The following is a 72,089-nucleotide window of genomic DNA, read 5'->3' on the forward strand; positions in this document are numbered from 1 at the left end:
TGAGGCTTCTTCTTATGTGTTAGCGTAATCACTTCGCACAATATTAATAAGTGGAGTGATAGAATTTTTAATTTGTTTATGTAGCATGACAGCATATCAGCTGATTAACAATGAAATAAGTAGCACGGTGATTCCAACACAAGGTTTATTTTGTCGTTAAAAAGTGCCTTACGTTACTTATAACAACTTGGGTTGCGTTAAAAAATAACGATTGCTTGCATTTCTCCAAATGAATTTTTCAATCAGATAATGTATTTAATACGTTTATTTCTATAGTTTTTTTACATGTTTACATAGTTAGTTGTTCGTTTCAAAAAACCTCTCAGGTTATTTACATAGTTAGTTGTTCGTTTCAAAAAACCTCTCAGGTTACCAAACGTCGGCCCGAACCTGTGTGTCGGTTTAAATGCCGAATGAAAAACTGTTATCCTGGATAAAATAAGGTTTTAACTGACTACACGATTCCTGTCATTAGAATGGGATCACTGCTTTTAAAAATTAGTTAAGAGTTTGTATTCAAGTTAACCATGTGATGATTTGAGTGAACAATTTAATTCTCAATTATGATATGAAGTGTAATTGTATTCACGCATAACTTAATCATCAAATTAAATTGTATTATATTTTTATATAAAAATACAATTAAATTTGACAATAGTAAAAATTATATCTTAAGAGGCTTAGCTGTAGTTTACTGAAAATAATTACACATTATAAAGGTTTGAAAAGCATTTTTCATTTTTCAAATGCAAATTAAGGTGCGTCTTAACTTTTTCATTACGTTCTTGGATTTTCAAAGTTCTCAAATCTCTCTTTAGACGATCTACACACAATGAACGTACAATTTGACAAACTAACGTTTCATTCCATTCTCAACAATCGTGTAATCCGTTGTACGGGTGATCCAGTGTTGCCGACAATCGTAGTGGCTTTCATGGCGGAAGACAGCGGGGACCTAGAGCTTATAGGGGAATCCGAACCACATTTTTGCCTTGCAGGATAGTACTGCGGATAGTCGTAGTACTCACCCGTGCGGACGTTAATCCACACAAAGGAGTATCGCATCCACAATGCATGCCTATAAATATCCACAGTTCGTCATTCACGAGACATCTCTTAGACGTCACTCAGACACCATCTCATTTTTGCACTGATTTCAATGCCGAAATCCGTTTTTCAATATCTTTTTTAATTTAGAAGATATACTCAAACGAAAACTCTCCCCCATACATTTCTTATGGACGTTTCGTAGTTTGGTTTTTTTTAATTATTTTTCTTATATCTCCGGTTCTTATTAACGCTTGCAGTTCGTTCTAGGCTCAAAATATTTAGGATAAGGACTTTCATTTGACCTCTTGAGCATTAAAAACAGACGAGTAAAATTTTTTATTCTGTGTTCGCTGGTTGGGATATGCTTCTTTTATCAACCGCAATGGATGCAGCTTCTTTCAGATTTATTAGCTTCCAGTTTGCTTCCTGGTAGATCATAGTCGCTTCAGTCTAATTTATTCTATGTTCTTCAGAGACGACATGTTACAAGTTTGGAATAATTATCCAAATGATTACTTATGCTTATGAGACCAACAAGTAAAACGTATTGTACTACCCTTGTGTCAGCAAAATAAAATCATTTAAACATTTTGCTAGTACAAAATGAATCCTGCTTCCTAGGTTCTATGAAGTTAGCTCATTTATGTTGGCGACAGACCCGAAGTAATAGGAATAATGCAATTTGTTCCCCTCGCCAAGATAGGGGCCAGATATCTCAGAAATGCATTGGACCGACATAACGTCATTACAGTTTCAATATTAGTAAATCGTTTATAAAACTGATATTTCGTTATTTAACATCCATGAATTCAAAATAATTCAATAGGTTAAATTGAATAGCGTGGTATGTTAATTTACAAACACATACGAGCACCGCTTGTGTTCAAACTAAACAGCATTTCATGTATTGTAAAGCTGTTTTTTACAGGTAACTAAATCTGTCGTGTACGAACCATAGATCATAATATTAGTCTCAAGTATTTTATTTTATTTGCATTTAGACTTTCAATTCCAAATTCCACGTCTCGCAGTAAATAATTTTAAATTATGCTCTCAACAATATTGCCATGTGTGCACCACAAATGTGGGGGGATATTTCTAATCTAAATTATACCACTAGAGTCGCTCTTTAAAATAAGACACCGTTACAATTGTGGCATTTTTTGTGTTCGTTATCATCTCGTAATTTCCTTTTGAATTGACCAAAACAGTATTTACAACAAACCCAAGCATTCCATTTACAGTTGTACCAACAACAAGAATCAAATATACTTTATTTATTACAAAACTTTTAATTTCGGAGCCAAATTAATTTCCCTGCTGTTGGAATTATTTAATAGTACAGCAGTCACAAAACAATGAATCTGCTCACAACTTTTTAAAATCATTATGTTTTAATCACAATAAATCATTTTGTCTCACATTCTTACTACTGCAGTCGAACAAGTAAACGTTAATTTTAATAGGAAAATATTCAGGCTGCAAGTTGAACGTTTCATCCGTTTGATTCGCAACAATCAACAAAACAGCTGATCAGAGAGACAGTTCCACCAATCATCATTCCCTGTAAGTTACGTCAATTACTTCCCCTTTAAATTACCCTCACCTTACTTTATTTCCCACCTAAAAATAGTATGGCAATGCAATGCCCACCTAAGTTGAGGATTCCAAAGCGTATTGTTTTACTGGAAATCCCTAAATCATATATTTAGTGTCCACTATGAATGGGTTTATTGATTTAGAAAGTACTAACAAACTTGCATTGGCACTTATTTTATGTTACTCTCTGTATTTCGGTTGGATTAATGATACAGTGTTAAGATGTTTTGACACCGTTGATATCGTGTTAGTACAGTTACTGATAGCTCTCTTAAGCATCGGCCGTTACACGTACATTTGATAAAATTTGGCGTTATCAAGGCTAACTGCCTGTAAGGATTGAATAGAAATAATAGGTATGTTGTGTTTTCGTACTTTTATGTCCAATTCCACCAATGGCCTACAGTTCCCATAGGCAAACATAGGGTATTTTTAGAAGTAAATTATCTTAGAATAAACAACCTTCTAGTAAACTTCTTCGTTGGTTACCAGTCGAATAATTGGTCGATAACTCTTATGTGAACCTTATGAGTTCAACCGTTGCACTTCTTCAAAAATGTGTCAGAAATTTTAAGAACACAATTAATTTGTTACCTTAAGATTTATAAAGTTAAAAGAGGAATATTTATGAGTTAAAGAATGTAAATTTACACTGTATACTAAAATTATAAGCATAATAAGGCAGTTATTATTATACTTAATATTGCCTTTATACAACTTTACTTTTTTACTAAAGACTTTTAACGCACATTGTTATGCACGATGAATTATCATTGAACGTTATAGTAAGTAGTATAGTTTGTTGAGTTACTTATGAAAGTGTTAAATCTTTTTGAACTAGGTACTGAACTTTGTTACAAATATATAATTATTTTGACAAATGTGTGTGTGCATCTGCATTCTCATCGATGTTTAATGGGGTTTCCATAAGTTTGGTGTGTCTACTTCATGAATATGCTCCAGATTATCAATCATATAGTTTGTGACTTTAATTAAAACCAGAATTAAAATGTTTGTATTTCATTTTGCAGAACCAATAGTACGGTTTGAGTGACGGACCCCAAATTGGAAATCAGCTCGAGAGAGGGTTGTCAGTCCGGACCTTCTCAACCAATCATCACACAATAGATGGACCTTGAGGGCTACTGGACACTGCTTTGATGAGAACACAACAATCATCGAAGCTGGAGACATAGAATGAATATGCTGGGGGTACCAAAAACCAATCGTATCCGTTGTAATAACAAAAAGGTACCCCCACCGCAGCAAACCTGCAGACTAAGCGAATTTCCATTTGACTGATTTGATTTACACTGAAATGTCTACTTAAAAATATAACATTTATTCCCGATTTAAATAGAATTAGTCTAACAAGTACTTTGGTTTACTGCATCAGGGAGGGTAAAACTGTTTTTTTTTTTTTTTTGTAAAATGTTAATAGTTAGTAAGAAATAAAAACGTTTTCCAAATTTGATCAAAATATGTTCATAAACAAGCAAACTACAACTAACAGTTTACTTATTTTCCATAAGAATAACATGGGAATTTTAAATTTACAATTTTTTTAAATTTTCTCCGTAACCATTAGGCGCATAATAACGCTTCAACATACTATATTATTTATTTTTTAAAGCTCTACAAAATGGTTTAAAAGGAATTGCTAAATTTTATGTTTTTTGGGTCAAAAATGGGAAAAACCTATTTTTACCCCATAAAACCCCCCGTAAACCCCCGTTCCCATGGTCCGATCATGCTGGATCGCGAACTCGTTCGAATAAACGTAGGTTTACACGTTTGTACCAAATTTCATCAAAATCGGATCATTTTTGCTTGAGTTATCGTGCTAACGGACACACATATATATATATATAAATATATATATATAAATATATATATATATATATGAATTTGAACGGATGGTGTTTTTGGCCTCTAGGGACCTCAAAACGAAAAAAAAAATCGGCCCCGCGTCCAGGTCTTACCATGAGTACTACGGTAATAGCTTATTCCCTATATGGGAAATTCGCTAATAAAAGTATTTTGAGTAATTTATATTTTGCGAAACGAAACATCTCTCAAATCAAGTTGTGGTTACATAAATAAAAGAGATCTGTACACATTTTAAAATTCAAATAATAATATTTTTACCTCCTGAGAGTTTTTAAGTGGGTAATGGAAATAAAATATTAGGTGTTTAGATGGCGTTATTATGTACTATGATTTATTTTTGATTATTATACTATGAATTACTATGAAACTTAATAAGTAAATTATGTAATTACAGGTTTTAGAAATATTTGTAAGCTTGTTAAATCGATAGTATCAGCAGTTGTGAGTGTAAGGATTAAAACCAATTTATGATTAAAGTTAAACATTTCCAAACACCTTAAGACGCAATAACGAAACTATAAGGAAAGATATTAGACCCAAATATAAACGGAAAGTAAATAAAGATACGTCTTGTAACACTTAAAACATATATTTACGCTTATACTGTTATTCACAAGACAAGGCTTGTCATTCGCCTATTGGGTCAGATGATGATTGGAGTGTCCAATCGAAATCGATCACCACTTACCATCTTTTGTATATTTACCGTCTTGTGAATAACAGTATAAGCGTAAATATATGTTTTAAGTGTTATAAGACGTATCTTTATTTACTTTCCGTAAATTTAATAACACGTACAATGCTGATCAAGAAGTCAAATATAAATTAATACTTTAATCTTGTAATTTTAATTAGGAAATTAATCTGATGGATAATAAAAAAATTATCTAAAGGAAAGATCTCAAATGTGTAGGTTTATATGTATATGTAACACTTGTTCAGTATTTGAGTGGTGGAGCAAGCGAACTACCCTTACTCGATCACAGATCCAATTAAGGTTATCCTCTCTCAAAACTTCTCTCACCCCTCAGAAATGAAATATCATAGTTTATCTGCATGTCTCTTGTGATTTCTATTCTACCAAAATCACACTGATTGATGAATTAAAATACAACAAGAATTTTATGTAATTTAAATATAAAATGTCAGTCAATTGAATTGAACTCAAATGTACTATGAGCTACAATTAACAGTATTGCAATTGCATTAAACCCCACAAACAGTTGTTCCATCCGGAGAATTATTGCACGTGGTTGATGCAGGAGGGTCGTGTATCCGGTGGTATCGGCAATCAATGGTGTAAGATAGAGCTCCAAGACAATCGTTTGGTTAATAATGATTGGGATTCCACTGTTATTGAGCACACAATGTGCTTTAAAACATCGCAGAACAGAATTGCACCTTACTCTTAAGGTATCTGAAATGGAGTTACTGATCTGACAAAGCTTATCTCAAGCCTCTCTAATGTTCTTTATGACTTCATAACCTGCTAAGTATGAATCTTCTAATAGATTCCCGCTCACACAGAACTAGCAAACTAATATATTACAATAAGATTATATAAAACGTTTATGTTTCCCACTTTCCATTTGAACATTGTGGTAGATTTACACATTTAACGGTATTCATTAAAAATTCTGTAGATGTTCATATTTTGGAGAAGGCAAAAAACTAACTAAAAGTAATTTTTCATCTAGAGAAATATTATCCAAAATTTCTTGTCAATGATAGGTCCTGTGTAATACAGTTTTTTTACCCAAGGAGTAGTGGAGTACATGTGATGATATACAGAGTGGTGGAGGCTAATACTTTTCATCCCCAAGCAGGGAGGGTAAAGGGGAATCATTGTACCGTGCCAAGGGAAAATAGACAGCTATGCAAGTGAAAGGGGAGGAGGCATAAATAAACAAAGACAATAGAATATTTATAAAATAGAAGAGTTTTAGTCTTAACTCGTATTATATGAGGGGTCTCATATTAAGTAAGGGTCTCTAAAATTACTTAATATTAATTTGTTTCCTGGAAATTTGTACATAAGATAAATGTACCATTAATATTTGTTTTAAATGTGTGGGAGGTTTTTCGAGGTAGCTAAAAATTATCGGCCTTATTTCTTGTAGGAAGAATAACCCATACATAAGAATAACAAATTAATAACCCATACAACCATTGTGCTATTATAAATCCCTCCATATATAAATCCAAAAGTACCCATAAACTTTTGAGAACACTACAAGTCACACCCCCATAAACCAAATACTTAAAATATTCGTCATGACGAGAAACCTTGCGCAAAACTATCCGTTATTTCATAAATTGGAAATTGGCCCTTTAAGGTCACAATTCCTTTCTAAAGGGAACTTTCCATAAACCTAATGTTAAAAATACCTCAGCTGTACTTATTTCTTTGTTATTCTTTCAATTTGTTACCTTATTGAAATCAGGTGTGATTTATTTGTTTGTATTACTGTATTATTTTTTTGTTTTAGCGGTGAAGCCCGTTGGTAACAGCATAGACAAAAATTCTTTTTGTCTATGGTAACAGTTAGTTGTAATAATGGTTTTGTTAAAAAAGCGAAGAGCTGAATTTTATATTCGGCGTCTATTTTCTTTTTACTTGTTTGTATTTCCATAACTAACTGAATTTAAATACTCTTTCTATACATTCAAAGAAAACATTTTTTTTCTTATGTAACCATGTGATAAGAAGGTTTTTTAAGCAACAAAGCAAACGCTAACATAATTTATTACATTATAGATATTGTCATAATATTTTGAAAATTCCTTTCCTTGGCAGGAAGTTGAAGTTTGATCAAAGCATTATCAATGATGTTTCTCGTAGCAAAACTAAAATGTTTCATTGAGGAAATGTTATTTACGGTAGCCTTGTATATCAGAGTACAGTTACTTTTATAATGAATTTATGTCTATTAATGAAAACGCATGCAGTGAACTATGAATCCACAAGCCCAAGGTTTATTGTTACAACTGTATTTTGTATTTACAACTGACAGTTGTTGTATACAGCAATGAACGCTAGCTTTTTAAAGCAACACCATGAATTTATAAACAAGAACTGAAAAATACTTAATTTTAAATAAATTTAAACCAAACAAAAAACATAAAAAGTGAACTCCTAATTAGCAATTTATATCATACCAAGATAACTTTATACATTTTTCAACTCCTACGATTGTCTTAAAGGCTACTTACGCGAGTTTCGTACACTACCTACGACAGTTTTTTTATTACTAAAAACCACTACTCATAATTTCTAAGAGAGGTTATGTTTTCGTTTATAACCTCTTATTGCCACTGATGCAACGGCTTATTTTCCCAACTACTTACTCATGGTTTAATCAATTAAATTGGTCTTATCAGCTGATAAGTTGACGTTCAAAGTATTACAATTTTACTTCTTTTCTCTCAATTCTTTAACCACATTGGTCCAAACTTGTACTTTATAGTAACAAAACAATAATGTTAAGTAAGTAAACAATACTGTACAGTGAATCTTTTTAATTTCAAGAACTGAAATGAAAAGGCTAGTTTAAAAAACAGTTGTAGGTAAACATAATATACACCACGTAAAACATTGAAACAAAATACCCGGTGCAAAACAGCTAAGTTATTATGTAAAAGTCCACGAATAAATTAACTATGACATACAACATTGTGATGATGTAAATAAAACTAGCCTAATTGTGATAATCTGTCAGCAATCTCAAATAATATTTGAAAAAACCGAAGTTAGTATTTTTTTACCTCAAGGTGACATAAATATGAATAAGTTGATGAGATATTAGGGTTTTATGTCTATGCTGTAAGCTTCTATGCTGTAAGTGAAATATATGTTAAAAGGTAAGAGGTGAAAATGAATCCGTAAAGTAGTCCCTTCTAATGGGCGAAGCAAGGTCCAAACAACCGTGTAAATCAAACAGTAGACCACTCAGCAAGTTGGCACCACTGGTCCACCTGGTTATCATACTTCACACCACTGAATATAAAATATGGTATTTTACAAATTGAAGTACGTATGCCGAAAGTTTTAATAACCAAAGGTTTTGGTTAGCTTATGTTTTAACCCAGTAGTAATAAGGGTGTTTGGTATAAAAGCACTTCAGACCCACGTCTATAAAATTTGCACCACTGGAATAGATTGCATCTCATTCTTTTTAGAACGGATAAAATAATCAACTCCTGTTCCTTAAAAAAGTGAATGTTAAGTTACTCGTTTCCTGGTTTGGAAAACTAATATAAAATTTAAAAAATCAATTCAAACAAATCTGTTTGACTGAATGAAATGATTAAGCCTTGGCCACTGAATCAGGAAGATAATAAGTATATTTTTTTTCCCAAGTTCAATGTTCAAAAGTTAAGATTTTCTTTTGTTTTTCATCACTGTCATGTTAAAAACTTATCTAAAAAGTTCAACTCGTAAATCTACACTAAAATTATGTTTTGTCCCAGTAGGATATCTTATACTTTGTACTAACCATCGATGTATAATAACTCTACATGGGAGTTATTATACATCGATGGTACTAACACATACACATAGTTGGAGAATGCAGTTTATCGCTCCCAGATACCGAACAGTCCTCGCTTTCCCAATCGTCGTCGTCCCTCACCCTTCAAAAGTGAAATGAACATTCATCTTGTTGTCACTCATAAACTTACTCTGCTTACGTGAAACGCCAGACCGGGCGTTAATTTATTTGCTTACAAAAGGAAAACACAAACATTGTGAGGTAAATAAATCAGCCACTGTGAACTTTACAATCTCCCCAAAACAATTTTTACGAAATAAATATTTTGCCATATTAACTCATAAGTTGCAAAACTGTACAACATGTGTATTACTTATGACACGGTGACATATTCGTTACATAAAACATTTTTGCCTCTTGACGAGACAGTGGTTATTGCAAAGCCACAGGATAAAGAGCTCGTCTCGTTACGGTCCTTGTTTGTCTTAAACAGGCTAGACCGTACCCGTTCAAACTTAGGAATTTTCGGGCAGTATTTCAATTTAAATGTCCTTCCACTGGTCAACATGCTTCTACTAAACTTTGGCGGGAAATTAGGATTCCTGGAAATAAAAATCCTTCATCCTTTTAAGTGGAACTTTAATAAGATAGTTTGTAACGTGCCGTTACCTTACTCAGGTTTAGCGGTTTGTCATTTGGTAAAATGTAATTTTAGTTATCATCAAAGTACTTGGTGTGACTAGTTTATGATAAACAAAATGAAGTGAACCATTTCTTCTAGACAATCAAACCTAAACAAAGTTCATGTTTGACACTTTGATGAAGGCTATACAACAAAATAAAAAACTTTAAAAAATGCAGTTGGATACAAAGTCAAAAAAATACGGGATTACTAGTTTCGGTGATGATTCTCAATTTTGTATCAAACGACACGGAAGCTGGATGTTTAGTAAAAAAAAAACTTATATCACAAAGGAAAATATCTTTGGTTGTATTAAAACTTCAAATTTAGAAGGATTTCATAAATAAGATAAGGAAACGTGTGCTTAAGCCTTAACTGCTCAAACAAGATTTTCTTTTTGATCCGTCATTAATTTAGGTTCCCGTATTTTGCATTCCCCATTTTATATTACCATATTACCAAAATCTGCTCTTGATTAAACGCACGAACCTACAATATCTCAACTTATTCTAATTATTCCAATAAAGTTATAATTATATCAATTCAATTTATCAATTATCAATTATTTAAGATGGGGACGCCACTATGAGCGTATTTTAACCCAAATATGAGTGAAGGATGAGTGTAGGATGAGTGGCGCGATCTTGTAGTCTTGTTAGTGACTAAGGCCGACATGTTCCTTAGACACAGCTGTTAATTAATAGCCCATACAGCTAATGGCAACTAAGGGGCCTACAGTTTATAGTGGAATCCGAACCACATTTTTTCCTTGTAATTTCAGGATAGTACTGCGGATAGTCGTAGTACTCACTAGTGCGGACGTTAATCCACACTAGGGAGCATCGCATCCACAGTGCATCCCTATAAATATCCACAATTCGTGACCTCCTAGTAGCTGGATTACAGGACGACGCCACCCGTCCCAAAAGAAGTTTAATAATAATAAGTCAACTTTAATTAGTTGTGCTTTTGAGCTACAAACGCAAAAAACCCCATGCCAAAATAATAATTATTATGTTCTTGATCATGTAAAAAAATTTCCTTATATGTCTTGTCCGCTTAGGAATTACGGTTTAGTTTTCTTGTACTAATAAGGTCACTCAAAATGAAAACACAAGAACCTAATGACGACAAAATAAATCCAAACATAATTTTACTCACTACAAATCGTTTTACTTATTCATTTATTCTTTGTTTAAAGTAAATATTTTTACACTTATCCATCGACATTTTCTGAAGGTTACAATGTTAGCCCTACCACGTCTATTCCTTGTTTGTTAATTAAAATTTTTCAATAATAGGTTTTTTAAAATAGATTAATTTGATGCTTTATAATTCTATTTTAAGGATATATACTATAAACAAGTATTGTAGCAGTATAAATTCATTGAGAAGAGTAGATATTATCTTGATATGCCGAATGTTACAAAAAAAAAACTAAAAATCAGATCATTTAAAAATATCAACACAACTTTTTCGATCGTTGTAGTAATAGTACAAGTAGGAAATAAACTATGTTCTCCTACTTTTTAGCTATTATTTATTTCACAGAATTAATTTAATTTTTATTTTTTATTAACTTTGATTGACCACTATCAACACTAGCTAACAAAGAGAATGTTGATAACACTTAGCCGAATTCTGAATGGGAGGTCCAATATCGTATTTCGCTTCAGTCTGTAAATGGTGTTGTGATTGTCCAATAAATTAAGTGCAAGATGATTTGAATGATTTTACAATTTGATAATGTATTTTTCACTACATTTTGTAATTTCTTCTTTGACTTTTCGAATTTCAAGATCATTATTAAGATCACAGAATTAATGAACGTAGTTTTTCCAGCTACGGTTCTGGAGTAAATGAATGCTTTGAATTAAGGCGGGAGGGATTTGGAGGTATAATAAAGGACGTCCTTTACAGGGGGATGATGATTGGAGGAACTGCAACATGGCGGAGGGGATTTGCTGATCAGCTGTTGTGTTGATTGTTGCGAATCGAAATATCGAAACGTTACTGAGAAAATGCTATTGAATTCGAATATCAATCAAGCAATTTTCTGATTCTAATAAACCTCCGAGTTCCTTCTTACAAAAAAATCGTAAATTTTCGTCCGATCTACATTATTGTATGTATTAAACATAAAGAATCTACAACTATGGATAAGGTGGTTTAAATGTAAGCCTTTATAAATACTACGGTCAATTAGTATCGACCTGTTCACTGAATCAGTTTTTCTATATCGAATAAATAATTATCAATGTATTATACCTTTAAGTTTTACATCAACTAGCTGTTACCTATGGGCTTCACCCCGTTTGACTTCATAAGTATTGATAAAACTGTTGATTGGTTAAGTTAAGATTAAATAAACAAAACAGAATACAGTAATACAAACAAATAACCACGCCTGATTTTAATAATGTAATAAATTGAAATAATAAAATACAAATAAGTACAGCCAAGGTATTTTTTATATTAAGTATATGGAAAGTTCCCTTTAGAAAGGAATTACGACCTTAAAGGGCATTTTATGAAATAATGTAGGCCTATAGTTTTGCGCAAGGTTTCTCGTCATGACGAACATTTTAAGTATGGTTTATGGTGGTGTGACTTGTAGTTTTCTCAAAAGTTCATGGGTACTTTGGGATTCATAGGATAATATTAATGGATGCACACATACTTTGGGGGTTCATACAATACTTGTTTCTAACAGAGAGCTGAAAACAAATTTCCAGTTGTCGATCGTATCGGGAGTTGGCGTGATCGACGGTTCTTGAAATTGGAATACTTTTTACCTCCTGAATCTGTCAACACATTTGTCAGAAAATAATAGAGGTCTGGTGGAGGGGTCAAAGTCACAAGCTCCAATAATGAATATAATCCGGTAGGTAGTTTCCTGAAAATTATTTTACTAATCAATTTATTAAATTATACAAACGTTTACCTTAATTGATTAATGGACATTTCATCGTGCTCAAAAAATAGAAGTAACAATCGTAATACGTTAACACACAATGCCAAATTACATCTATTTATGTTATGTGTAACAAGAAAGACCAAACTGAAGTAGAGACATAATTTTTACTCGAGTTGAAAGTCCTATTTGTGTTTTATTATTCGTCTCAGACTAATGGTGTTGGTTCATGTTTTTTTTTTTTTACTAAAAAACCCCTTCAATACAAGTTTTTAGACAAATTTAAAGTTTTAATTTTCCAGAACCTATCCTCTTAAATCTTTCAATACCATTATCAGGAAATAATGTCTGTTGGAGGTTAAGGGACAGTAGTAATAAAAACAATTATCGTAAGAATATTAACGTATTTTATATATATTTTTACGAACAAATATTCATTGCATTTAAATCAAATTATTTGTTGACACTTTAAGCATCAACAATGAAAGAAGCAGTAACACTAAGATAACACGCCTTATCTTATAGGTGGTAAACCTCACCGGACTGTAACGTAGAGTTCTTTGATTGCATGTTTTACGACTAAAGCTTAGGAAAGCAATCACTTGCCGTAGTTTCATGAGTTAAAACAGCCTGTTCCGGTTTCATGATTTGTATCTGGTGTTGGTGCTAAATTTTTGTGTTGTTTCTACTAAACCTAATTCAGTTAATCAATAGGGCATACCTGTTTAGTATCTACCAGTAGCTTTAAAAAAAGTACCTGGGGACTGAGCTTTGCTCGGGCCAAACCATTAGTTTATTCTGAAAGCAGTCTTAGTATTGCAGATACATTAATCAATTATCACACTCCACACTGCTCGCCTTGACTACTTCCTTCACCACTCTCTACATCGTGGACCTATTTCCCTCCCTTCCCATAGCATTTTAGGACTGCTGATACATTAATCTAACCATCATGGTCAAATGTTTTTAAAAGCTCTATAAATAATATATTCAATTTTAATGTGACTACTGGAAACCTAATCTCAAAACAATATTCGGGAATAAAAATATTTCCCTTGTTTACTTGTGAGCCAATAGTGATTTTATGTTGATTGTTTCTTTAGATGTCAGTCATAGCCAAGACCCAGTAAAGTCAAATGTCTTCCCTAATGTCAGTATCAATAAAGAACTGATGTCTTACTGATGCGGGTAGTTATCCTTGATGGTGCTATATACCATTCTGAGGTTTTCCGCCATAAGGCGTCGATTCTTAAGTTCTGCACTAATCTGAAGATAATCAGGAAATTTAAATAAACTAAGGTGTTCTACACAACATTTACACTAGTCCATTTATTTATACTAACATTTTCATGAATGAATTATAGTCCAAGACATTAGTGACTAAGGCATTGAATGTAATTTGTAATTAATGTTGTTCACTATTAGAACTGTGATTATTCTGACATATTCATGAACAAGTAAGAGTATAAGCAGTACATTGATGTAACTATTTCGGCACAATGTTTAATACTCCCATTATGCAGCCTACAAACTCTTTCGAATAGTAAATTTTCATGATCCATCTATATTTCCCATACTCCATCACAGGAACTACCTTTTCTGTTTCCAAATGTAGAGGCCAATTCTCTACTTTGTAGGTGCCCTGGAATCAAAACACATTGTTTTTATGTCACTGTAGTCCTTGAAGTCGTCCTTCAATTGATCAATAGCACCCACGATAATGAGACACAATTGTTAAACTACTAATTTGCCGAAAATCTCTTAAACAGATTAAGAATTTTCTCCTGTTGTCACACAATTTTTATGAAGTATTCAATTATGCATAAATTTGTGATGAAAGAAATCGAGGATTTTCAAAAATAACTTCCACCACCTATATGATTTTACTATCTAGATTATTTGTATACGTATAACTGTCTTATTTTTATTTTGAGTGATTTATATGCCAGTGGCATCTTTTACGTTTTGAAAGAGAACGGCCCAAACCCTGGTCTTGTTACTACCGAACTTCGGCCTTTTTGTTAAATAGCATCATTAATTTATAGCCCAATACAAATGGCATCTGGGTCGGTATTTCTGCCCACAAAAGAGCATGAAGAAATACAGCTAGAAGAAAAACAAACTTTAGTAAGATCCCAACTGTATAATATTTTGACAAATTTAATTAAGTATTATCAATTTACTGATATTACGATTCATATAAATGATATGGTCACGGCAATTCTTTTTAGAAGAAAAAACCTTACCTGTGGAATAGGGCACCCCATAACGCTTGAGTTTGAAAACTGGAAAAAGTCAAGCATCTTGTCTCCGATCATTTTCCAAAGTTCATCACAGTTTTTGATCGTGTACATCATTGACCTCTTCCGCCATCCACCGTTCCCCCATTTCTGAAGTTCCATTATTCCCTGCGATTACATACATAGTAAAACTAACTAAATTAACTATCCTATAATGAAAAGCTGAAATTTTTACACAATTTAGAACCTTCTTGGTTCCTGTCGGTCACCCTGCACATTTCACTACTAGCTCAGAAATAGAACGTCCTAGTGTTGTGAACGGAACTTTTTATAACGATAATAATCACACAAACCTCTTGATTTTTTTTAAAAGATTATGTCTTGTAATTCTCTTATAATTAGTAAGAGTCTAGTAATTCTCTTGAAAGAAGCTGCAAACACTGCCCACAGTTACAAAAACTGTTGTCAGTGGTGAGTGAGGGAATGGCGAAACGTTGACTGCCATTTGTAGAAGGAGATTCTTTGGATTGTATCATTGTGCATACATAAAACCATGAGCTGGATCCCCTAGTTGGTATTAATCTAACAAAATTACAGCGTATCGGCTTTCTATCAGAGCTGAGAGTTGAGCAAGTGCTATCTCCACTTCGGAGCACATGAAAAGAGCCCGAAATTTTAACCCCCAAAATGGTTCACTAATCTTAAGCATGGAAAGAGCCTGGGTCTCCACAGGTACCTGAGGAGGAGGAAGCTAACTCGTGTTCTGCAATTGTGTTGTGTTTGGTTGGGTTAGGTTAGGTTAAGTTAGGTTAGGTTAGGTTAGTTTAGGTTAGGTTAGGTAAACATACTGTATCTTTTAGTAATGTAAATATCTATTAATAATCTATATTTTAATAATGTATCTTTTAACAGTGTATCTTTTAATATTGTAAATAAATTCATGTATTTCAACTGTATTATTGGTTCTTTCTCCTTTGAAGACTCGTTGTGAAAGTTCTAGGAAGAGCCCGGGCTCTTTTCGCACCGTCCTGGGTGGGACCTTGGAGGTCCGGGCGCTTTTCAAGCGTCTGCCTAAGTTTTTGGGCTCTTTTCATGTGCGCCCCTCCAGTTGTATTTCTAGCTCAGTACATAGCACGGGTTCAGAATTGTTCGAACATATTTCTTGAAATAAAATAATAAATGAATTAGTGCTCCTGTTGAGCTAAAGGAAAACTTCGTTTGGGACAGGAACACGTTTGTTTGTGATGGACAAAGTACTGTCTAGACTAGGCTAGACTGTTTGTTAGACAGGAAAAGTTTTGGCCAGGCAAACTAAATGTTTTTTTCATATACCCTATTGGAAACTGACAATTTTTGTAAAGCTCAGTCTTATGAAAATGAGCCACTGTATTTCCATTTACAGAGTGATGCTATAACGTAAATTTAAAGAGACCGAAAAGTTAAATATACTAAGTATAGGTAAACCATCTGGTTTGCTTCTGGACCATATAGTTTTATGAGAAATATGTAAAACTTCCTAAAAGTTACTTAAATTTAAGGTTTGTGAGTCACCTTAGAGTTTTCGTCTATTGGAACACCGAGGGTGAAGTTTTCATTGTAGAAAAATGTTCCATTTCCAGCAGACGTTATTCTGGTGGCAAACACTATTTTTCCAGAACCTTCGTCTTCACATTTCATTAAAGTTTCAAATTCAATATTGTAAGGTCCCTAAAAATTAAAAAGAACCTGTTCATTAATACATTTAAGTACTGGGTTAAAATCCACTCTTTATTTAACTCAAATTAAACATATAAATTTGCATTCTTCTTTACAAAATGCAGAGAATAAAACACAAAGTGTATTAATTAAAAGAATACCCCCGCCGTAGCAAACCTGAAGGCTAAGCAAATTTCCATCTACCTGGCTGGAATTCCACTAAATTTATTCCCTTAAAATTGTCAGAATTATTTCCAATTTAAATGTCATTAGTTTTAATGAGTACTTAGTTTGCTGCTACAGGGAAGAATATAGGGGGTTTTTATTAAAATGTTGAAAGCTTAGTATGAAGTAAACAAAATTTCATTAAAATATGTCTGTAGACAAGCAAGCTACAACAGTGTATTATTTATTCTCCATAAGAATAACATAATAATTTTAAATTTACACTTTTCTGGGATTTTTCCGTAACCGTTAGGAATACAACAATGCTTCAATATACTAAATTATTTTTTGTTATGAGCTCCCCCGGAAAATTTGGCAGTTTTTAAACAAAAAAGCGTATTTTAATTGTCAAAAGCACTTCAAATAAAAATAAATTATGAGTAAAATGTATTCAAATTTAGGCAGAAAATTAATGAAACCAACAATTATTGACAACAGTCAGAAACGTAATAATATGTTGGTAAGTTACATCTAAGAAACGTGATATATTTCCATGATGTATTAATATTATGTTTGTTATTAGATTCATGACCAATTTCTCTTGTACAACATTTAGTAATGAATACGGTCGTTCATAGCCTATAGTTTATAACAGTTTATTTTGGTTTTTAAATCAAATACAAGTATTTAAGAACTTAAAAGTAAATCAAATTTTATCACAAATAAAATAATTTGACACAAAAGTACAAAAGGTTCTATTTAACTATATTAAATTGGTAGTCTACAATGTTCAAAATAAATTACGTAAAATTGATACACGTGTATAATTTTAATGCTTGAATAATTCATAAAAGTAAATGACAAAGCAATGCTTCTAAAAACATCTGCATGTTTATGTATATATACTAGAAGTAAGTGGTTGATCGTACAGAACCAACCAGAAAAAGTAAATGAATAACAAAACTACTAATTTATGTAATATGTAAACTTAAAATGTGCTATCTAATAATATTTTTGTTTCAAATTACTGTACAAGAATGGGCAGATTTTTTTCTGCCGTGCTTTTTAGGATTTGACAGGAGAAAATATTTGTATATTAGCTAGGACAGCATATTTTTTTCTCTAGCCCAGGATCCACGGGGGGGAAATGCCCCCCTGCCCCCCCAAATGACGCCCCTGACGAACACATATACAGTATGGTGTTTTTGCCTCTGTTGACCTTTAAACGAAAAAGTAAATCGGTCCTGGATCCAGGGTCTTACCTAGAGACCTACGGTAATAGCGTATTCCCTATATGGGAAATTCGCTAAAACTATAACACTCATTGAATCGGACCCCATGAACAGGTGCCTGCACAGTGCACAGTGCACGTACGCCTAGGCCCATTATTAAATTCACAATACTGCACATGGAAGAGATCATTTATTTGTTAAACTTAACATGAGTTATTGTTAGTCACGAGTTTGAAAAACAACTTGTTTGATAACACTCTAAAGGTATACTTACACCTTATTATATACATAATAATTGTATTTTGTATACAACATTAACTAATATGTTCGTATTTTCATTTTGACCACTCGACAATATTTAGAGCAAAACGGCCATGACTTATTGTGCAGTTCGAATTTTTCGCAAAACAAATTGTTTATTCTTATTATGGGTTGATTCATATCATTGCCGTGCTAGGAGAAACGGAGCTGCAGTTAGTTTTTATGGTATTCTTTCCCTTATTGGGTCTGAAGATGATTAAGGTTAACGAAATAGCCTACTACCCTAATACATTCTTGAATTTATAGTTTACAGTTTCAGATATGAATACAGTATGAGTATGATTGGCGTGTTGTGCATAGATCTACCAGTTATGAACTTAACAATTATTTTAGTTGATTAAAATAGTTTTTATGGTTGATTAGGTAATTTATGTTTACCATCTACTCCTATATTTTTGTAATAACTGCATAGTTACTTACCACCTTAGGTCCAAATGCTCCAGCGGTTATTTTAATTTCAATAACTAACAACACATAAATTATCTTCGAATTCATATCGGTGTAGAACTACGAATGGAAGTTGCCTATTCCTCTGTGTCTAAATCACTGTTTGATATGGTTTCCTGAATAACCTATAATCGAAGATAATTGGCCACTAACACTTTATTGTTTGTGTGATGTTTTACACGTAACGCTGCAATATCAACTTCCGTTTCCATGATTCATATGTCTGTACTCGTATTTATTTATGACAAGCGTGAGTAGTGTTCACATTTAAATATAATTTACAACTTTCATTATTTATAGTGATTACTTTTTATAATATTATATCAATAACCTTTTGCTGTCAGAGGAATTGATTGTAATAATATGTTCCACTCCAGCTGTGGTTGCATTTCAGGGTTATAGTGTTGGGTATGCTAATTATATTGTAGGCAATTGTTAAAACATAAACTAGTAAATTTATGCTCTTGAAAAACAACTAAGAAATCTGTATTATTCTGGCCTGATTGCCTTATTTAACAACACCACTTTGAAAATATATTGGTAAGAATGATAGCGAAACGTACAAACCACTGTAAGTAATTTGATAACGACTGTTGGTAGTTAATGAACATTCAAAATAGGTTTCAATATTACTATTGGCCTATGAAATTTTACTAATATTATTATAGAAAGGGGATCACTAATTGACAAACCCGTTTAACCTTAATTTGTGTTACTGTACCACCTTTCTCGGGTGAAAGGGTTGCGGGTTTCTTTATTAAATATATTAGAAGATTTATCAATAAAAATAATCTTTTCAAGCATAAGGTCAACGTCCGAAATAGCCAATAAAACTGGGTAAAAAAACTAACACATATTCATTGGAAAAACGCAGACAATTTTATATATATTTGTATTTCATTAATAGTAAACAAAACTGTTGTTTGTATACCTATTATATTCAAACGCTTTTTAAACTCTCATCATATTACAAGATAGAGGCTGCACAAGGTATCACAAACATACTTAGACAAATTCCCTTATACCATGTTTTCTTGATGTATAGAAAATGTAGTAAACTCACTACTACAACTCCTTTAAGTACCACCATTGAAATTAACCATCAGAGTATTGAAACACACCATACCGTTATTGATAATAAACCTTTATGGACAGTAAAACCTTGATAACGCCAAACTTTATTGATTGTATGTGTAACTACCAAAGCTTAAGAGAGCCATCAATAACTGTAGTTACACGAGTTAACAGCCGGTGTAACTGTGTGTATTGTAAACCGGCGTCACAAGTTTGGGTCTGGTCATACGCTATAACTTTATTGAATGTAGGTGTAACGACCAAAGCTTAAGAGAGCCATTAAATAACTGTAGTTACACGAGTTAACAGCCGGTGTAACTGTGTGTATTGTAAACCGGCGTCACAAGTTTGGGTCTGGTCATATGCTATAACTTTATTGAATGTATGTGTAACGACCAAAGCTTAAGAGAGCCATCAATAACTGTAGTTACACGAGTTAACAGCCGGTGTAACTGTGTGTATTGCAGACCGGCGTCACAAGTTTGGGTCTGGTCATATGCTATAACTTTATTGAATGTATGTGTAACGACCAAAGCTTAAGAGAGCCATTAATAACTGTAGTTACACGAGTTAACAGCCGGTGTAACTGTGTGTATTGTAAACCTGTGTCACAAGTTTGGGTCTGGTCATATGCTATAACTTTATTGAATGTATGTGTAACGACCAAAGCTTAAGAGAGCCATTAAATAACTGTAGTTACACGAGTTAACAGCCGGTGTAACTGTGTGTATTGTAAACCTGTGTCACAAGTTTGGGTCTGGTCATATGCTATAACTTTATTGAATGTATGTGTAACGACCAAAGCTTAAGAGAGCCATTAATAACTGTAGTTACACGAGTTAACAGCCGGTGTAACTGTGTGTATTGTAAACCTGTGTCACAAGTTTGGGTCTGGTCATATGCTATAACTTTATTGAATGTATGTGTAACGACCAAAGCTTAAGAGAGCCATTAATAACTGTAGTTACACGAGTTAACAGCCGGTGTAACTGTGTGTATTGTAAACCTGTGTCACAAGTTTGGGTCTGGTCATATGCTATAACTTTATTGAATGTATGTGTAACGACCAAAGCTTAAGAGAGCCATCAATAACTGTAGTTACACGAGTTAACAGCCGGTGTAACTGTGTGTATTGTAAACCTGTGTCACAAGTTTGGGTCTGGTCATATGCTATAACTTTATTGAATGTATGTGTAACGACCAAAGCTTAAGAGAGCCATTAAATAACTGTAGTTACACGAGTTAACAGCCGGTGTAACTGTGTGTATTGTAAACCGGCGTCACAAGTTTGGGTCTGGTCATATGCTATAACTTTATTGAATGTAGGTGTAACGACCAAAGCTTAAGAGAGCCATCAATAACTGTAGTTACACGAGTTAACAGCCGGTGTAACTGTGTGTATTGTAAACCTGTGTCACAAGTTTGGGTCTGGTCATATGCTATAACTTTATTGAATGTATGTGTAACGACCAAAGCTTAAGAGAGCCATTAATAACTGTAGTTACACGAGTTAACAGCCGGTGTAACTGTGTGTATTGTAAACCTGTGTCACAAGTTTGGGTCTGGTCATATGCTATAACTTTATTGAATGTATGTGTAACGACCAAAGCTTAAGAGAGCCATCAATAACTGTAGTTACACGAGTTAACAGCCGGTGTAACTGTGTGTATTGTAAACCTGTGTCACAAGTTTGGGTCTGGTCATATGCTATAACTTTATTGAATGTATGTGTAACGACCAAAGCTTAAGAGAGCCATTAAATAACTGTAGTTACACGAGTTAACAGCCGGTGTAACTGTGTGTATTGTAAACCGGCGTCACAAGTTTGGGTCTGGTCATATGCTATAACTTTATTGAATGTAGGTGTAACGACCAAAGCTTAAGAGAGCCATCAATAACTGTAGTTACACGAGTTAACAGCCGGTGTAACTGTGTGTATTGTAAACCTGTGTCACAAGTTTGGGTCTGGTCATATGCTATAACTTTATTGAATGTATGTGTAACGACCAAAGCTTAAGAGAGCCATTAATAACTGTAGTTACACGAGTTAACAGCCGGTGTAACTGTGTGTATTGTAAACCTGTGTCACAAGTTTGGGTCTGGTCATATGCTATAACTTTATTGAATGTATGTGTAACGACCAAAGCTTAAGAGAGCCATCAATAACTGTAGTTACACGAGTTAACAGCCGGTGTAACTGTGTGTATTGTAAACCTGTGTCACAAGTTTGGGTCTGGTCATATGCTATAACTTTATTGAATGTATGTGTAACTACCAAAGCTTAAGAGAGCCATCAATAACTGTAGTTACACGAGTTAACAACCGGTGTAACTGTGTGTATTGTAAACCTGTGTCACAAGTTTGAGTCTGGTCATATGCTATAACTTTATTGAATGTAGGTGTAACGACCAAAGCTTAAGAGAGCCATCAATAACTGTAGTTACACGAGTTAACAGCCGGTGTAACTGTGTATTGTCAACCGGCGTCACAAGTTTGGGTCTGGTTATGTGCTGTAACTTTATTGTTTTGTTTTTTTAATGTTTTTTAGACTAGAATGGTATTTATGGTGGGGTCTGCGGACTAAGAGACCATCCCAACTACAGATGACATGATTTTTATGATAGCAGGGTCTGTTTTCAAATTCAAATACTTTTACACTCAACATAATATTTGGTCATTTTTTTAAAAATTGGTGTAATAATAATGGCATATTACTTAAAAATATAATGCGTAGTTTCACCAAACTGTAAGTTAGTATTTAATGTCTGACTGGTATAAGTGAGGTTTATTCTAATAAATAATACCACAACACTGAACTTTGGTAATTACATGTTATAGCTATTTACGATATTGGTTTACAACAATAACAAATATAGCACTGTATTAAGTAAAATATGGTAAAATCTAATACAATGGAAGGGGTATTACAAAGCTAGTAAAGGTAATGAGAATACAGCAACGGAAAGGTTTTACATGTTACGCAGACTAGGCGATATTTGGTTGTCATACAATTACAACACGCTTTAATAAAACAGAAGAGTCCAATCAAATCCTTATCTACCTTATCTTATCTGCATGGTCAATATTTTTCTCTTTTGTAGATTCTTTTTGTAATGTCAGTCATAAGCCAAGACCCAGTAAAGTCAAATGTCTTCCCTAATGTCAGTATCAATAAAGAACTGATGTCTTACTGATGCGGGTAGTTATCCTTGATGGTGGGATATACCTTTCTGAGGTTATCCGCCATAAGGCGTCGATTCTTAAGCTTAACACGAATATTTTGCGAGGTAATATTGAAATTTAAATGTATTGAAGGCGTCTTTACCATTACGATTTTGAAGAATTGTCCACTAGGCAGTAATAGCTCTATTCCAAACAACAAACAGCAAATCAGATACATTACGAACATAAGAAAGCTTGTGTATACTTCTAGGATTATGAAACCCTTGGTTAATGAAACAGGTTGACGGGCTGAGAGAAATAAAAATTTTCTGTAAACGCCCGTCATTAAAATGAAATTTTAAAATCAAATAGGCTTTAAAATGAAATATTATTCTGAGGCGAGAAATAAGTTAAAGAGGGAAAGTATATTATGTAATTTTCGGAGGAACTGCTACATGGCGAAACTGTCTTGCTGATCAGCTGTTGTGTTTATTGTAGCAAAATAAACGGAAAGCACTCATTTAGTATTCTGAATATTTTACAATAAAACGAAAAGATACAGATATTGCTATACAGATATTGATGGTGTATGATGAATCAAACTAGCTACGCAACCAGTTTTACTACGAAATCTAAGGTTATTTAGTAAATACAGTATTTGTTTACGTTACATCCATTCATGGAAGGGCTAGTAACAGTTTGTTGAATACAAAAGAAGCTAAATTTACTACGATTAAAATGAAATCCTTAATTTGTAACAGTATTTTCTAAAAAAAAAAACCATCCTGCAATTTCCAAATAGACCAAAGATATTGGGAGAGGTAAATTTGGTATTAAAGGTTTATATGCAGAAATTGACGTTTTTAATGAGTATGTGAAATGATGCATTTCATGGAAGCTACATTTCTGCGTTTAAAGACCACATCGAACAAAGGTTGTTATTTGAATATACAAGTTTACGTCTCCTGGTGGAGGATTTAAAAAACCCCTCTACAATATTGAAACAAGGAAATCCAGTAGTTATTTTTTACGATGGAGAAACCTTTACATTTTATTAACTTCCAACATATTAAGTTACTTATCAACAAAAAACAAAGCAATTTTAAGTTTTACAAAAGAAAATGTAAAATTTGTAATGAATTATGAATGAAAATCCAAACATGTGAATCCGTGTATTATACCTATACTTATAATGCATTATATTTTATGAACATTGAACGATTTCATTCCAATAACAAAGAATAAATATTATTTATAATTCACCATACAAAATGTAACACTGAGCCAGTTCCATACACTTCTAAGGTATTTCGTTTGGGGAGCGAGCTGGCGTAGTGGTTAGAGCACGGGACTTCAGTCCATGAGGTCCCGGGTTCGATCCCCGCCAAGTCACCAATGGATTTTATCTAAGTGATAATGCCGCAACCCCTAGGTCTAGCTTGAAGTAATGTGAAAAACAATCCCAGGCTCGTGCCTAGCGTCCTTAGGACAAAAAAAACAAAGGTAATTCGTTTAATTCTAGACGTTGGGGGACAAAATTAATTATTCTAATTACTTCTGGCCTGTCGCAAAAAAATACGACTTGAGAAAAACTTGGGATTCATGTTGTACCAGCAATAAGAATTTTTCTTCTTATAAAGTGTTTCGTCCTATTTCATCTAGCACGTTTTATTCTCACAATTAAACGGGTGTAATTTATATTTGCCAGATTCATAATTTTTTGCTACATTTTAAAAGGGAACGAGAACAAACACACCGTATCAATTGAAAGTTAAAATAAAATGTAGGGACACCTTACAGTTTTTATTTAAGATTAGCACTAACAAACTCTAAAGAGGAAAGCAACAAATAATAATTTGACATTGTGTTTATATTCATAAAAAGGAAACAATAAATTGTCTTTGCTTGTTCATAAATAATCTTTTCAATTCACTCAGCATTTTGATACATTAATTAATTCAAGAAAAATTTCACTTAAAAAAATATATTTATATACTGTAACTTATCTTATAAAGTATTTTTGGCAACAACGATCATATGGAAAGTTCCCTACCAGACCAAGTCCGACAAAATCGGTTTGTGTCACCGCTCAACAAAGAAAATACATTTTCAAACAAAAATTTAGTTAGCTTATTCAATTTAATTATTAACTAAATCTGAATACATTGTGGAACAAAATCTTTCTTTTACCCACTCAGTAAAAAAGAATAAAAGGTTATATGCGTTGACCGTAACATTTACTGCCCTCGGCGAGTATAATCATCCGTGAGTAATAAAAATGTATCATTTCATGCAAATGCAAAGTTAATTAACCACACTTAATTAAAATAATACATTACATTAAGTTTGTTGAGGTTACTTTTAATTTCGACGTACGATCATTCCTTTAATGTTAATTTTCCTGCTGTTAAAAACGTATATTCTTGTGGCATAAAATTATTGTTAAAATTATTATTTCTCTAGGTAGCCGAGTGGTAAGAGTGCTGGCCTTAGAATGTGAAGCTCACTGGTTCAATTCTAAGCGTGATCATTTCGGGACTATAAATTAATTGTGCGATCTCACAAAAGGTCAACATTAGTTATAAAAAGACCTGGGTTTGTAAAAACAAAAATAAATGCCACAGAAGTATATATACACACAATAAAAAACTAAATTAAATGTATCAACTTTCCGAAAATATTATTACAAACACTGTTTAAAGTCGTTAAGCGTAATGAGAGGAAGGGGTAAATTTGCGTCCTAACATTTTGTTATGGGATTGAAACCCCGATATGATAATTTTAATCTAGACCATAAATCTCAGTATGGCATTTAAAAATTCTGACGCGATGAATTGTTAGTAGAAAAAAATGTATTTACATTTATTGCAATGATAGTTAGTTCTTGCAGAACCATTAACATATTCACTACTGAGTGCCAGACAGATTTTATTGTACAAATACATAATGTTGCATACTATTACAAGCCCCTTTAAGTGCCCTCGCTGCAGCTAACCTGCAGACTAAGCGAATTTCCATTTGCCTGATAGGATTTTCACTTAAATCTATTTAAATAGCATTAGGTTGAATTGTAGCATTGTCGTAATTCATTTCTAAAGAGAACTTTCCATCATAGACTAAGCTCCTTAGTCTATGATTCCATATACCTAATGTTAAAAATACCCCAGCTGTACTTATTTGTTTGTTATTCTTTCAATTTATTACCTTTTTCAAATTAGGTGTGATTATTTGTTTGCATTCCTATATTTTGTTTTGTTAATTCAGCTAAACTCTTAAATCAACTGTTAAAAATACTTACAGTATAAAGTGCCCGTAGGTAACAGCTAGTAAATGTATATGTTAAAACGTAAACCTCGACTCAGTAATCCTTGTAACAAATGTAACGTATTCCATCACTTATTTTGCTGTAACTGTTTAATCGTATTACTCTTCATGTTTGTTTCAGTTTCGAGTTATTGGCAGTTCCCTAGAGATAGAATAATATGTTTAGCGATGAACTGATGTTTTCACAGCAAGTTTGTTCATTCAATACTTTGAAATCCATCTCCTTTCCTCTCATAGACTAGTTACTTTTATTTTTTATTACTTCAAAAACTGCATGTTTCTGCAAATCCAAGGTTTGTTTCCATTTCATCTACTACATTTAATACGATTTAAGGTGAGATTCGACTAAACACTAAATCCCCAGGTTTTACCTCTATTTATCTTCTAAATATATTGTTTAATGTGCTTTGATTAAATACTTAAAAACTATAAAAACAAGTTCAAAATATATATATACACACATTTGCGCAGTCATGGCAGGATGATTTCTGTGTTTAACTTTGTCGTTAAATAACGTAAATAATCCATTCAATTCAATCTCGTACCAATGAAAGGACTGGACTGGACATGTAAATTAATGTTTTGTAAGAAAACTTAGTTCATTTCGACATTTGACAACCAAATAGCCATTTCAAGTAATTTTCAAGTATATTTTGCATTGATCACTAAAATACACCACTTGTCTAAAGACAAATTCCCTGTCTCCATTTCAAGGTAAGTTTAGGTGATTGACAGTTTTTGGGATTGGAATACTTTTTATTCCCTAAATCTGTCACCGCAGGCAATACTGTGGAAAGAGAAGAAGCACATTATACTCGATAACTGTCTTTATTATTATACTTTGTTTCACTATCAAAATCTTAATTCAAAGATTTATCTAATTCACTGTATTACTACTTGTAACTACAAAACGTAAACATGTTACTGCCTGCATAGCAACACTAAGCATAACCGCATTATTATTATTTTATTTTTTTTTCCTGGGATTGTTTTTCACATTACTTCAGGCTAGACCTAGGGGTTACGGCATTATCACTTAGATAAAATCCATTGGTGACTTGGTGGGGATCGAACCCGGGACCTAAGGGGCTAAAGTCCTGAGCTCTAACCACTACGCCAGCTCGCTCCCCAAGCATAACCGCATAGCAACACTAAGCATAAACTATAATTTATTTAGTTTGTGTATCATATCATTAGTACATGTAATTTCTTAGCAGTTTTGATTAGTATTTTCTTTACTTTCAACCTTTGTTTTAATAAGGTATACCTCTATACCTAAAAAGAACAGTAAATGGGCTGTACATTCATCTAAAATACAAATAAATATACATATTCTACAAACAATTCATATTGGGAATATAGTGTACTTTTAGTAAAAATGAGGTTAGATAAAATAAATCTAGTTTACGATACTTTTTTGAGAGAAATGTCATTGCTAGATAATTTTATATCATATGAAATGTAATGCTCGGTCAAATGATGTATTACCTAGGATAATAATTACAATGTTATTGCTATTCTCACCTATACAGGGTGTTGAAAATGTCTGGAACCAACATTATATCTGGTGAGTGGTTAAAGAAAAACAACTGATATTTTATGTACGGATATACTATGGTTTTACCTATCTTTTGGTGCCTTATGAAATTGTTTACCTCTTATAGGGAACGTCCTGTGGAGGATGCAGTAAAAAGTTTTAATGGAAGCCTATGGTAAATGATACATCATTTTAAAGGCCATTTTTTCTGAGTAAGAAGCCACAAGTTTCATCTCAAAAGGACCACCCTACCAAAAATGGCGACTGTTTGAAATTTAAAAACATTGCTATTTAAATGGTCCGTATTTGTTTCCTTTAAATGCTATTACAAGCCAGTTACGAATTACAGTAGTTAATCACGTGGTGAACTGAAAAATGACTGAAAAAAACATTTAACTAAATTGTTTGTGTTGTTTTACTAAACTTATTTTTAACAGAAATACCAATTAAGCTTTCAATTATTTTCAAAAACTTCAAACAGTCGCCATTTTCGCTAGGGTGGTCCTTTTGAGATGAAACTTGTGGCTCCTTACTCAGAAAAAATGGCCTTTAAAATGATGTATCATTTACCATAGGCTTCCATTAAAACTTTTTACTGCATCCTCCACAGGACGTTCCCTATAAGTGGTAAAAAATTTCATAAGGCACCAAAAGATAGGTAAAACCATAGTATATATATACACAAAATATCAGTTGTTTTTCTTTAACCACTCACCAGATATAATGTTGGTTCCAGACATTTTCAACACCCTGTATATTCGCACCTCTAATGGCTTACTATCTCACACTATCTATTTAACCCTTACTATTAGCAGACATATTACATTAGCATTTATCCTTTCTAATAATTAAATACTTTATTTAATTGTTTATGGTCAAACATGTTCATGATGGACGCCTTAAGCCGTCAATTGATTAAAGTTTTAAGGTGCTCAATAAGCAAAAATACTTTTTAAATCGTGATTGTATTGCTCTAATAGCATTTGAAAACAAAAATCTACTTTGGGTCTGTTTTGGTGTTGATGTGAGTTTATGTCAAATGACGTTAAATTCTTAAAATGCGAAATGGCGTTATTTATTTACGTATAATCACTTGTTCCAATCTGTTATGTGTAATTTGGTATAAGAAATATGTGATATTTAACTGAGATTCATTAATAAGCCTTACTTTGCATTTTATATACACTATTTTCAAAAAAAAAAACGAACAGCAGATCCTATCTTAAATTTCCTTTTTTATGGTCGAACGTCCTGAAAGTCCAATAATAGGAAATTTAATTATTATACCGAAAATGTTATGATATCTTTTATTTTTAGCGTTCAGTACAAGCTAATACCGTCTGGAAAAAGTTATTTGGTAAGTGGCCTAACTTGTGTGAAAATCCTCAATAGTATGTGATAGAAAATACCATAAAAAGTGTAGCCTACACTCTGCAAAAGTTTCAGTCCAACAAACTTTATTGATTTCCCCCAAAGACAGGTAACTAATGACTAACTGGCGGCATTCGTCATTTTCCAGCGTTAAAAGTTTCCCTTCACTTTGTATTTAGAAAAACGAAGTTTCAATTTATGTCTTTTCCCATATGAAGTCAACTTTATTTTTAAACTACGCTCTTCAATGTAGTTGTCAACGCATATCAAACATAGCTATAATTGTTGGAATTTAATATAGCCTATTTATGCACCTATGCTCTCAACTCTAAGACAAATATTTAATTTCCTAATTATTTACATAAAATGTATTACATTGTGATAGATTAGAAGATTTTGCTGTTCAATAATGCTATGGTAGAATAAGCTTACTATCTTAAAAACTTGTATTTACAATTACCATTATTGGTATCAAAGGGCCGCATGGTAACAAACTAGAGGTACGAATATGCTCGTTTATTTTAATGTTTGTGGTTTGGATATTGCATTTTGGAAGGAAAATGTTAGACAGAAATATGTACGAGGATGGGAAGGGAAGACAGACAATACACAAATTCATATATTGTTAGTACGAAATACATGGATCAACAGAAGTACTTTGTTTAAACGATAAAATGGGGAATCAAGGAAGCTGACGGGATGATTGACAGGGCCATTGCACAGTGAGTTTGCTATCCCTACATCTCATATTCCAAAAAATCAAACCGTTATAACAAGTCATCAAAACAAGCTTTTAAAAATAAAAATAAAACTAATTAAGTGTTTTTTGGTAAAATCATAGAAACAAAAAGAAATATTGTACGCTTTCCTTGAACACAAATAAATAAACGCTTGTAGTCCAAATCAGAATAACACATATCCTAAACAACTGGTACTTACAACGCGAATTGTAACACTACATAGCAATAATACACCATTCTTCGATAATACACATTGGGGAGCGAGCTGGTCTAGTGGTTAGAGCGCGGGACTTCGGTTCCGGAGGTCCCGGGTTCAAATCCCGCCAAATCACCAATGGATTTTATCTATGTGATAACGCCGCAACCCCTAGGTCTAGCATGAAGTAATGTGAAGACCAATTCCGGGCTCATGCCTAGCATCCTAGGAAAATAATACACCATTCTGCTTCATAATTACTTTTAATTTAAAGCATCGCTATCGGAGCAACTATGTGATCGTTGGTCTAGAGCTATAGAGGTAAAAAATCGTCAGATGATATAATCACTGGTATAAAATGCTTTGTGGACAAATAAATATATTTATATGTACCAAGAACATTTACCTGTGAAGAACCATAAAACTGGAACAGGTTGTACAAGTCGTGTAACTACAGTTACTGATAGCTCTCCTAAGCTTTGGTCGTTACTCATACAATCAATATAACTCTACCTTTAGTGGCTGTTAAGGTTTAGCACTTGTAATGAATATTGGGTGTATTCGTATATTTATTACCCCCTTTACTAGAGCTTTACTTCAGCTACTTAAAGAAAAGACTAAGTAAGCGTTGCTCTTACAAAAACACTTAAGTTGTAATTTTAATTTATGAAAAATATAACTTAATGTGTTTTAAGACTCAAATTATTTATCCGAATCAATGACCATTTAGCCGCCCAACCACTGTTCCTTCCTGACAAATGTGTTGACAGATTTAGGGAGTTCGAGGTATACAAATTTCAAGAACCGTCGATCACCAAAACTGTCAATTCGATGAAAAAAATGACTGGGAATTTCTTGTCGGTCCTCTGTAGTGTGAGTCTAGTATGTTCTCTAAAAACGTGTTTTTCTAAATTCAATATAAATAATATTGAATAGGTTAAATAGTGTAAATATCCAATATAGTCCAGGAGCTGAGGGGGTTTGAGCATGCATGAAAGTAGTACGCAATGTTATTGCTGATTATTGTAATATGGACTGTGGTGATCAAAATTACGTATGTCGCCTATTTCAAAAGTAGTCGATAAGGTGGGGGCGGGGGGAGGGGGCAAACATGGCGGTTTGCGCTATGCGTAAAAACGCTGATATTTCGAAAACGGTAAAAGATAGAGCATCGGTTAAAACGTCGTTGTAATTCTAAAAATGTGGACTACAATAATGGTTATTGAGTCCGAGGTCGTATTTCTATAAATAAACAAGTTATTGTATAAAATATGGAAAAATGGACTTTTCGTGTAGTCTTTTTTACCGAAAGTAGAATTAATTTGTGAGTGTCGCAAATAAGTAATATCAAATATCTTTGTTGATAGCTGTAATATGGATTGTGGTGATAAAAAATACGCATGTCGCCTACTTTTCAGGTGGTCGAAAACTTGGGGGGAGGGGTGCAAAAATGGCGGAACGCGCAGTGCATTGAAACGACTGTAGCTCGATAACGGTACGAGATGGGACATCGGTTAAAACGTAGTTTTAATCCAAAAGATATGGCCAATAAAAAAGGTTATTGGGTAAAAAGTTGTATCTTAACTAATAAAATACCCCCGCCGCAGCAAACCTGCCGACTAAGCGAATTTCCATTTGTCTTAATTGATTTTCAATTAAATATATTTTAATAACATTAGGTCTAACCAGTACCTAGGTTTGCTGCTACAAGGAAACTAATAAAGTGTGTTTTTTTGTAAAATATTGATAGCTTAGTACAAAATAAATGAATTTGATCAAAATACAAAATATATCCATAAACAAGCAAACTACAACATTTGACAATATTCTCCATAAGAATAACATGGGAATTTTAAATTTACAATTTTTTTAATTTTCTCCGTTACTATTAACCGAACAAAAATACTTTTATATACTAAATTAATTGTTTTTTAAGCTCTTTAAAAAGGTCTAAAGAGAAATTGGGAAATTTTGTGTTTTGAGGGTCAAAAGTGAGAAAACCCAATTTTTACCCCATAAAACCCCCCGTAAAGCCCCGTTCCCATGGTCCGATCATGCTGGTTCGCAAACTCATTCAAGTTTATCCCGCTTTACACCTTTAAACCAAATTTCATAAAAATCGGACAAAAATTACTCAAGTTATCGCGTTCACGGACGTATATATATATATATATATATATATATATATATATATATATATATATATATTTATATAAGTCTCTATATATATATATATATATACATATATAAAAATTTGAACGAATGGTGTTTTTGGCCTCTGGGAACATCAAAATGAAAAAGTGAATCGGTCCCGGGTCTAGGTCTTACCGTGCCACCTACGGTAATAGCTACTTCCCTATAGGGAAATTCGCTAAAAGTTATAACAATAATAAGTTTAACAAAATCTACATTTTACAGCTATTTTCTTCAAAAACCATATGGATTGTTGATAAAAAATAGTGTAATTACTTAATTACTCGGCTAAATATTAACCAGATGCATTTTCTTATAAGAAAAAAATATACTATTACGAATACATATGGTTTAAAATGTAAAACACTGCTTATAGGCATAAAAATAGGCATAAACTCAAATCATTATTATGTGCATTAAAAAAAAACAATTCATTCTGCTCTACCTTAATAAAACATGAATGAAACATTAACTTCATGGGTATTAGTTTAACCTTGTATATTTATGATACAAGATATATATTCAATAAATTTAATAGTTTGGGTTGTAAAAACCTTTTTAAAGACTTTGATGATCTTGGATAATCGACCACCAGGGGCATAATACAATACCACCAAAATGATTATATGGAATGTTCAATATGATTTTCTAAAATCGCTTCATCCGTTTGATTCGCAACAATCAACACAACAGCTGATCAGAGAGACAGGTCCGCCTTGTTTCAGTTCCTTCAACCATCGTCCCCATGTAAACGACGTCTTTTATTCTACCTCCAAATTACTCTCGGCTTAATTTAGGACCTGGAACTACTAAGGCCTGTCTGCAAAGTCAGCGCTCATCAGTTCTTTGAACAAAATTTTCCTTAACATTGGAGAATTCTAGAAGTAATGATTCCTTTAGTGTCCGTATCACTCTCTCCTACATATTGATATTGGGATATAATTCTAACGAGAATTATAAAATATGAAATCTATAATAACCTAATTGTTTTTCTAAAACTGTATTCTACGAATTTGGTCTTTAATTTCAAACAAAGAAATACCAACAAAACGGAAAATGTAATGTTTGCCTGCAACGCTTAAATGAGTATAACTGGTAATTTTTACATAAATTAAACACTGTAATTTATTGCGTTATTTACTTTCCTCTCTCCAGAAAATTCAAGCTAACGCTAAAATAAAGTATACCTATTCTTGTTTTTCTACTTTGGAAGTAATGATTGTTCATAAAAGTAACTAAGAAAGCAATAAAATAAACGTTCATCACATATTGATGAAACAGTGTGACAAATAAAAGGTTTTAAAGAGTTATTCAAAGACAACTAACCATTTAATGGTAAATCTTGGATGGTAAATCTATATATACAGGGTGAATTTTAAATGAGTTCCCCCCCTACTTTTTTCTACATTTCTTAAGATATCAACTTCGGACCACGTCAGATCATTGTAGTGTAGTAAGTACTTCATTTTGACTGGATAAACATTTTTGGCCGCCATCTTGGATCCGCCATATTGGATACAAAATTATTTTTTCAAAGGTAAAGGTAGGGTTGTGACCCATTGTTTCAAACTAAAATTTTACGCTGATTACAATGCCGCAATTAGTTTAAAAAAATCTTGATCCGTTCTAAAGTTATGAGGACTTTTTATAACTTTATTTTTAGCCCATTTTAACATTGTGCATTTACAAACTAAGACCATAATCTCAAAATAGTGCTAGATAAAGATAAGTATACACCACCATTTATTGTCGACCTATTATCACTTGGTTATGACGGATGTATTTTTTTGGCCGCCATCTTGGATCTGCCATTTTGAAATGTGATAAATTAATTTAAATATGAAGGTGGTGTTGTGACCCATCATTTCAGACTACTTTTTTATGCTGAATTTAATGCCGCAATCCGTTTTGCATTTTCATATTTGTTTTTTGAAATATTGGAAATTTAAGTAAGATAATTTTAATATTTCATCAAGAAAGCCTGAGAAACAAAAACGGATTGCGGCATTGAATTCAGCATAAAAAAGTAGTCTGAAATGATGGGTCACAACACCACCTTCATATTTAAATTAATTTATCACATTTCAAAATGGCAGATCCTAGATGGCGGCCAAAAAAATACATCCGTCATAACCAAGTGAATATAGGTCGACAATAAATGGTGGTGTATACTTATCTTTATCTAGCACTATTTTGAGATTATGGTCTTAGTTTGTAAATGCACAATGTTAAAATGGGCTAAAAATAAAGTTATAAAAAGTCCTCATAACTTTAGAACGGATCAAGATGTTTTAAAACTAATTGCGGCATTGTAATCAGCGTAATATTCTAGTTTGAAACAATGGGTCACAACCCTACCTTTACATTTGAAAAAATAATTTTGTATCCAATATGGCGGATCCAAGATGGCGGCCAAAAATGTCTATCCAGTCAAAATGAAGTACTTACTACACTACAATGATCTGACGTGGTCCGAAGTTGATATCTTAAGAAATGTAGAAAAAAGTAGGGGGGGAACTCATTTAAAATTCACCCTGTATAAAAGGCAAAGCCCCCATTGACTCACTGACTGACTGACTCACTCACTCACTCATCACTAATTCTCCCACTTCCCATTTACCTAGGAGGCTGAAATTCGGTACACCGATTCTTTGGGCATTAAATAGGAAAACTAAGTAGTTTTTATTCTGATCGGGCTTCCGGGCTCCACCCCAGTGGCTCTAGAGTTTCCCATGTTAACCTTAAAATTAATATGGAATTTCAGTCCTTTTTAAAATCAAGCCAAACTAAAAGAAATTTTACTTTCAAAAATGTGTACAGAGGAAAACATAAATATACACTTTCACATAACATTTTAACCTACTATTACCCAAATAAAATAATAAAAAATACATGTAAACGTATCAATAATTATCAAGTATAATATACAGAAAGCTATGTTCAATATAAACATTTGAGAAATAAGCCTACATGGGCTGGAAGCCTGTGCATAGCTAAAAATAATTCCTCTTTTCATTTTCAGGTTTGATGAAGTTCTTTTGGGAAGTACAAGTTGATGAATAAACAAAGTCACGTGCAATATTTCCCGTGAGTCTGTGAGGCAGGTAAATCAATTAACCAGCTTGCATATGTATGTCTGACGCTTTGATGCATACAATTCGACTCTGAACATTTCGAACGTAAAAAGGTCATTAGTTATTTCAATGTTAGTTCTTATAGTATTAGTATAATATTAGTATTAGTAATAGTAGTGTAATATTAGTAATATAATATTAGTTCTTATTGAAAATTTCCACATTTACACCAGTACAGCTAATGAACCGAACTTAATAATTAATTCCCAGACTAATTCATCAGCCAATCCAATTTTTGAGAAAATAATACAAATCAAACAGGACAAGGTATAATTTGAGCAGCTATGTTGGTACACGTGTTATCAGCTGTTCCAGTCGTCCACCAAACCTTTGCAGTGATAAAGTTCGATCAGTCGGTCGTCAGTTTTTAGCCGTGCACGTGCCTTAATGTTTTCGTGTCGTGTTCGTGTTTTGTGTTGTATGTACTATTTATTAAACTTTGACGCAATGAAAATGAAGAAACCACGTAAAAAATGTAAATATGTAAATAGCTCAGATTAGTGTATAATGACTACGCACCCGACGATGGAGTTATCTCCGAAACGGCCGTAGTGCTCAACTAACAGGATTGCGAAGACTGTAAGTAACCTTTATTAGTCCAGGCGCTAAACGGGTTGAGTATGCACTGAAAGTCTGACAAAATTTGAATTTTGATTATTGTTGGCGACATCTAGTAGATGAAAAAAATCGATGATGTCGCATTTCTAGGGTGGTCACAACTCGGGGGGGAGGGGGGGAAGTTGCGCGGGTCATCGGTTTACGTTTCCGCGTCTAACTCACAAACGGTTAATGATAGAAAGGCGAATTAAGCGCCTATCTACGCCTAAATATATTGTCTTTTAAAAAGGTTATTACAACCTTTCTTCTATCTCTTATACTTTAGGCGCTAATCAACATTTATTGCAAATAATAAAATTTAAAAATACTTAAAAATGAAATATCGGAAATATTGCGCTTGTTTAGGGCATGTTACAAACTATTTATGGTTAGAAAAACTAACAAGTAGTACAACAACACCAAGTTCAAAAAAATCCGTGCAAAAACAACAGAGCTACGTTGATTTCAGTAAGAGTAAACGTGGAAAATTCGTAGTAGTACCGAGGCGCGCATGGACGGTACGTAGCCACAGTCGATATAGGTTTGATGTTGTAAGTAACTATGGGAAAGCTGAATTTTTCTATGCTGTTAGACCATGTTGAGATGAGCATTTTCCCAAAAGTCCCCACTCCTACCCCTTTGTGCTTTCCTCTACCCCCCCCTTTTAGATAAATTTACAATCTCTTAGAAATTAAGTTATAACTTTAAAACGGGTAAGGATAATAACGCAATCTTTTATTAATCATTTTGCGTTACGATAATCTACAAAAAGAATTATTAGATGAATAAATGATGAAGATGATAGATGATGAAGAAGAAGAAAATGCGTTCATTGTAATAAAATATCAATACGGTGTTTTTTATTTGAATGCAAAGAACAATGGTCAAAGACCGTCTGTTTTGTGTTAGACACACTGATTTTAAAATATTTTAAAACCGTTTAAAAAAATGCCATGAATCACATACAATTATTCATAAAATAATCTGATTTCCACTACAGAACATACACAAATAGCACTACATACTAATAAAGATCAGATAACAATTAAATGAATAATAAAATTTAAATGTAGCCTACTGAGAATCTGAATTTTTCCTACAAACAGTTAATAATTCATAAAACAAACCTGTTACTTTTATAATTTACTTTGATAGATATTAATTACAAATTAGTAATTACAAACAATATTTTAAAATTTTTTTAAATTACATAGATTTTTCCAATTTTTGTATCGATATCTCAATTCTTAAATTTAATAATTATACTCCATTATCAATTCCCACCCTTTACTCCACGCCTCTTTAAGATAATTTCCAAGTGCCCGCCAATCTTTGCCATTTAAAAATTCAAAAAAACTCATATTCATTTAAATATAACTTGTTAGACCAAAATTGACGTATCTTTTTTTAAATTGGAGATTCTGCTATAAAAGGGTACACGTTTCATCCCGGTTGAGATTACATAGTGAACATACACAAATTTTATTTTCCATGTAGAGTTAACTTTTTATTAGACGACCCCTTTTAATTGTAAAAAATGTTTTTAGGGATGATTACGAATAAAAAAATATACATCCACAATTTTACAATATGGCCAACAACTTTGTTATTTCTTATGGAATACGCTGTATTTTAGTATTCTTTTAGAATTTAAAAGCTATTTTCTTATTCGTGACATTTTTTCTCTAAACCTACCCCATTTAGGAGTTACAGCGTGTTATATCTAAAAGAAAGGCTTGTGGTGTACATTCGGCATCCTGTAGCTCATAAACGAGTAAGTTGAGAGAGAAAGTGCAAAGAATAAGTCACATATAAGTCCTCGTTCAAAAAAATATATAAAATACGTTAAAAAATACTGATTTTGTTGTTTTGAAAATGGCCACCATTTTCAAAAGTGCTAGCTTACTTTGATATTGGAACAATTTATTTTATGGTTTTTTTAAATGTAGGTGTGATTTGAAAACTTGTTTATTCTTTGTATTTCCGCTCTTAAACTTACGTTTATGAGCTGTGAGGATGCAGGATGTACTCACAAACCATTTCTTTTTCGATGTTACTCCTAAACAAGTAGCTTTAGAGAAAAATGTCAAGAATAAAAAGGTTTAAAAGTTGTGCGTTTACATTCTAAAACAATCATAAAATACAGTGTATTCCATAGGACTAACAAAGTTGTCAGCCATATTGGAAAATGGCGAACATATTTTTAAAATTCGAAACCACAAAAAAAACATCTTAAAATAAAGGGTAGTGTCCCATAAGAAGTTAACTCTATATCTCATAATAAAAAAGTTATCTATTGGTTCACTTTAGATGAGACACCCTGTATAATAAAATGAGGCTCTGGCGTACAGCAGCAAATGCACGATATTCATTCATATGTATCCACTACAGTCTGTATATGTACTGAATGAGCTACATAACGTTAATATAATCTATATAAAGCGGCAAATTCAAATACAAAAACCATAATATACGTAATTTTTTTCATTGTTGCGGTGCACAAAAAAGCCTGAGTCCTGTAAAATCAATATACTGTACTATCTATTACTACTATATGCAAACAAACTGTTAATAACTATGTATCATTTTAAAATGTAAACTATGCACCCCAAATTTTGTATCAAACATTTTGTTGTGCGACCTCGTATAAAAAATCTACAAAGAAAAGTTTCATAAATTAATCCGTAAAAAATATTTTTTTATGTTTATGATATTTTTTAACTATGAATATTTAGGACACCATGGTAAACACTTTTTGTAGAATATCGTAACGCAAAATGATTAATAAAAGATTGCGTTATTATCCTTACCCGTTTTAAAGTTATAGCTTAATTTCTAAGAGACTGTAAAATTATCTAAAAGGGGGGGGGGGGTAGAGGAAAGCACAAAGGGGTAGGAGTGGGGACTTTTGGGAAAATGCTCATCTCAACATGGTCTAACAGCATAGAAAAATTCAGCTTTCCCATAGTTACTTACAACATCAAACCTATATCGACTGTGGGCTACGTACCCGTCCATGCGCGCCTCGGTACTACTACGAATTTTCCACGTTTACTCTTACTGAAATCAACGTAGCTCTGTTGTTTTTGCACGGATTTTTTTGAACTTGGTGTTGTTGTACTACTTGTTAGTTTTTCTAACCATAAATAGTTTGTAACATGCCCTAATTAAGCGCAATATTTCCGATATTTCATTTTTAAGTATTTTTAAATTTTATTATTTGCAATAAATGTTGATTAGCGCCTAAAGTATAAGAGATAGAAGAAAGGTTGTAATAACCTTTTTAAAAGACAATATATTTAGGCGTAGATAGGCGCTTAATTCGCCTTTCTATCATTAACCGTTTGTGAGTTAGACGCGGAAACGTAAACCGATGACCCGCGCAACTTCCCCCCCTCCCCCCCGAGTTGTGACCACCCTAGAAATGCGACATCATCGATTTTTTTCATCTACTACATGTCCCCAACAATAATCAAAAGTCAAATTTTGTCAGACTTTCAGTGCATACTCAACCCGTTTAGCGCCTGGACTATATATTTAGTTCTTATACTTGCACTCTTAAAATTACGTATAATAAAGACAGCCCAAATGTTTAACATGTAGTAAAATATTAAGATACTGGGATTAAATTATTATGTGTTTCATTATAAAACCAATGCCAATTCCAATGCCTTGTTAGTATTAAGAACAGTATGAATGATTTACCTGTAACTAGTTCAGTACACAATCATGACACTAGGTTTAGTGCTAAGCTTGTTATTCCTAGGTCCAGAACTGATAAAAGAGCTAGGTTATATCCTGTTTCAGGAATAAAACTGTTCAATCACCTTCCTGGTCATGTGAGAAATGTGGAAAGAAAGAACTTCCAAACCGCAATATTAGACTGGCTGATTGAAAATCTTTTTTTCAAATTTAAAGAGTTTTTTGACACTGTATTTAGTTAAGTAAGTTTTCCTCTGAACAGCCTGTTTCCTGTTTTTGCATAGTGCATGCATTTTGTATGAACTGCATCGGTTTGCTTTGTATTATTTTGTGCATGGTCTTGAAAATTGTTTTTTCACCACACAATGATGTTTTTGGCTGTATTACATACGTTAATTGGTGGCTGAAAGTTACGTTTTGCTGGCCATGCCAGCTGTCATTGTAATTTGGAGACCGAGCAGGTTTTTACAGCCCGGGGTCGCAAAATCAGCTGTCCACTTACTTACTTAAAACATGAATGCATTTTAAATACACAATCAAAATCCATAGCATTGCAATAGAATTGTGTTATTGTCACCGTTGCCTAGCAACTATTTATTTTTATTTTTGCTGATTCCTCAAATTATTTCTTCACATAACCTTAAAGTTGTAGTTGTGTTGACTATCAGTGTGCATTATTATAGTGGTAAATAGTATTAATAGGGTATAGTGTGGTGAAAAATAGCGTTCGTACCACGGACCGAAATGGTTTTGCAGCTCTCGATCGATTTAAGTTCTCGACTTCGTCTCGAACTTAAAAACTATCTCGAGCCGGCAAAACCTCATTTTCGGCCCTAGGTACGAAATATACTATTGCACATGGTTGGTTTTGATCGATTTTTGTTTGGTTTGATTTTTAACTCTTGATATTTGTTTTATTTTATGCTTGTACATTATACTTGTACACTGACATAGCCTGTAATAATATTGTTGGTTGGCCAAATAAAATCATTGTATTGTATTCACCACTTCTCCGAATTAATTTGTTCATAAGGAAAATACGAGTTCACACTTCTCGTGACAAAAATCTTGTGACAATAATGAAACCAAATACATAAAAATTATTTTACGCTACTAAAGTTCAGTTTTATTTTTGAGGATTAGCTATAGAGTACTACTTTTTTAATGTAATGGCTCACTTTTACAGGATCATATACAACCGTTCAAACACGCTGCTCAAAAGTTTCTATATTTAAATGCTTAATTTATAGTCAGTTGTAAACAAACGATGACGTAATGGGAGGTGCTCATTATCTTGGCCTTTCGTAATAATTACTGTTTCGATAAGAGGCAAGCATGCCTCGCCTTTCCTGCATATAATGAACGTATCCATGTTCCTTTAATTTCATTTAAAAGAAATTGGCTTTCTTTCTTGAAATTTGGTACAAACATGTAAACCTACATTTATTTGAACGAGTTCGCGAATTAGCATGATCGGACCATGGAAACAGGGGTTTATGGGGGGTTTCATGGGGTAAAAATTGGTTTTCCCCATTTTTGGCCCTAAAAACGTAAAATTTTGCAATTTATTTCGAAACCATTTTAGGGCTCAGAAAAAAAAACCAATTTAGTACATTGAAGAGTTGTCATGGGCCTAATACCTAGTTACGGGGAAATCAAAAAAAAATTAAATTTAAAATTCCTATGTTATTCTTACGGAGAATAAGAAAACTTGTTGTAGTTAGCCTGTATATGAATATATTTATATCAAATTTGGAAAATGCATTTGTTTTATGCTTAACTATTTAACACTTTTTTAGTAAAATTAGTAGTAAAATTTAGTAAAAACACTTTTACCCTCCCTGTCGCAGCAAACTGAAGTACTAGTTAAACTAGTGCTATTTAAATAGGGAATAAATGTGATATTTTTAATGTGATATTTTAGTGTAAATTCAATCAGGCAAATTGAAATTCGCTTAGGGTGCAGGTTTGCTGCGGTGGGGGCATTTTAATTTATGACTATTTTTAAAAAAAATCCAATAATATGTCTTAAAATAAAGATCACAAGCTTGCCAAAATTCAACATACATATTTTATTTACTTAAATAAATATCAACAAATTTTTAACCCGAAGGGATTTTTTTAGATAAGAATAGGCTTGTATTAGTCTGAAATCTGAGCTATCATAAAGCCACATTTCAGCCCAATCCGACCAGTAGTTAATGCGTGATTGAACTTCAAACAAACAAACTGCCACATTAAATATTAGTAATAGTATAATATAGTCACACTTTTTTGTGGTTAGTAGTAGAGCATTATACAAATAATAATTCATAATTTTCATCAACTTGTACACTGTTATCATCACTTTACGAACTGTCACATTGTTCCCTAAGCTGGTAAAGTCCACAAGCTGTAGTACAAGGTAACCCATACTTTGTTGCAGGAGCATTGCAAATTCTTGCAGCCAGTAGAGTAGTTGCAGCGAACAAATCTTAAAAGAATCTCTGGAGCGGCACTGTGGATCATCGAGTCGTTTTTATTATTTTTTTTTTCAGCAGAGCATCTCAACGTTATTTTTTTACATTAATTGAAAAAAACTCTTCAAATGAATAATAGTTCTTTTCTTTTTTTAGCAGTTGATTCACTAGATTTATGAAATAATTTTGGTTTATTTTACTTTTTAATTTGGTAGGAAAATGATTCAAAAATTTTAATCTCATGAAGGTTTTCTTTTTTTAGTTTTTTCATAGAAGCTGAGATTGATAAATGTATGTAAATTTTATTTCTAGTTTCATATAAATCGACTTTTTTCTAATTTCCAAATTTTGTTTTAAAATTCAGGGACAAACTCATAGATATATTTCTGACTTACTACCGCGAAATGGGGAGTTGCCTTCATAATAATTATTAATAATAATTTTACATACATTTGGTTCTCAAAATGGAAACTATAACAGAATTCGCAAGATTTCAAAACAAGTCTTCAATTTTAAACTAGAAAAGATGTGCAATGTTTGGCAGTATGATTTCAGCTCTGATTCGTCACTCTTCGGGCTTAGGCCAAACCGTGTGCACGTTTCCATTTGTAATGTTGTGTTATTGATTTAATCATTATTTTACATTTGTATTTCAATGACACATCAGAAGCAACTAAAAAACGACTCCAACGGAAGGAAAACCAAGATATAAAAAAAGAAACACTGTTAATTTTAAGTAACATAAAATTGATAATTTAAAAAACATGTTTCGAGTATTTGTCTTTTTATATATGGTTTTTTATTGTGGTCTAAATTAAGGGGCTATGACCCCTACAGGCCACTAGTTATAGTACATATTTATTGATCAGACAGTCAAAATGTGTAGTTTTGAAAATTGATCTTTTACAGTTATCGTTTGTCTAAGTATAGCATGATTCTTATAGCATTTTTAGAGTTTCAGAACTGTATCTAAATTGTTTGGGCGTTCCTCCATAGATTGTTAGACCATAAGACAAAATATTTTTATTTTAGAATGTCCAGGTTACATTAGTGACACTGGCCTAAAACATATAACCCTGAAGAAAGTTTTTGTATTATGATTTTTGTACATTTAAGATTTGTGTCTAGGTTAAGCCCAAAAATTGAGTATGCTTAAGATCTCCTATTTTTTACGGGGTAAAAATGGGATTTTCCCATTTTTCATTGTAAAAAGTTGCAATTTATTTCCAAACCATTTTGAAGAGATCATAAAAACAAATGATTTAGTATACAGAAGCGTTGTTGTATGCCTAACGGTTACGGAGAAAATAAAAAAGTGTACATTTAAAATGACCATGTTATTCTTATGGAGAATGAATAAAGTGTTAAAGCTTGCTTGTCTATGGAAATTAGAAAAATTTGGAAATTTTTGCCATATTGAAAAAACCCTGATTTCCGAGACTCCGATTTTATCAGACTTTTAGTATATTATTTCACATACTTATTGGAAATGTAAAAGTAAACCATCCAAAAATCTTTTAAAACAATTTTTTTAAGGTTAAGGGGTTTTATTTCATATCTTGACTAGACTAAATTTGATCTAAATAACTGTAAACATGAACAATAATACGATTGGAATCATATGAAGTCAAAAAACATCTGATTAACAGCAATATTGCCAAAATAAACCTGTTAACATTATACATATAATTTGTTTATAAACTACTTGTGAACTATTACAAAATAAAAGAATTGAACGAGCGTAAAAAAAGTATTGAAACAAATTCTATTACTTGACTGAACACAGAATTCGCTTATGACAAATATGTGTGTTTGTATCTGTGGAGACGATACAGGCCACGATGAATTGTTATCCAAGCGTGCCAATTAACAATTAAGATATGCTAATTTTCAGAATTCCCATAAGAATTACATAGTTTTTCTTATATATCCCACCACCACTTAAGATAATTTAACGATTAAAAATACTAAATTGCATATATTTTTTAAGGATTTACAACATGGGTATAGCACAGACTAGGGATAACAAGTTTTGTTCCCTATAGTGACCAATATTGAAATAAGTTATTTACTACTAACAACTTAAGACAGATTTTTACCTATTTTCAACCCCATACAACACGTTTACTGAATATTATTTATCTTAAATCATGAATAGTTTATAGATAATACAGTTTCAAAGGTTTGTACCAAATTCTGTCTAAATTGGAGGTTCAGAAGAAAATTTACAGGAAAAATAGTAAGGTTAATTAATTTTTCAAACTTTTGGATGCCATATTGGAAAACCCAATTTCCGAGACTCCGATTTTATTAGACTTTTAGTATGTAATTTAACATACTTTTTGGAAATTAAAACCATCAAAAAACCTTTTAGAGCAATTTGTTTAAGGTTAAGGGTTTTTTTTCATATCTTGACTAGACTATTAGCGAATTTCCCATATAGGGAATAAGCTATTACCGTAGTACTCATGGTAAGACCTGGACCCGGTTTACCGATTTACTTTTTCGTTTTGAGGTCCCTAGAGACCAAAAACACCATCCGTTCAAATTCATATTATAATATATTATAAATATATATATTTATATATGTGTCCGTTAGCGCGATAACTCGAGCAAAAATCATCCAATTTTGATGAAATTTGGTATAAACGTGTAAACCTACGTTTATTTGAACGAGTTCGCGAACCAGCATGATCGGACTATGGGAACAGAGGTTTATGGGGGGTTTTATGGGGCAAAAAATTGGTTTATCCCATATTTTGACCCTAAAAACTTAAAATTTAGCATTTTCTTTCCAAACCATTTTGTCGAGCTTAAAAAACAAATGATTTAGTATATTGAAGCGACCATTATACGCCTAATGGTTGCGGAGAAAATTCAAAAAAACTGTAAATTTAATATTCCCATGTTATTCTTATGGAGAATAAGTAAACTGTTGTAGTTTGCTTGTTTATGATCATATTTTGATCAAACTTGGAAAATGCATTAATTTGATACTAAGCTATTAAAATTATAGAAAAAAAACTTTTTACCCTCCCTGTTGCAGCAAACCTAAGTACTCGTTAAACTAATGTTATTTAAATAGGGAATAAATGAGATATTTTTAAGGAGACATTTTAGTGTAAATCCAATCAGGCAAATGGAAATTCGCTTAGTCTGCAGGTTTGCTGCGGCGGGGGTATTTTTATTTACAATCGTGTTAATTTACTCGAATTAACAATATAACTTGCATTTTAATATGAACGTTCATAAAAGTCGGATCAAGAATCAACGATGGGTCTATTATTTAAGTAAATTTAAAATGTTTGATTTGTTAATGAACTAGGTGAGTGTTAAAATAAATTAATGAATTTGAGTAATAATTTGTGAGTTATCGATTGTAGGCGTTAAAGCAACAACTAATTTCTCCTCTACTATCGCAATTACAAAATCACTGCACTAAGTTTTCCCCTTCCCTGTCAGAGGATGAGTGATGACAGTTTGAAAATATATTTCATTTCCCCTTCACTAAAGTTTCCCCTCTAGATCGGCCAATATCTCACCATGGCTGCCTTCTGATGACGTATTGTTGAGAAAAAACCACTAACAATCCACAAAGTGATTGGATTAAAAGGTACATTCTTGTGATAACTAAAAGGGTGTTTACCTACGACCGTTTTTTAAAGTAGCCATTTCAGTTCAGTTCTTAGAATTGAAAAGTTTCACTTAACAGCTGTTTACTTTCATATCAGCATAGTTTTTCTCATATCAACACGGGTAACGGACCAATGAGGTTCAAGGATTGAAAGAAAATAAGTACAATTGTAATACTTCGAACGTCAACTAATCAGCTGATCAGCTGATCAGCTGATCAGTTGACAATTTTAATTGTTGATCCGGCTTGTTCCTGTTGATACTCGCGTATTCTTAACCTAAGTTGGTGGAAGTTAAATGAAGGTTGATTTTAAAATATCAGTTAGTGAAAGTGATGTTGACGAGATAGAAATGAGAGCACAAACTGTTTGTGCTAATCTTTTGCCACCAAAATCAAAACAAAGGTACCATATGCAATTACATACTGTACCAGCAATTCATTAAATGAACGAAACAAAATAAGGTTAAATTGATAAATGAAAATGTTCTTCTGGTTTATTTTGAAAACCTCTTAACCACTTTTTCACCCAATTCGTTGTGGACCACATATTCGATGCTGAGATCTAACTGTAAATTAACTGTTTCACTATATTATTCAGTTGTCCACAAATATATGCAATATTTCCCTAATTGTACCTGATACAGTATTTATGGTAAGAATGCTGATAGCAGAACCTATTACCTGAAAAAGTAACGTATTATTTAACAAAGTTTTACAAACACGTAATTACATTAAATCAGCTGATTATACAAAAAGTCGTTGCATCACTTTCAGTGACAATGACAATAAACGAAAACATAACCTCTCTAGGAAGTTATGAGTAGTGATTTTTAGTGATAAAAACCCAGATTTTTCGTAATTAAAAAACTGTCGTAGGTAAAGTAGTGTACGCAACTCGCGTTAATAGTCTTTACGCAATCGTTGCGTAAACTACTATTTAGTAATAGTTATATGAGGTTAGTTCAAGCATAGACTAACCAACACAAGTAGACTTCTCATCCCATTGTAAATTTTGAAGCTCGTTTTTCATGTCTAGTTCATGTACGCCACACTGGGCGCTAGTGTCGACGAAATTTTGTTTCTATTATTTTAGGGTTAATTTCTTGATTTGTGCTTTACTGTTTGGTTAAATAACTAGGGGACAATTTATTGTTTATGATTACATCGTATTATTTGGTTAAACGAGGTTTTAAATTACTATATTAACGGGAAACAAATTGTAAACAAAACACGACCTCTACATAAACCGTACAGAACTAACAATAAAATTGTCTTCAGCTGTTCCATTAAAATGAGAAATCTACTAAGGGAGTATGTTTGATCTATGGTTCAAGTTTTAGTTTCGATATTCATTACACATTTTTCTACTTGAATACATTTAAAATATTCAAATATCATACATGTAACTGTATACACTTAATATTTCCTCTATTCATATTCATTTTTTAATTTAATTTTAAATACCCCCGCCGCAGCAAACCTGCAGACTAAGCGAATTTCCATTTGACTGATTGGATTTACACTGAAATGTCTACTTAAAAATATAACATTTATTCCCGATTTAAATAGAATTAGTTTAACAAGTACTTAGGTTTGCTGCATCAGGGAGGGTAAAATTGTTTTTTTTTGTAAAATGTTAATAGTTAGTAAGAAATAAAAACATTTTCCAAATTTGATCAAAATATGTTCATAAACAAGCAAACTACAACAGTTTACTTATTCTCCATAAGAATAACATAGGAATTTTAAATTAACAATTTTTTGGAATTTTCTCCGTAACCGTTAGGCGCATAATAACGCTTCAATATACTAAATTATTTGTTTTTTAAGCTCTACAAAATGGTTTGGAAATAAATTGCAAAATTTTAAGTTTTTTGGGCCAAAAATGGGAAAACCCTATTTTTACCCCATAAAACCCCCCGTAAACACCCGTTCCCATGGTCCGATCATGCTGGATCGCGAACTCGTTCGAATAAACGTAGGTTTACACGTTTGTACCAAATTTCATCAAAATCGGATCATTTTTGCTTGAGTTATCGTGCTGACGGACACACATATATATATATATACATATATATATATATATATAAATATATATATATATATGAATTTGAACGGATGGTGTTTTTGGCCTCTAGGGACCTCAAAACGAAAAAAAAAATCGGTCCCGCGTCCAGGTCTTACTATGAGTACTACGGTAATAGCTTATTCCCTATATGGGAAATTCGCTAAAAGCAAAAACGTTGATATAATCAGACAGCAAAGAAAATTAGCCGTCTAAACAAGCTTTTTCATATTTTCTTTGTGTTAAGGTATTCTCCGTGGAAATTTTAATTAATATTTTACATCAACGAGCAAAGTTAGGATACTTTGTAGTCTAATTGTTAACGTGAAAGCTCTGACAGTATTAACCCACGGATAAACAATAAATATATTAAAGTCAGGAGATAAAGCAAACAACTATGTGTTAATTACTGTTTTACTGTTATATCCGACTATAAATTGTTAGGCACAATGTTATTTTTAAAACATATTTATCTTTGATACACGTTACTTACGAACGCTCATTTATTTTACACAGAATACTGTTGTCAACGCGGAAAAGCTCAATATTGCGTGTAAACAAGCACGGTTGTTCCGTTGTGTTATAATCTTCTGTGTTTCAGCAAACTATTTAGCAACGAGTTCTTTATTTAAAATAATATTGTCAATGATATTCTAATATGGAAAATATAGATAGGAAAGTAAAAGTTCTAGGATAAGAAAGAATGATTCAGTTTGAATCGTAGATTAAAGGGGCAGTCACTGTCTGTGTGTCCACTACTTTAATCTATGGTTAAACATATGTTAATTCATCAAGAGTGAAGGAACTTTACATAACTGGTAGAACACATGATTAAGTAGACATGCGCGACAACTATGCCTTGTTTATTTATTGGCTTGGGTCATAAATCTCCCGATAAAACTAATCACTGAAGTAAATCTATACAGTATATGGTTCAGTAGCAGTTTAATGTTGGGTTTTACCTCTTTTATTTCCTAAACTTACAAATTATTAGTCAGAAAAATAACTTGTTCAAGATAGGACAGTTTTATATTTCAATATCTTCATTTAAGTAACAATGTGCATTGACCTTATTTTTTTTATATTCCTATACAGGAGTTCTATATTTAAGCTCAAACTTTATTTAGTTTAGAAAAAAACTATTTTTAACAAACAAATAATTTACCATGTAGTATCTTGTAGTATTGAAAAGATAACCCATGATGTTCTCACTATAAAACAGGTTAAAAAATTCAATTCTACAAGCTCACCACAAATTCTAATACTGTAATACAATTTTATTGAAAATAAAGATATAGGGTATGCTACACAACTGCAGGCATGTTAGATGTTAGAACCTTAAAGGATTACACACAAAGTATTGTAGTACGTAAAATTCTTGTAACAATTGTAATGTATTCCATCAGTTATTTTACTTTAACTGTTTAACTATATTACTCGTCATGTTTGTTTCAGTATGGAGTTATTGCCAGTTCCCTGAAGATGAATAACACGTTTAGCGTCGAACTGACGTTTTCACTGCAAGTTTGTTTACTCTTCATGTTTGTTTCAGTATGGAGTTATTGCCAGTTCCCTGAAGATGAATAACACGTTTAGCGTCGAACTGATGTTTTCACTGCAAGTTTGTTTACTCTTCATGTTTGTTTCAGTATGGAGTTATTGCCAGTTCCCTGAAGATGAATAACACGTTTAGCGTCGAACTGACGTTTTCACTGCAAGTTTGTTTACTTTAATACTTTGAAATCCAACTGTTCTCCTCTTGCGTATGTTTTTTTACTTTATAGTACATCCGGAAATTCAAAAGCCTGTTGTTTAGTATGTTATTTACAAGGCTTTTTTATTACTATTTAAGGTGTAATTCTGCCAAACATCCATCCTAACTTCTCTCTTCTATGTAGTTTGTCTCAAGACTTAAGTTTTTATTATAAAATATTCTACAATATCGTCAAAACAATAATTTGGTTTGGGAGCAGGTAAAATTAGTTTTCCAAATGTTCAGGAATATCAACAAATACCTGTATTTTATATTTTGGTTTGGAAAATTATAAAAAGTGAAAATTTTCCGTTGTATAAATAGCATGATGAAGACTGGAGCTATACCAACAATTTGTATATACAAATTATTTCATAAAAATATTACATAAAAAAAGGACTACCCATATATCCATTGCAAGTATATTTTCCAGTGTTTTGAACACATGAAATACAAATCGTTTGTCGAAAGATAAATTCTCTGTCCCCATCTCATGGGAAGTTTAGGTGATTGACGGCTCTTGGAATTGGAATACTTTTTCCTTATATCTGTCACCGCTGACAATACTAAAGAAGGATAACAAACATAACATAGTCGATCACAGTCTAAAATTGTTATATTTTTCGTTTTGGCGAATTTTCCTATAGAAAAATAGCTTTCACCGTAGGTGGCACGGTAAGACCTGGGACACGGGACCGATATACTTTTTCATTTTGATGTCTCTAGGGGCCTAAAAAACCATACGTTATGATTAGTATATAAATATAAATATACATATATATATTTATTTATTTATATATTCATATATAGGCCTATACCGTGAACGCGATAACTTAAGTAATATTTGTCTAATTTTGATGAAATTATGCTTGAAGATGTAAGGCGGGATATAAGCTTGAATGACTTCTACTGAGTGCTGAGAAAACCAATTACATCAATTTTAGCCTCATAAAACCCTTTAATTTTACAGATCCTATTTAAATGTACACTTTGCTTGAGTAGACAGACAACCTGCATGTTAAACTGTGCTACTGTAGATCAGACTGATAGTATTAAGTATTTGGGACTTCATGTAGATACAGAACTTTGCTGGAAAATTCATATCAAAAAGCTCAAAGATAAAGTCAACAATGCAATAAGATATTTTTATTTTTTAGAAATCTAAGTAATACTCAAATTTTGCGTAAGTTATATTTTGCTTTGATTCAAAGTAGGCTAGAATACGGCTTGGTTTTCTGGGGTAATTCTTATGACTCTTATACAAAACCATTATTTATTCAGCAGAAACATGCTTTGAGATTAATTTCATTTAAAAATAGATTTGAACCTTCAAAACCTCTTTTCATTCAGCACAAAATCTTTCCTTTAAAATATTTGTATGCTTTTAAAGCTTTGAATCTCTTTTGTTCAGTTTACAAAAAAATTCCCAGGAATGAAAATGAATATATACTTAAGCTCAGAAATCCTAACCAGTTTTTAGTTTCCAAGCCCAACAACACCTTTTTTACAAAAACATTTGGTTTTGTAGTACTGAAAATTTTCAAGAAACTCCCTGAAAATGTACAAATGTTAATAATCAACAAAAAAAGTGTTTATAAATAAGGTAAAGAAATTGCTTTCACAACTAGAAGATATTGATAAATTATTTATTTTATTAAATTAGAATCTTAAATGAGTTATTTTGTATTTTTAGCAGTTTGTTAAGGACGCACTTTGGCGGGCTATGCCACTCAGGGTCTATACATTGTATGTAGTGTGCTATGACGGCCCTTGGGTTGGGGCTATCAGCCGCCTGGTGGCACTAGTGCAGTGCGTGGTTTCGAGTTATCAAACCAGAGATAACAAACATGATAGATAAGAATCAAACATATGTGGCAGGTGTTTTGAATAATCATTTGTCTTTCTCATTTATTGTTTTTAGGTTTAGATTTCGAATGAGACCATTGTGTTTTTTTACTAGTATTGTTTTTATATCTATCTGATCGCTCTGTGTATACATTAAATTTGTAAGTAAAGGAACCTCAACCACAGGCTTTGCCTAATGAGGCCCTAATTATTTTCTCAGATTCAAATTTTAAAGGTCACTTTTATTGTACATACAGTATGGTTGTTTTTGGTATAGATGGCATTGTTGATCTTTAGATATATATATATTCACTCTTGTTAATTTCTAGTTATTAGTCTTAGTATCTTGACGTCAACTGTACAAGTGTGCAATCTTGTTTCTTGTTGAAATAAATCTTTGAATCTTTTGTGCTTCAGATTACTGTAACCTGTCTTTTGTGAGCCTGGTAAGAACAACGGAATTTTTATTTAATTTCAAGTCTATTTTTATTATAACTAAGTTGTTTTTTGTTTTTTTTTTTTACTTCAAGAGAAAATTAATGTACAATAATTGTGAAAGATGTACAATGTATTGTAAGTTCTTTGAGAAAATAAATATATATTCTATTCTATTCTATACTTCGTATGTCATTCTTATGGAGAAAGAGTAAACTGTTATTGTTTGCTTATTTCTGGATATAGGTTGATCAAACCTGGAAAATTTCTTTATTTTATACTAAACTATTAATATTTTACTAAAAAACACACTTTATTCCTCCCCCCCCTGGAGCAGCAAACCTAGTTCCTGGTTAAAGCTAATGTTATTTAAATAGATTTAAGTGAGGGTCTAACCAGGCAAATTGAAATTCGCTAAGTCTCCAGGTTTGCTGTGATAGGGATATTTTATTTAATTGCCATTACTAAATTATTAATTTTGGTAAGTATAAGTCTTATTTACTTTATTTCAACATCGGTAATTTTATGATCGTGATAGTAACGCCAAGAATAAAGTATAATGAATTTAATTGACTTATTGATTATGAAAAGTAAAATGTAATCCTTTTTAAAAGGTCGTGATTTATTTTAACCTCAGCTCGCTTCCAAAGGGATAGTCCGAAAAAAGCTAATTTTAGTACGGAACTTGAATGAAAATCCTCACTTTTTTATGTAGTAAAAATACTGTCAAAGAAAGTTTGTCATACATTGTGTCAAAGTTGCATTCCAACAAACTTCATCGATTTTCCATCAAAACTAAAACAGGTAACTAATGACTAACTGGCGGAATTCGTCATTATCAGAAGTTAAAAGTTTCCCTTCACTTTGTATTTAGAGAAGCAACGTTTAAGCTTATGTATTTTGTCATAATGGGACCTACTTTAATTTCAGAACATACTATCTATAATGTAGACTTTAATGAATATAAAACATAGCTATCACTGTAGATTTTAAATACAACTTTTTAAAGTTATACATAAAGGCTCTGTCTGGACATTTTTAGATTCTAAATAAATTAGCCTGCATACATTATCTCATTCCGCTAGTTTATTTTTTACAATACTGCTGTAAATGGCTAATCTTCTTATCTTCATAGACTGAATATTCTTTACTGCATAAAAACAAACTGTTCATACGAATGAGTTCGTTGATTTCAATAATGGTTTGTGGTTTTGATAATAAATTTTTCATCGCACTATACGAGGTCCGTAGTTGTTCTTTTTTTTATTCTTTTTCGTTATCTTTGGTACCAAAAACACTTGAAAAAGACTGTCGACCCTGGCAGAGCGCTATGCCTTGGAAAAGCTGCTTACGGCATATTCAAGGCACTTTAATATAAGATATCTGGTGACATTTATCTTTCAGCACAGTCCACTAACAACTTTGCCCAGCTGAAACTAAATCGAGTCATGCGAACCATTAACGCATGGATGGCAGAACATGGTCTCTCGCTCGCTCTGAGCAAAACTGAGATTGTCATTCTGACTAAAAAGAGGATTGACACCATCGTGCCTTTGATATACTGCCCAGGCATTCCCGATGACGTGGAACACACTTTCTTCCACTGCCAGCATTGGGAAAGGCCCCGCCTAGAGGCTAAACAGTTCGTAGGACTACTGTCGGTGGACACGGTCATACCGATGATGATGGAGGGTGAGGACAATTGGACCTGTGTGTCACTTTACATCCAGGGTGTTCTCCGCGCCAAGAAGCTTGACCTCGACCGGGATGCGGTGTAGGTCAAAAATAAATAATGCCAGAAACGGTGCGAGCCCTGTGGGCTTAGGTCACATGTTGGCCTGACTTGAAGTAATGTGACAAACAATTCCAGGTCTGTGTCCAACAGAGTAGAGGGGGTTTTTTAGTGAGTAGTCTGTGATAAACTCAGGAGTCTCACACTACAGGCTGGCTACCTGTGTGCGTAAAAGCATTTTCCCTCCTCACCCTATAAAAAAAAAAAAAAAACTAACAACTTTGATTACCCTGGAACTAAAAGTAGAGGAAACTGTGAGTTAGACCAACCCCGCCGCAGCAAACCCGATACCTAAATAACCTAAATAACATTAGGTTTAACGAGTACATAGGTTTGCTGCTACAAGGAAACTAGTTTTTAGTAAAATAATAATAGCTTAGTATAAAATAAATAAATTTGCAAAGTTCGATCAAAATATATAAACAAGCAAACTACAACATTTTACAATATTATCCATAAGAATAACATGGGAATTTTAAATTTACAATTTTTAGAATTTTCTCCGTTACCAATAACCGTACAAAAACACTTTGATATATTAAATTATTATTTTTTTACCCCTTTTAACTAGGGGATAGGGGGAGGGAAATTGGGAAATTTTGTGTTTTGAGGGTCAAAAGTGAGAAAAACCTATTTTTATCCCATAAAATCCCTAGTAAAATCCCGATCTCAAAGTCCGATCATGCTAGTTCGCGAGCTCATTAAAGTCTATCCCACCATCCATCTTTAAACTAAATTTCATCAAAATCGGACAAAAATTATTCAAGTTCACGGACAAAAAATTTATATATAAAATAAATTTGAACAAATGGTATTTTGGCCTCTGGGGACATCATAATGAAAAAGTAAATCGGTCCGAGGGCTAGATCTAAACCGTGGCACCTACGGTAATAGCTACTTCGCTAAGGGGAAATTCGCTAAAAGTGGATGAAACCCAGAGGGAAAGCAGACAGGTACTATCAAACTCTTGTATTATTGTGTAGCAGAAAGCACGTGGATCAAACTAAGATCCCAATCACTGGAATGAAGGAGGTAGCAGTAAAAGCTGAATCAAGGCAGGACGGATAATTTGGTCCAGGGTTTACCATCCCACGCCAATACTACTGATATACCAATAATTAAATCAGCTTGTTTATCCAACAGCATCCGTTTTCCAAAACCTTTACTCTGAATGTAAATTTCACGCTCTCAGTTATATTTTATTTATGTCGCGAACCCCAATTATCTATATTTTTATATAGGTAGATTACAATATTCCTAGTCTAAATGGATAAAGAAATTATGAGGCTGATATCTGAGTATTTCTGTAACTAGAGGAATTATAAACTATAAATAACACTGTGCAATCACTTGTATGAAATTGTTTGTTATAATTCATAATGTAGCCCCTGAACTGTTTAATTAGACAAATATAAAGTACATACCTTTACGTCAACAGTTCAAATGTTGTTGTAAATAAACATGTTTCGCCTAAATTGTTTGTGTGCAAATCAAAACATTTGGATGGACCGAGAACATTTTTCCTCGGAAGAATCATAAAACTGGAACAGGTTGTACAAGTCGTGTAACTACAGTTACTGATAGCTCTCCTAAGCTTTGGTCGTTACCCATACAATCAATATAACTCTACGCGTTCAGCGGCTGTTAAGGTTTAGTACTTGTAAGAATATTGGGCATTTTCGTATTTTGAAGACTCCCTTTACTTGGGCTTAGAGAAAGGTCTATTTACTGTCAATGTAAGTTTAGTTCTATTTTATGAAAATTATAGATACATTTGTATGGCTTTGAGCCTCAAAAATAGACCTTTCATTAAGCTCTATTGAAGAGAGTCCTCAGAACTATCCTCAACTGTCCTCAAACATTTGTCACGGAAAACAACGGTTCGTGAGGATATAACCATAATATGTTCAATAAATTTATCATTATGGGTTGTGCCGAAGTTTGGGATTGTTTTTAAGAATGAATTTAGACGATTAACAGCTATCTGAATATACATGAATGAGCTTTAAATATTGAAAATTCCAAATGTTTCTTTTATAGTAGTTTACGCAACGATAAGGCTCGTGTCTTAAATTTTCTACGAGTGTCGTAAAGACTAACAACGCGAGTTGCGTACACTACTTTACCTACGACCGTTTTTTTAATTACTAACAATCACTACTCATAACTTCTTGGAGAGGTTGTGTTTTCGTTTATTGTCATTGCCACTGAAAGTGATGCAACGACTTATTTTATAATCAGCTGATTTCATGTAATTACGTGTTTGTAAAAGTTCGTTAAATAATACGTTACTTTTTCAGGGAATAGGTTCTGCTAGCAGCATTCTTACCATAAATACTGTATCAGGTACAATTAGGGAAATTTTGCATATTTTTTTGGACAACTGAATAATATAGTTGGGAATAATATAGCATCGAATATGTGGTCCGCAACAAGTTGGATGAAAAAGTTGTTAAGAGGTTTTCAAAATAAACAAGAAGCACATTTTCATTTATCAATTTAACCTTATTTTGTTTCGTCCATTTAATAAATTGCTAGTATGTAATTTCATACCTTTGTTTCGATTTTGGTGGCAAAAAATTAGCACAAACAGTTTGTGCTCTCATTTCCATCTCGTCAACTTCACTTTCACTAACTGACATTTTTAAATCATTTTAATCTACCTTCCTTTAACTTCCACCAACTTAGGTTATAAATACGCGAGTATCAACAGGAACAAGTCGGATCAACAATTAAAATTCTCAACTGATCAGCTGATCAGCTTATTACTTGACGCTCGAAGCATTACAATTTTACTTATTTTCTCTCAATCCTTGAACCTCATTGGTCCGTTGCCCGTGTTGTTATCAGAAAAACTATGCTGTTATGAAATGAAACTATGCTGATATGAAATGAAACTATGCTGTTATGAAATGAAACTATGCTGTTATGAAAGTAAACAGCTATTAAGTGAAACTTTTCATATCTAAGAACTAAACTGAAATGGCTACTTTAAAAAACGGTCGTAGGTAAAATAAATAACGCTTCATTTCTTCGATTCGCAACAATCAACAAAACAGCTGATCAGCAAGACAGTTCCTCCATCTCCCCCTGTAAAGAACGTCTTTTATTTTACCTCCAAATTACTCTTAACTTAATTCAAGAAGTCCAAGTCCAAGTTCATATGATTGTGGCGACTAGCGCCACGTCTGGGGGAAGTGCCTGCTCGCTGGGAGCATATACTTCCGGTCTGCTGTGGGTCCAAGCCCTGGTAGCTCAGCTACCTGTAGACGTCAACGTCGTTCTGGGGGAGTTAGTCGTCGATCCGGGGGCGAAGCTGGGGAACATCCTCAGCGACCAGGTCCCTGATGTGTTCCCACGGAGAAACATCCGCCGTCTCTTCAAGTCTCGCTCGAAGGCCGTCTACGAAGTCTCGGAGAGTTGTCACTGCTGTGGAGTCCCTGATGACGGAGTTCCTCACGTACCAGGGTGAATCTGTCGCCTGCCGAAGAGCCTTGCTCTGGACGACGAGCAGCCTCCGTCTAGCGGTTCTGCAGGTGAGGTGGTACCATGCAGGGGCTGCGTACGTGAGGACAGGCCGAAGCAGGGCCGTGTAGAGTCGGACCCTTGCAGCCGTCGACAGCTTCCGTGACTTGAGCAGCGGGCGGATGGCGCCAAGACCTTTCCTGGCGAGGTCGCAGACCCTCTCGACGTGGGGAGTCAGGGTGAGTCGCTGATCCAGCAGGACGCCGAGGTACTTCACCCGGCGCTTCCATGGGATGTCGGCCCCGTCTAGGTGGAGGTGTTGACCATCGTCCTGCCTCCTCGACCTCGTGAAGGAGATGGCCTCACTCTTGTCAGCGTTGACTTTGACTCGCCACTTCGTCAGCCACGGCAGCAACAGGTCCAGCTGTCGCTGGACATACACCCTGGACATCCTCAGGTTGGCGGAGGTGGCAGTGAAGAGCGCATCATCTGCATCCTTGGTTTACTCCAGAACCTTCTGTCTGTTAACTCAACATTCACCAATTCTGTGATATAAATTGTAACTAAAAAAAATGGAAAAGTTTTGGAGTATTAGTTTTGTAATACTGGTTGTGTTGATGTAACGTATTAAAATATGTCACTTGCATACCTATAAAATAAAAAATGTAGGATAAAATATGTCTGCTGATTTTCAATAAATCAATAAGGTAATACAGAAAATGTGTTTTATATTTTAGTTTATATATTGTATTTCTTTGTATATTAAAAGTATGTATTTTGTTCATTCTGTACTTTATGTGGAAAATAAACATATTATTTCATTCATTTTTATTCATTCATTCAGCTCAATTTATAGTTATATTTTAATATGACTCTCATGTAAACTTCTCGCTATTTTGTAAATAATGTATGTTTGTAAATTGGCTGTTTGCCATGGAAAAAAATAGATATGGCTCTAAACAATTGAAATAACTACAAATGCGTAAAAATTATATACTTTTCTGTGTTAGTTCGTATACACTTAAAGTTACAGGTAAAGAATATCTGAACAATTAATTTATGATATAAATCTTTAATGCAAATTAAATTCTTGTATCATATGCTGGGTTTAAAAACTACTGTGGGTGTATATCCGCCCCTACGGAATAACCTGTTTAAAAAAGGAAATCGTGAGTCCACCCTTTACATCGTTGGAGTCCACACTCCCGCACACTCAAAAAAAATGCAAATACAATAATAATAACAAGTACATAGAAATATGTTAATACTACTTAAGGTCAACATTATTTTTAGGGTTTTCAATAGGGCACGATTTGGTAGAGGACATGTTTTATGTTACATATATTGAGTGAGATTATTTAAAAGAAAACACTGTCCAAATATTCTATATTTAAAACTTATTAATTGAACTTGTGTAAACAAACAAGAACCAGAACGAGAGGTGCTCATTATCCTGATCCTTCACAATAATCGCTGTCTCGTCAAGAGCCAAACATAACTCGCCTTTCCAGCAGCATGTTATGAATGTCTCGCCGTGATATTATACCTCTACTACAATGTCACTGTAAAGACAATTGATTTCTTTTAAATTAACCGATATGCTGATTCTTCAATATGTACTCAATTGTAATATTGAATATTGAATTCAATCAATATGTAATTGTTAATATATATAGTGGTATCAATTTCAATTATTTATTAAAACATTTATGAGTAAATATACTTTTAAAAATGCCACGTTTTTAAACGCAGTAAAACGTAGAAAATAATTTATAAATATGTTGAGAGAATAAATACTTTAAAGATTTTGAACCACCTGAACTATCATGATCTGTTGCATGCGCCCCACGCTTTTTGTTTTAAATCCAGAGCTAATAAAAACGTTTTAATAAAGTACCTGGGGACCGAGCTTTGCTCGGGGAAAATCATTAGTTCACTCTGAAAGCAGTCTTAGTATTGGAGATACATAAATCCATTCCCAAACTCCACACGGTTTGCCTTTACTACGTCCTACACCATTTCCTACGTCATGGACCTGTTTCCCTGCATTCCCATAGCACTTTAGGATTGTAGATACCTTAATCTAATCGTTACTAACAGATCCCACACTCCGGACAGCTCGCCTTGACTACTTCCTTCACCGCTTCCAACGTAGCGGACCTGTTTTCCTCCCTTCCCATAGCATTTCAGAATTGCAGACACCTTAATCTAATCGTCATAAACAGTTCTCATGCTCCATACTACTTGCCTTTACTACTTCCTTCACCACTTCCCACGTCGCAAACCTGTTTCCCTCCCTTCCCATTGCATTTAAAGATTGCAGATACCTTAATCTAATCGTCATAAACCGTTACCACACTCCGGACAACTCGCCTTGACTACTTCCTTCACCACTTCCTACGTCGCGGACCTGTTTCCCTCCCTTCCTATAGCATTTTAGGATTGCAAATACCTTAATCTAATCGTCATAAACAGTTCCCACACTCCGGACAGCTCGCCTTGAATACTTCCTTCACCACTTCCTACGTCGTGGACCTGTTTCCCTCCCTTCCCAAAGCATTTTAGGATTGCAAATACCTTAATCTAATCATCATAAACAGTTCCCACGCTCCAGACAGCTCGCCTTAACTACTTCCTTCATCACTTCCTACGTCACTGACCTGTTTCCCTCCCTTCCCATAGCATTTCAGGATTGCCCATACCCTTATCTAATCGTCATAAACAATTCCCACACTCCGGACAGCTCACCTTGACAACTTCCTTCACCACTTCCTACGTCACGGACCTGTTTCCCTCCCTTCCCATAGCATTTTAGGATTGACAATACCCTTATCTAATCGTCATAAACAGTTCCCACACTCCAGACAGCTCGCCTTGACTACCTCCTTCACCACTTCCTACGTCACGGACCTGTTTCCCTCCCTTCCCATAGCATTTTAGGATTGCCCATACCCTTATCTAATCGTCATAAACAGTTCCCACACTCCGGACAGCTCGCTTTGACTACTTCCTTCACCACTTCCTACGTCGCGGACCTGTTTTCCTTCCTTCCCATAGCATTTTAGGATTGCAGATACCTTAACCTAATCAACATAAACAGTTCCCACACTCCGGACTACTCGCCTTGACTACTTCCTTCATCACTTCCTACGTCACGGACCTTTTTCCCTCCATTCCCATATTATTTTATGATTGCCTTTACTACTTCTCTCACCACTTCCTACGTCGCGGACCTGTTTCCTTCCCTTCCCATAGCATTTTAGGATTGCAGATACCTTAATCTATTCGTCATAAACAGATTCCAGACTTCGCACTGCTACCCTTGACTACAATGTATCGAGTAATCTTCGGTATAATCTTTGCTAAATATTAACAAGTGATGTTTTTCCTTTTGTACTGTATTTGCAATTTGCTAGTATACTGTGGGTAGTTGGCTTATGAACACATGCTACAACTTCAAGTCTTTTGTTTACTTTTTCCTTGTTATTTAATTCAACCAACATGGTTACCTAGCAACCCATAAGACTAATGTTAAAAAATGTGATTTTCAGTTTCATTTTTCTACGTAATTAGATTTTTGTTGGCAGTTCTAACTGCAGTAAACTCGTTTTTAGGCCAGAAATAAACTATTTACAACATTTGAAGAAAATCGTCGGAGCCGTTTTCGAGATCTTGTTTGCAAGCAAGCAAGCAAGCATACATACATAAATACAAGCAAACATTGCTCGTATTAGAGTATAGGATTACCTAAAATAAACTGTTATGTAATTAGTTCAAAGTTAAACTAAAGTAAATCATAATAAACGTGTGGTGTTACGTCAACGCCAGAGCTGGTCTATAAAGATATGAGCCTCCCCAGAGTTGAGATTCAATTACAGCAACTGGAGTGACAAACCGTGAGTAATCCAGTAAACCCAAGTAACAAGTAATAGATTTCCTCCCCGGGGGAGAGGGGCTGTGATTGGCCAACTAGAAGGAAACAGATGTTTAGCTGGTAAATTATGAGTTTTTTTATGTAATTTTCACGTTAAAATTACATATGTGCTAGGTGCAGAAGAAAAACATTGATTGTTTTATTTAAATTTATGTTTCAATTGTAGAATGGTCACATCGGCTATCAATAATAGGTATAATTACAAGTAAATTTAAATGTGTGGATTTTATTTTAATGGATGTTGAATGTTCGTTACGTAAAATACTTAAATACGCATTTTTAGTTATTCGAAATCAAATTTAAAAATGAAATAGAACAGGACAGAAAAATTATATCTTGACTTAACCATCACACGCAATAGTGACAAATTCCAATACAGTATTTACCGCAAGCCTACCCAATCCAGCCTAGTAATTCATGCATCTTCACACCATCCAACCTCACACAAAATGGCAGCATTCAACTCATTTATGTATAGATTGACAACCGTCCCAATGAATGAAGACGATTACAACAAAGAACTAGAGATTATTAAATACAAAGCAGCCGACAACGGCTACGACCCCACACTGCTCGACAAAATACTGCATAGAAAGAAAAATGTACGTCCAAATGCAAATAGGGAAAAACTGTATGTTACTCTCAGTTACGATAACCAATTATGCCACAAATTTTCAAACATTTTGAAGAAAAGAAATTACAAAATTTCTTACAAGACCACAAACAAACTAGAAAGCATTTTGAACAAAAAGTCACAAATAAAAAAATAAATACGAAACATGCGGGGTGTATAAAATAGCCTGCAACGACTGCCCAAAATTTTACATTGGACAAATTAGGAGGTCTTTCAAAACACGGTTCAATGAACGCCTGCCTAAAAACAAAGTAACTCAAACTTCAAATTATGCTGAACATTTTATTAACACCAACCATAATTATTCTACAATAGATGAAAACCTACAAATTTTCCATATACAACAGAAGCAGAATAACAGCATTAGAAAATTTCGAAATTTACAAAGCAGCAAAATCCGTCGGCAACAACCTTTTAAATGATAAATTAAATACCCAGGCCAACGCATTGTTTGGCACAATTATTAGAGTAAACCAGGAATCAGCTGATCGACGCGTCACGTGACCCTGAACTGGACACTGCCACTGCAATGCCAGTCGCCGCCGGCCCGACCAAACGCGTGCACGCACCGTGACGGTACCAAAATAAATGTAATGTTTTTTTACGTGTGTTCTATGTTTTATGTTTTAAATTGATGACGAATCTGAGAAGAGGATAACCTGAGGATGTGGCAGTCGCCACGAAACATGTAGTTATCTACCAACACTAAACAGGATATTGTAAGGTAACAAAATAATTTAATTATTCAAATGGTTCAGGGTCGAATTGTTTTGTGCATCATAGCTTCATACATACATATGCAAACTAGTTAATTGATTTACCTGCATCGCAGACTCGTGGGAAATGTTTCACGTGACTTTATTTATTCACCAACTTGTACTTCCCAAAAGAACTTCATCAACAAACCTTAAAAATAACTGTAATTCCAGATTACTTAATACATTAAGGAAATTGTCCTACTAAATGGCAAGTTATTTTTTTTTAATTATTCTTTAAAACCTTTTATTTAATTATTGTTTCATCAATATTCAATAAATGTTTGCTAAAATTATTTTCTCTTTTACTAAAAAAGATTTGAAAGTAGTTTGACCATGATAGGAAAATTTAAATTTAAGTGATAGTTATGAGATCCTGTACATGGAAAGAAATCATGCGAAAAATTATGCATGTTAAGATTAATGAATGAATGTGGGTAAATTGTGGGTTGCCGATTTTACGCCTTCCGTAAACAACTACCCATTTTTACAGTTGATTCATCTTATGCAGAAATTATATTGCACATTTACACACCCTCCCCTTCAGATGATGAGTAATGATTGTTAGAAATTATTTTTCATTTCCCCTTCACTAAAGTTTCCCCTCTAGATAAAAAAGGGAAAGAATCTCATCATGGCTGTCTGATGACGTATTGTTGAGCTACTGAACAAAAAACAAATAAAACACTAACAATTCACAAAGTGATTGGATTGTAAGGACCATTCCTCTAATGATCAATGAGTAGTTACATTTATAAAATACACATTTTCCCAGTTAAAAGCATTGTCTAAATATCAGCAAAATATCTTAACTGTAAAAAGGAAATATTAACTCTATTTTGGTTCATTTTATGATTTAATTCTAAAAAGCACGAACGATGCGTTAAGACAGCAAAGAGAGCTAACCATCTGAACAAGCCATTAAATATTTTCTTTGCGTTAAGGTATTCTCTGCGGCAATTTTAATTAATATTTTGCTTCAACGAGCAAAGTTATAAAACGTTGAAGTCAAATTGTTCCACGAAAAAACACGAAACACCCCCGGGGCTAAACAATGTAAATATATTAAATTAATGTAAAGTTGACATGGAGCTAAAAACCAAATTTATAATTATTGTTTTAATATTACGTCCGACGATAAATTCTTAGGTTCAATTATATTTCTAAATGCATTTTTCTGACATATAATTGCATGTCATGCTGGTACTCGAGTCTGTCAATGATTTAGATTCTGACAAATAACAGAGGATGAATCATGTATCAGTAGATGGTTTGGTTGTAATAGACTGTATCATTGTTGCAGAAATAACGTGCAGAAATAGAAAACCCCTTTAAACTTTCTCCTAATCATCGGTAAAAATATGATTATAAAAGCAAATGTGTTTAATCAATGATGTTAAATTTACGCTAATTCGCAATTTAATTGGAGCTACAACCTACCATTACGCTCGACTACAAATTAGTTAATTATTGACGATTTAACTTTGAAGCGAAGAAAACTATGTTTACCTACGACCATTTTTTTAAAGTAGCCATTTCAGTTCAGATCTTAGAATTAAAAAGTTTCACTTAACAGCTGTTTACTTTCATAACAGCATAGTTTCATTTCATAACAGCATAGTTTTTCTCATAACAACACGGGTAACGGACCAATGAGGTTCAAGGATTCAGAGAAAAGAAGTAAAATTGTAACGCTTCAAACGTCAACTAATCAGCTGATCAGTTATCTGACAATTTTAATTGTTGATCCGACTTTTTCCTGTTGATACTCGCGTATTCTTAACCTAAGTTGGTGGAAGTTAATGGAACTTAGAATTAACTTATTTAAAAATGTCAGTTAGTGAAAGTGAAGTTGACGAGATGGAAATGAGAGCAATAAACTGTTTGTTCTAACCTTTTGCCACCAAAATCGAAACAAAGGTATGAAATTACATACCAGCAATTAACTGTTTCACTATATTATTCAGTTGTTCGAAAGAATATGCAATATTTCCGTAATTGTACCTGATACAGCATTTATAGTAAGATTGGTAAGAATGCTACTAGCAGAACTTATTGCCTGAAAAAGGTAACGTATTATTTAACGAAGTTTTACAAACACGTAATTACATGAAATCAGCTGATTATACAATAAGTCGTTGCATCACTTTCAGTGGCAATGACAAACGAAAACATAACCTCTCTCAGAAGTTATGAGTAGTGATTGTTAGTAATTAATTAAAAACCAGATTGTTAATTTAAAAACGGTCGTAGGTAAAGTAGTGTACGCAACTCGCGTTAATAGTCTTTACGACACTCGTAGAAGTTTTTAAGGCACTCGCCAAGGCTCGTGCCATAAATTTTCTACTCGTGTCTTAAAGACTAACTTATCGCAATCGTTGCGTAAACTACTATTTAATAGTTCTAATTAACGTGCAGTAAAATGGCTCATTGAGGCAATCACAGTTATATTACCTCTAACTTACTTCTCCCATTTCAATTACTGGCCTAAAGGCCCTTACCCTACTCGAGCGCTCATTTTTCATTTAGGATGCACAATTGTCTAAACGCATAGGGTTCTTTGAGTTTATACAAGCACCCTGTATCGTTCCGTGGTGTGTACTAGCTTTTGTATTCCTGCAAAATATTGTGCAGGTTATTCTTTGGTCAAATATTATTAATGATAGTTAAAATGTTGGAAATATCAAATAATGAAAATAAAAAATAAATAAATAAATAAAATAAATAAATAAAAAAGTATAAATTTTTCCAGCGTACATCAGATACAAAGTTCTGTTTTACATGCAAACTTTTGTCATATACAAGTAATTTAAATTAAATTAAGTAAATTAAAAAGCAACATTCTTAAAAAAATAAAACTTTTTTCAAGCAAGAAGTTTTCAACTATATTATCATTGCGTTAGTTACCTTTCTTTTCTGGAATTATTTTACAATTTTAGTCCTATGCTGTGTGTAGTTAATTTTAGTGCTTATTTTAAACCTTCGCATTTATTTCACAAAAGTGAACAATAGGTAACTTAAACTAAGTAACTTTTATATTAAACTAAATATGGTCAAAATTTATCTCAGAGGTAGTTGTACAGATACAGTGCCTTTAAAATCTCTCAAAGATTTGAAAGTAGCAATAATACATAAGAGAAAGTAGCGATAATATTGAATTTTCATAGAATAAGTGTGTAGGTAATCTATATACAGTATATACATAATACCTCACTGACTCACTCACTCATCACTAATTCTCTTACTTCCCATTTACCTAGGAGGCTGAAATTTGGCACACCGATTCTTTAGGCATTAAATAGGAAAACTAAGCTGTTTTTATTCTGATCGGATTCTCGGGCTCCGCCCCAGTGGCTCTGGAGTTTCCCATGTTAACCTTATGAGAAATGGAATTAATGAATCTTAACAGCTGTTTCAATTAAACAAGTTGGTTCTGTTCTATGATGTTCAATAGCATTAAAGTTACAAGGATTATTAGGTGCAGCACTATTATTTCTTTAACATTTATGACAACATCTAATTTGCAACCAAAAGGTGAGTGAGCATAGCGAACGAACTTCAACCTGGAGGCGAGTTAGCGTGGTGAACGAGCCAACCTGAAGACAAGTGAGCGTAGCGAACGAGCTCCAACCTAAAGGTGAGTGAGCGTAGCGAACGAACTTCAACCAGGACGTGATTGAGCCATGCGAACGAGCTCACTTGTGAAGTTAAACGGGGCAAAGCCTGCGGGTACAGCGGGTAGAGGTGTATAGTCAATGGCGTAGCGAACGAACTTCAACCAGGACGTGATTGAGCCATGCGAACGAGATCATCTTGAAAATTAAGAAGTTAAACGGGGCAAAGCCCGCGGGTTACAGCTAGTCTATATAAAAGGCAAAGCCCACACTGACTCACTCATCACTAATTCTCCCACTTCCCATTTACCTAGGAGGCTGAAATTCGGTACACCGATTCTTTGGGCATTAAATAGGAAAACTAAGTAGTTTTTATTCTGATCGGGCTTTCGGGCTCCGCCCCAGTGGCTCTGGAGTTTCCCATGTTAACCTTATGATTTTTCATATTTAAAAGGAATTAATGAATCTTAACAGCTGTTTCAATTAAACAGGTTGGTTCTGTTCTATGATGTTCAATAGCATTAAAGTTACAAGGATTACCAACAGGGTGCAGCACCATTATTTTTTTTTTATTTATGACTACAGCCAATTTGCAACCAAAAGGTGAGTGAGCGTGGCGAACGAACTTCAACCTGGAAGCGAGTTAGCTTAGCGAACGAGCTAACCTGAAGGCAAGTGAGCGGAGCAAACGAGCTCCAACCTAAAGGTGAGTGAGCGTAGCGAACAAACTTCAACCAGGACGTGATTGAGCCATGCGAACGAGCTCACTTGTGAAGTTAAACGGGGCAAAGCCCGCGGGTACAGCTAGTTTTTTTATAAAATTATAAATATATTAATTTTTACCGTTAAAAAAGATTGTCTATAATTTCAACACCACTAGTTCTTTACTCTGATTGGGATAACAACTCGGTATCTATAGTAAAGTTATAATCAGTAGATAACATTTCACAAAATTATAACTGTAAGGATCCGCTAGATGTTAATAATGAGACGTTCAGTACAGGGAATATGTACATAAGGAAGCTATAATCTTACACATGTAATAAATATTTCAGCCTATAAGAAGTTAAAACCTTAAAGGTTCAACCCTAGCTCAAGTATGTATACATTATCATAACATGTGTAATAAATTATATTATCATTAAGGTATAAATAACCAATTTTTACTACTCGCTTTATCAGGAATATGCCTACACATTGAGTACTTGTCATGTTCGCTTCAGTTTTGAGTTATTGGCTGTTCCCTAGAGATAGTGTATAACAGTATAACATGTTTAGAGTCGAGCCGATGTTTTTGTTTTAAGTTTGTTCCCTCCAACATTCTAAAACTCTGGAGACTCTTTTACAGTTACTTTTCCTCCTGAATTTCCTATCATATCAATACCTTTTTAAATACGGTTTCCATAATAAATGTTACAATATAAAACCAACAATAATAGAATAGACAACTTGATCAGCATTGTACGTGTTATTAAATTTACGGAAAGTAAATAAAAGAAACGTCTTATAACACTTAAAACATATATTTACGCTTATACTGTTACTCACAAGACGGTAAGAATTGGGAAGAATTGTATATTTATAAGGAAAAATGTAAAAATAGAAATAAGTTGATTAATGAACAAATACATTTTGATTCCAGTTATACTTATAAAAATGTATTGGCCGTTGCTTCCAGTAGCCAATAGGGTATAAGTAGGGACGCCATTAAGATTCTTGTCATTCGCCTAAAGGGTCTGATGATGATTGGAGTGTCCAATCGAAATCGATCACCACTTACCATCTGTTTTGTATATTTACCGTCTTGTGAGTAGCAGTATAAGCGTAAATATGTTTTAAGTGTTATAAGACGTTTCTTTTATTTACTTTCCATAGAATAGACGTAACTATGAGATTGAAAATAATATTTATATTAGTCCATTAATTAGAAACTAACGAAAACTTTAATTTGAAAACAACAGAATTGCCATCGAGTATCAATTTTTGTGTATTGATTATACAAAAACAAATCTTCAACGGAAGATAAACTCTCTGTCCCCATCTCGTGGGAAGTTTGTGTGATTGGCGGGTGTTGGAATTGGAATTCTTTTTACATTCCCTAAATCTGATATGCCTGACAATATTATAGAAACAGGCCAAAGTCTTACATTAAATGTGCAGTAAGCTACCCTCAATAAATGCTGAAACAATAATAATAATTTACCTCACCATGAAATAATAAATAGATGACATTTGTGCTCAACATGAATTATAACTAACATAGCATGAATTATATACTAATTTATCATTATTGTTAGTAGGTTCTAATACTTTGCAGCTTATATCATTGCTGCTCAAATGGTTGTGTTTTAATCGATGTAATGCAATAACTTCTTTTTTGTGTAAAAAAATGTGACAAAAAGTGTTTAAACCTTTCAGTTAATCTGTTAAATATATAAAATGGCCTAAAAAAATGTATCTGAAGATATACAATGCAATTTTAAAGTTTTTAACTTGAAATGATAATTTAAAATCATCCTACTTTGCATATTATCAAGACGAAAAACCTCTGAGTAATTTGGTAAATCCACTGAGTTATGAGGGTAGGCTTAAGGCTCAACCATTTTATATTATCAATTCACCTGGAGACCATTCCATGCTAAGCCCTACTCTGATATATGAAGTTTGAGGTCTTACAGAAAACTTCTCTCAAACTTTTCTACTTAACACATTGGTAGGCCTATAGTGTTTAAATTATATTTTCACATTTCTATGTTAATGAAACTGGTCCCTAATAATACTGCTTAATCTTTAATCTTTAATCTTTAATCTTTAAATTTAAATCTTTAAAATTTTTAATCTTAAAGTCAACTAAGATATTACTACCTATTTAAACGTATTACAAATATAGACTGCAAAAAAAGGTTTTGTTAAATGACAATTGCCAAAAACTGCTCTCAGAGGATACTAATGATTTGCCCCGAACAAGGCTCGGTCCCCAGGTACTACTGGTGCAATACTGCATTATGACGAAAAATGTAGCTTATCACACGGGCAAAAGGTGTCTTATCAACCCTCACTCATTTTCCGACCTCCGCTTCGCCTCGTTTGTGAAACTTGAGCTTGGGTTGAAAAGAGTCACTTTACGTTCTAGTGATTAAATATTATACTATTTTGCCTCTTTTGAAGATGATATTCTAAAAAAAAATTACACTACCTGTATAAAAAAAATGTATTTTGTTACAACATAATTTTATGAGGTAAGCTAAATGTATTTTATTGATAGAAGCTTGGGTTATACGTTTCTTTGAATTTTCAATACAAAGTTGGCAGTTGATGGGTTTTCCGAGATTTTTATAAAAACGAAATGCAAACGATGTTGGGACACTTCACAAAGGATGTGTCAGAGACATGTCCCCAAATTGGGCCTGTCCTTTGAACCTGACAGGGCAACATACCACTTCAGCATTTGAATATAAACCACCTATTGAGCATGTTACATTTCCAATACCTGATACTGTATCAAGCTTATGGTGAATACATACTAAGTAAAATATACGCTAATTTTTATGTTTTTAACTTAAATGCAAGTATTAATTTTTTTCAATATTAACTAGTTCATAAATATTTTTGGAAATTATATATTAAATGTGAAAATTGTTGTTTTGACACAATAATAAACAAAAAAGTTAATTTATTTCATAAAAAAACGCTAATTTAAAAAAAAACTATCAACTAATTTGAGGAGATACAGGGAGTTTAACATTTATTAACCACATTTGTTAAAATTTAAAACAGATTCTGCCCAAAAATGAGAACAAAGGTTGATGTAAACTGCTTGCTTTGAACATATCTAATAGTTTGAAACAACAAATGCTTAATAAGCTTGAAGCTACAGTGGTTACGTCTCCTTGAATCAACAGTAGCTCTGTTCTAGGCTCTATTAGCTTCATCCCATCCTAAGTTCTGGACTGCCTTTCCAAGCTAAACATTAATAAAGGTGCTGGTCCTGACAACATTATTTTACCCTCGGTTGTGAAGCAATGCCAAACGCTCCTAGCGGGACCCCTCTCCTTCCTCTTCAACTCTTCACTGTATCAAGGGATCTTTCCGAAAAATTCTCAAGGTTGGCCAAGTAGTCCCTATTTTTAAGGGAGGAAATCCTTCAGAAGTAGAAATCTACAGGCCTATAACTATACTTACCAGCTATTGGTAAAGTGTTTGAATCAATTGTTCTCTGTAGACTCAAAACATTCCTATGACCACTCATCAACCAAAGGCAACATGGGTTTACAGCCTTATGAAGTCTACTGTCACCAACCTTTTATTATTTGAGAGAAATATTCAATCAGCTTTGAAAAACAGAAGACTATTGAAGGATTTTTTTTTACTTTTGCAAAAGCTTTCGACAAGGTCGATCACTCTTATCCTTATTGCCAAACTGAAACCCTACGGGATCTTGGTCCATTTCTCAAGTGGATGGAAGACTGTATCTTACAGGGCTGCGCTTGAATGTATAACTGCCCCTTTGCAACTCCGATGTATTTATCCAACTCTCAGGCGTCCCTCAGGGCTCTTTGCTAGCACCTTACCTCTTTATAACTTTCATTAATGACATCGTGGATATTGTTGATGTGGAGTCCTTTTTGTTCGCGGACGATGTTAAGATATTTGTTGAAGTATCACGCCCTGAAGGCACTCTCCGTCTACAAGCCAGCCTAACCGCTATCCACGATTGCCGATTGGTGCTTTTCTAACGACATGATCCTGTACGTGTCTAAGTGTTCCAGTATGACTTTCAGTAATATTCGCGCTCCATACATGGCAGAGTATTCCATCATGAACCAACCTCTGAAGAGAGTCTCAATGGTAAAAGACTTGGGAGTGATTTTCTCGTCAGACTTCTCCTTCGACGAGCATGTGGATTCCATATGTAAAAGAGCCAACTAGCTGCTGGGCTTCCTATTTACTACCCGTGGACTAATAAATGTCATCGCTCTCAAGACTCTGTATTGCTCCCTTATCCTGCTGTTGGAGTACGCCAGCCCAGTTTGGCCACCCTTCCACCTAGGGCCCATCAACAAACTCGAAGGTATCCAGAAGAAATACATAAGATTTCTCAGTGTCCGTCAAGGCATGCAGTACCGTGAAGTCCCAGTGGCCGTCTTCCGAAACAATTTAAACCCGCTAGATCTTCACTTGAGACGCTGTGTGGCAGACGTTGTCACAAACTTCTCAATGGCCAAATTGACTGCCCCGCTTTACTTGCCCAAGTGGACCTCCGTGTGCCTTCTAGAACCCGTTCACAAGATCTGTTCGGCAGGAGGCACTTCAGTAGCCAATACGATTATCATGCTCCTCTTGCAAGATTTCTTCGTCTTGGTAACACTCTGGAGGCCAAGTATCGACATCTTCGGAGACACAATGGGGACTTTTTGAAGGAAGGCAACAAAACTTATTATAAGTTGTTATATTTTGTTATGTGTTAGATAGGGTAGAATATTTATTAATCAATTTGCATGTAAAATGAGTGGTGTTTCTTGTTCTCTTGTCTTGTTAAACTCTTAAAATGTTTATTTATATATTTATCTGTTACATTTTTGTCTGTGAAATATCTATTTATTGAATTGTATATCTGCATATTTATTTTTATTAGTTTAACATTGCAATAATCATTACCTATCATTTTTGTACTGGTCTTTGGCTGTTGGAATGTAAATAAATAAAAACTGCACCTACTCAGAATAAATAACACAGATGTAACAATTAATTAGACACCAAAATAAATACTATCATAGATAGAGATTTTTTATGCTTTTGAAAGACAAGTTACGCTTCTACTGATAATCGTAAATAAGTGGAATCAGAGAAAATAGTTAAAGAAGCAGGTCAGGGTTTTTCTCAGTTTTGCTCAAATTAGGGTGAGCTAGCACAGGGGTGGAAAAGAATAGACATGTCGTTTGAAGGGAG

At 33.4% G+C, this 72,089-nt stretch overlaps 1 protein-coding gene across 1 annotated transcript; it reads right to left on the bottom strand.

Moving 5' to 3' along the window:
- Positions 1-13,959: 13,959 nt before the first annotated feature.
- On the bottom strand, positions 13,960-18,802 carry LOC128989604 (uncharacterized). Its single transcript, XM_054411538.1, has 4 exons — positions 18,699-18,802; positions 16,417-16,572; positions 14,872-15,033; positions 13,960-14,267 (listed from the first exon to the last, which is right to left on the bottom strand). The coding sequence occupies exons 1-4, from the start codon at positions 18,771-18,773 to the stop codon at positions 14,112-14,114; spliced, it is 549 nt and encodes a 182-aa protein (XP_054267513.1). The 5' UTR covers positions 18,774-18,802; the 3' UTR covers positions 13,960-14,111.
- Between the last annotated feature and the right edge of the window lie 53,287 nt (positions 18,803-72,089).

The sequence above is a fragment of the Macrosteles quadrilineatus genome, unplaced genomic scaffold, assembly GCF_028750875.1.
Source record: "Macrosteles quadrilineatus isolate MER2022 unplaced genomic scaffold, UCM_ALF_1.0 Scaffold_3__2_contigs__length_128488019, whole genome shotgun sequence".
NCBI lineage: Eukaryota > Metazoa > Arthropoda > Insecta > Hemiptera > Cicadellidae > Macrosteles > Macrosteles quadrilineatus.

Bases quoted from the DNA above. Each gene is read 5' to 3' on its own strand.
- LOC128989604 (XM_054411538.1), bottom strand. From the start codon at position 18,773: ATGAATTCGAAGATAATTTATGTGTTGTTAGTTATTGAAATTAAAATA. The intron at 16,573-18,698 runs GTAAGTAACTAT...TTTAATTTTTAG, and splicing joins GAGCATTTGGACCTAAGGTG to GGACCTTACAATATTGAATT. The intron at 14,268-14,871 runs GTAAGGTTTTTT...TTTTGATTCCAG, and splicing joins TGGGGTGCCCTATTCCACAG to GGCACCTACAAAGTAGAGAA.